The sequence below is a fragment of the Hordeum vulgare genome, chromosome 7H, assembly GCF_904849725.1.
Source record: "Hordeum vulgare subsp. vulgare chromosome 7H, MorexV3_pseudomolecules_assembly, whole genome shotgun sequence".
Taxonomy (NCBI): domain Eukaryota; kingdom Viridiplantae; phylum Streptophyta; class Magnoliopsida; order Poales; family Poaceae; genus Hordeum; species Hordeum vulgare.
In genome coordinates this window covers 442,958,642-443,030,730 of record NC_058524.1, presented here as the reverse complement: position 1 = coordinate 443,030,730, position 72,089 = coordinate 442,958,642, and the positions used below count along the sequence as shown (strand labels likewise).

General features: G+C 44.4%; 1 pseudogene; it reads left to right on the top strand.

Moving 5' to 3' along the window:
* The first annotated feature begins 15,330 nt into the window (after positions 1-15,330).
* LOC123409058 lies at positions 15,331-65,466 on the top strand (annotated as a pseudogene).
* The last annotated feature ends 6,623 nt before the right edge of the window (positions 65,467-72,089 follow it).

The window sequence follows — 72,089 nt, the reverse complement described above, 5'->3', positions numbered from 1 at the left end:
ATGCTATTATCTTGTCAAACTTTGGATGTTTTGTATGCCTTTTATATATTTATTGGGACTAACCTATTAACTCAGTGCCAAGTGTCAGTTCCTGTTTTTCCATGTTTTTGACCCCTTTCAGAGGAGGATTTTGAACGGAGTCCAAACGGAATGAAACTGCCAAAAAGATTTTTTCTAAAACAGAAAAAGATCAGGAAGCCGGATAATCAGGGCAGGGGGCCTGCAGGGACCCCACAAGCCCTCATGGCGCGCCCAGGGGGGCCTACGCCACCCTGGCTTGTGGGCTCCCTGGGCCACCTCTACCCTAGGTTTTGCGCCTATATATTCCCTAAAATCCTAGAAAAAATCAGGAGATCATCGAAAGTACTTTTGTGCCGCCGCAAGCTTCTGTCTCCGCAAGATCCCATCTGGGGCACGTTCTGGTGCCCTGACGGAGGGGGGATTCGGACACGGAGGGCTTCTTCATCAACACCATGACCTCTCCGATGATGCGTGAGTCGTTCACCATAGACCTACGGGTCCATAGCTAGTAGCTAGATGGCTTCTTCTCTCTCTTGGATATTCAATACAAAGTTCTCCATGATCTTCATGGAGATCTATCCGACGTAATCGTCTTTTGCGGTGTGTTTGTCGAGATCCGATGAATTGTGGATTTATGATCAGATTATCTATGAATCTTATTTGAGTTTCTTCTGATCTCTCTTATGCATGATTTTATATCCTTGTAATTCTCTTCGAGTTGTGGGTTTTGTCTGGCCAACTAGATCTATGATTCTTGCAATGGGAGAAGTGCTTGGTTTTGGGTTCATACCGTGCGGTGACATCACCCAGTGACAGAAGGGGTAGCGAGGCACGTATCGTGTTGTTGCCATCAAGGGTAAAAAGATGGGATTTTCATCATTGGTTTGAGATTATCCCTCTACATCATGTCATCTTGCTTAAGGCGTTACTCTGTTCGTCATGAACTCAATACACTAGATGCAGCTAGATAGCGGTCGATGTGTGGAGTAATAGTAGTAGATGCAGAAAGTATCGGTCTACTTGTCTCGGAAGTGATGCCTATATGTATGATCATTGCCTTAGATATCGTCATGACTTTGCGCGGTTCTATCAATTGCTCGACAGTAATTTGTTCACTCACCGTAATACTTGCTATTTGAGAGAAGCTTCTAGTGAACATTATGGCCCCCGGGTCTACTCCATACCATATTTTCAGCCTTACACTTTTTACTTCATTGCACTTTCCGCCTTCAGATCTCACTTTGCAATCAATCTTGAAGGGATTGACAACCCCTTTAAAGCATTGGGTGCAAGCTCTTTTGTGTTTGCGCAGGTACTCTGGACTTGATGAGATTCTCCTACTGGATTGATACCTTGGTTCTCAAACTGAGGAAAATACTTACTGCTCCTGTGTTGCATCACCCTTTCCTCTTCAAGGGAAAAACCAATGCAAGCCCAGTCTCCGTCAACATGTCAATTTCTGGCGCTGTTGTCTGTTGCCGTAGCAGAAGAATTTCTGGCGCCGTTGCCGGGGAGGATCAAGTCAAGAACTCATCCAAGTGTCGCAAACTCATCTCTTTCATTTTTTGCCTCACGTTTTCCTCTCCCCCACTTATGAGAAAAAAAAAATATTTGCCTTTTTTTGTTTGCCCTTTTCTCTCGCTTGATTTTTGTTTGCTTGTGTGCCATGTGCCTTGAATATGCTTGCATCTTCGCTTGCTGAAAATCTAGTGATATGGATCCTCATCCACTTGCTAGTTAATCCAATTGCTAGTGAGTTGAGTGCACTTGACTATCTTTATGGAGTTTTGCTTGAGATGCGTGAAACTGAAAATTGTGAGGAATAAATTTATGAAGTGATTCACGAGGGCTCGTTGGATGAAAAGCATGATTGCAATGGTTTCACTATAAATTCTATTAGTGACAATCATGCTAAAAATATGCAAAACCCTAAGCTTGGGGATGCTAGTTTGCTATGTCCACTACTTGTTGCAATGATCATGAGTGGGGAGATGATTTTTCTTATGAGCTTGAAAATTTGTTTAAGCCTCATGATGAATATGATATTTGCAATATTATTGAAAGTGGGTTTGGAGAAGTCATGACTTTAGTTGATGATAATCCCACTATTTTTGAAGAGCGTCAACTTTGCATGCATGTGGATCATGAAAAGAATATCCTATGTGATAGTTACATTGTTGAATTCGAATATGATCCGAGATGTAATTATTATGAGAGAGGAAAATATGGTGGTAGAAACTTTCATATCACTAAATCACCTCTCGTTATGTTGAGGTTGCTATTGTCTCTTTCTTCTTCCTTGCATATGGTAACTATTGGCCGTCTTGTCAATCTGTTTTCGTATAAAATGCCTATGCATAGGAAGTATGTTAGACTTAGATGTGATTTTCACATGCTCTATGATGCTCTCGTTGTGCTTCAATTCTTGTCTTTTGTGTGAGCATCATTGAATTATCAATGCCTAGCTAAGGGCATTAAACAATAGCGCTTGTTGGGAGGCAACCCAATGAATTTATTTCTTTTTCTTTCTGTTCTGTTGCGTCCACACTATCATAATTCTGTTATGATTGTGTCTTTTGTGTTTCTTTTTGTGTATGAGCCAAGCAAAGCCTTTATGATTAGTCTTGGTAATGGATGTTTGATCGTGCTGGAAAAAGACAAAAACTTTTTGCTCACGAGATGATTTTTAGTTTTTATTCTGAAAGAGATTTTGATTTGATTCTTTTTGCTGCTGGTTGATATACCTTTTGCCCAGGCAGTCATAATCTTTCAGAATTTTTGAGGTACCAGAAGTATACGAAGTATACAGATTTCTATAGACTGGTATGTTTTTGTTGAGTTGGTTGCTTGTTTTGATGAAACTATGGATAGTATCAGGGGGTACTAGCCATGGAAAAGTGAGAATACAGTAGCCCAACACCAATATAGATAGAATTCAAGTTTGCTACAGTACCAAAAGAGGTGGTAGTTTGTTTTCTTGTGCTAATGATATCACGAGTTTCTGTTTAAGTTTTGTGTTGTGAAGTTTTCAAGTTTTGGGTGATGTTATCATGGACAAAGAGATAAGGACAGGAAAGATCTCAAGCTTGGGGATGCCCAAGGCATCCCAAGCCAAATTCAAGGACACCAAAAAGCCTAAGCTTGGGGATGCCCTGGGAAGGCATCCCCTCTTTCGTCTCCAATCCATCAGTAACATTACTTGGAGCTATACTTTTATTCACCACATGATATGTGTTTTGCTTGGAGCGTCTTGTATCGTAGGAGTCTTTTCTTTTTGTTGTGTCACAATCATCCTTGCTGCACACCTTTTTGAGAGATAGAGACATGCACTCATCATGATTTTGCTAGAATGCTCATAGTGCTTCACTTATATCTTTTGAGCTAGATAATTTTGCTATATGTGCTTCACTTATATCTTTTAGAGCACGGCGGTGCGTGACTTGGTAGTTGACTTATGCTATGAAAGTAGTCCCAAAGGTGATAGGTACCCAAAGAGGATATAAAAACCTCCATCTTCATGTGCATTGAGTAGAAAAAGAAGTCTTGATTCCTCTCAATTAGTTTTGAGACGTGGATTCGGTAATATTAAGAGTTATGTTAGTAGGGTGTTGTGAATCTAGAAATACTTGTGTTGAAGTTAGTTATTCCCGTAGCATGCATGTATGGTGAACCGCTATGTTAGGAAGTCGGAGCATAATTGATCTATTGATTGTCATCCTTTGTGTTGAGGTCGGGATCGCGCGATGGTTAACGCCTACCAACCCTTCCCCTAGGAGTATGCGTTTAGCACTTTGTTTCGATTACTAATAAAAACTTTCGCAACAAGTATGTGAGTTCTTCATGAATAATGTGAGTCCATGGTATAGAAGCACTTTCACCTTCCACCTTTGCTAGCCTCTCTAGGGCCACGCAACTTTCGCCGGTACACAAACCCACCATATGCCTTCCTCAAAACAGCCACCATACCTACCTACTATGGCATTTTCATAGCCATTCCGAGATATATTGCCATGCAACTCCCGCCGTTCCGTCTCATGACTTGTGACGTCACTCTCATATTGCCATTGCATGATCGTAAGATAGCTAGCGAGATGTTTCAACGTCATACGCCAAGCTAGATCGTTGCACATCCCGGTACACTGCCGGAGGCATTTCCTATAGAGTCATCATTGTTCTAAGCTTTGAGCTGTCAGTAAATAAAAGTGTGATGATCATCATTAGAGCATTGTCCCATGTGTGGAAATAAAAAAAAGAGGCCAAAGAGCCAAAAAAAGAGAGAAAAAGAGAGAAGGGACAATGCTACTATCTTTTTCCACACTTGTGCTTCATAATAGCACCATGTTCTTCATGATTGAGAGCTTCTTGCTTTGTCACTACCATATGCTAGTGGGAATCTTCATTATATAACTTGGCTTGTATATTCCAATGATGGGCTTCCTCAAAATTGCCCTAGGTCTTCTTGAGCAAGCAAGTTGGATGCACACCCACTAGTTCTCCTTTTGAGCTTTCACATACTTATAGCTCTAGTGCATCCCTTGTATGGCAATCCCTACTCATTCACATTGATATCTATTAATGGGCATCTCCATAGCCTTTTGATACGCCGAGTCAATGTGACCATCTCCTCCTTTTTGTCTCACAACCACCACCACACTCTATTCCACCTATAGTGCTATATCCATGGCTCACGCTCATGTATTGCGTGATAGTTATAAAAAGTTTGAGAAAGTACGAGTGCGAAAACAATTACTTGACCAATACAGGGGTTGTGCATGATTTACATTAGTTGTGTGAGGATGATGGAGCATAGCCAGACTATATGATTTTGTAGGGATAACTTTCTTTGGCCTTGTTATTTTGAAAGTTCATGATTACCTTGCTAGTTTGCTTGAAGTATTATTGTTTTCATGTCAACAGCAAACTATTGTTTTGAATCTTACGAATCTGAACATTTTTTTGACTAGCTACTGTAGGGAAAACCCCCCACAGTCATTTTCCTTTTTTCCCATCTATGAGAGCTTTATGTACAAGAGGAGTTTTAGAATGTACAAGGGGAAGAAGAGCAAAGGATTACAAACCTCAAGGAGGCAAAAAGGAAATCCATTTAAGGAGATCATCCGTGAAACTAGCCTTAATTCTATGAGCTAACAGAGAAATGTCATGAATGAATCCAGATCTCCATTTTCTGAACTTTGGCTGCACCTGGTTGAAGACTTTTGCATTTCTGATAGTCCAGATGTTCCAACATGCAGTGAAAACCACCTCAGCAAAGAAAGGGTTATGAAAGTCCTTTCTAGCCGCAACAGCAGCACTCCACATAGATGAACCCTGCCATGTGATCTGCAGGTAATTCCAGACCCTGGTACTGAAAAGACAGTTGAAGAATAAATGATCTCTGTCTTCCTTGACTTGAGCGTGGCATAGAACACAAAGGTTGGAATCAGAGACCTTCCAGTGACGCCGTTCCAACATATCTTGAGTGTTTAGCCTGTCCTTGATGAGCATCCAGGCAAACATCTTAATCTTCATAGTACAACAGCTTCTCCAGATCGAGTTGAGTAAAGGGTTTGGTATAATACTGCTATGAATATGAGCATAGTATCTCTTGGCTGTGTAGACCTTAGCATACTTTCCCCATACCCATGTGTCAGAGGCCTGATGATTAAGGTCCAGGTCCTGAAGCAAAGATTGGACCGAAAGCAGTTCCTGATAAGCTTGAGCAGACAGTGGTAAGTGAAACATGGAGAGCATGTTGTCATCATAAAAGGCAGTAAAGACCTCTTGAGCTGTGCAGAAAGGGTCAGCCACAAAGGAGAACAGTCTTTGGAATCTGGCCGCCAGTGGCATAATGGAGTTGCCAATCAACCAGGAGTCAGACCAAAACAGGAAGGAATCACCCTTGTTCGGCATAACATATGTAACTAATCTGAATTTGTCAAGCCGTTTACAGATATCCTTCCACCAAAAGGAACCACAAAGTGCAGTTCCCTGAGGTACAGTGTTATGATAGTAACTGTTCCAAATCAGATGAACCCAAGGGATATCAGCATGATTGAGGAATTTATCAGCATGTTTGAGCAGGAGTGCTTCATTCTGGACTGCTAGGTTCATAATCCCTAGCCCCCCTTTATTTTTTGGCCTGCACACCAGAGGCCAAGCAGCAAGAGAGGGTGCATGATCATTCCCATTTCTTCTCCATAGACATTGCCTTTGAATCCTCTCCAATTGCTTCAGTATACCTGGTGGGATATCCAGACTGCATAGAAAGAAGATAGGTACAGAAGACAGGGCTGAGTTTAAATACTGCAGCCTTCCCCCCTGAGCAAGAAAAGATGAACTAGCACTGAGTCTTCTTTCCATGTTATCAACCAGAGGTATGAGATCAATGATTCTTGGTTTAGTTGTCCCAACAGGAAGGCCAAGATATGTGAAGGGTAAAGATCCCACTCTGCAACCAATGGAGTCTGCCAGATCCTGTAGATGCTGAGGAGAAGTGTTGACAGGTAGAAGTGCAGATTTGTGGTAATTCACCTGTAATCCACTGGACTGGGAGAAAAGTAAGAGCATTTTCTTGAACTGCAACAACTGGGATTTATCAGCACGTAGGATGATAATAGTATCATCATCATATTGCACTATAGGGTAATCCTTATCATGACAAGGTATAGGCAGCTGTATCAGCCCCTCCACCAGCAGTTGGTTAACCAGAGTTTGTAGAAAATCAGCAGCAATAGCAAAAAGCAGTGGAGACATAGGATCTCCCTGCCTGACACCTTTCTTGCACATGAACTTCTTTCCAGGCACACCATTGATCAGCACTGAAGATGATCTAGAAGTTAGTAGCTGCCTAACCCAAAGGATCCATCTGTCATTGAAGCCCTTATGCTTAAGAATCTGGAAGATGAACTCATGCTCCACAGAATCAAATGCCTTTTCAAAATCCAGCTTAAGAATAACTATAGGCTTCTTGGATTGATGACATTGGTGCAGGTACTCTAGAGTCCATCCCACACAATCTTGAATGGTCCTAGATTTGATAAAACCATACTGATTCTTGTGAAGACACTTCACAATCTGCAACTGTAGCCTGTTAGCAAGCATTTTTGACAGAAATTTGAGACCCATTCCAGTAAGTGATATTGGTCTGTAATCTCCCACATGTTCAGGTGATCTCTTCTTTGGAATGAGTGTAATATAGGATGAATTCATGTTTACAAGCTGGGCCTGTCCAGCATGGAAATCGGCAGCAAGTTGGTAAAACTTAGGGGAGATAATGTGCCAGCATTTCTTGAAAAAAAGACCATTGAAACCATCAGGCCCTGGAGTTTTGTCAATGGGCATATCCTGAATAGTCTTGTCCATTTCAGACTTGGAAAAAGGTTCTGTGAGAATGTCTAGACCCATGGATTGTAAATCAAATGCCATGTTAATTCCAAGAGAAGTTCCCATTCTATCCTTGAAAGATGCCCAAAACATGCAGCAATTTGATCATGATTAGAGATGGTAGAACCATCATTTAACTTGAGAGATGCAATGGAATTCCTCCTATATCTTTCAGTGGCCATAGCATGGAAGAACTTAGTGTTTTCCTCACCAACCTTAACAAATCTGATAGTAGCTCTCTTCTTCCAGTACAAGCACTGAAGATGCAGAAGATGTTCCAAATGTAATTTGACAATTTTCCTGAAGTTAGCTTCTGGTCTGAAAAGTGACCTCAACTCCTCAAGCTCATCCAAACATAGCACCACTTGATTACATCTCGAAATAAAAGTTTTCAACTGTGACAGAGACGTGTGCCATTTCTTCAAAGCCTGCCGAAGATGCTTCAGCTTATCCATAATAACAACAGAAATGTGTGTCTTTCTTGAAGGAATGAGCCAGGATTGTTGTACACATTCCATGAAACCTTCCATTTCAACCCAGTAGTTTTCAAAGCGAAATAGGTTGCATTTAGGGATGGAAGTGTTGACAGTGACCACACAGGGAACATGATCAGAAGCAGTCTTTGCCAGGGGTAGCACTTGAGTAAGAGGATATGAAGAGATCTAGTTGGTTGATGTAAAAAACCAGTCAAGCTGCTCCAGAAGAGGGGAATCCTGCATATTGGACCAAGTGTAAGATCTGCCTTTAATGGGTAGTTCCAGCAATCCCAGATGCCCAATAATTTCATTGAAGATGAACATGTCATTCACATCAGCCCCACGAAGGTTTCTGTTGTCAGGAGATCTAATAAAATTAAAATCTCCAAGAAGCAACCAATTAGCCCCAGTGGGAATGTCAAGATTGTAAAGCCAGCTCACAAAAAGATGTCGGGCCTCTTCCTGACATGGCCCATAGACATTAACTAAAGTCCATGATTCACCCGTGTGATTTGAGGTAAAGGAGATGATCGATCCGTAGGGTGTGCATTCCACTAATTGACCAGTAAGAATGGAAGAGTTCCAAAGGGTGATAAGCCCTCCTGATGCACCCCTGGAAGGAGAGTAAGCAAACTGATCAAAGCGTTTGGGGCAGAAACCTTTAACTGCAGGAAACTCAATGGACTGCATTTTTGTTTCCTGCAAGCAGACCACAGCAGCTAGGCTCTCATCAATCTTGTTACGGACCGCCCGCTGCCTATGATCCAAATTTAGGCCACGCACATTCCAACACAGCACACGCCAACTTCTCGTAGAACGACTATCCATTGCAGATCGTATATATAGCAAAAGCAAGGCTATGTAATAGCCAGTGCAACCAAGGTTGCGAAAACCAAAAGACAGCACAAGCAGAAGTTTGACAGTACATAGAACCAGTACAGTAACAGATAAACATAGATGGTTTAAACATCAGAAGACGATGGCGCAGAATCAGTAGGATCTTCCATAAGTCGATCCGCCGTGAGCTTCTCAGGGGCTATGCCGAGTGACTGTCCCACCTCCTGAATCACTGGGATAGGAGTGGCAGGAGGTACTTGAACATCCTCAGTCTCCTGCAATGTAGAGGACATTGGCTTGGCCTTGGGCTTCCTCTTCTTGGGGACATGCGCAGGCAGCTCTTGCAGGATTGGCTTGAAGCCGTCTCGCTTGATGGAGCCGCGAGTACACTGACGGACCGAGGAGTCAACAACTGGAGTGGCCTTCTTGCGGGTCCCCTTATTGGATGGAGCAGGAGAACGAAAACATAAGTCTTCTGATGATGAAGAAGGACTAAGAGGGATTACCTCCTGCAGTGGGAAAGAGGTACTAGCAGGCTCCGATAAAGAAGTTTCTGGAGCGTCAGTGTCGAAAGCCACTTCCCAGGATCGCTTGGGGATCATAATGGGCTCCAGAATTGGCATCTGTAGTTGACGAGGTACGTGCATAGCAGTAGCAGCCCCATAAGAGGATCAAAGGTGCGTGCCCAGGACATTACAGGCGGCAGAGGAGGCCCATACACAACCCTAGCAGCCCCAACAAAGATGTTGCCAGTCTGAATGGTGGGGGGGGATTGTAGAGAACAATTGCCAGAGGATTGTCATCATGCACCTCTTCCATCACAGGCACATCATCCTCTGGATCAGCATCATTGTCCGGGGCATCCATTGGTATGTCAGCATCAGGGGCATCAGGATTAGCCACCGGTGGTTCTTGAGCAGCCGGTTCCACCTCCATGTCACCCTGCGGCAGATGGTCAAGGTCCACCAGCTCGTGAACCGAATCCGAAGAAGAAGGACTCGGCTGATCAATCACCATAGATTCTTGATCCTGAACAGGATCAGCAGCAGGTGCTTCCGGGGCTGAATCAGGTTCCCAACCTCCTCCATCAGCAGCAGCAGGCGGCTGACCCCAGCCTCCATCTTCAGCAACAGCAGGCGGCTGACCCCAGTCTCCGTCATCAGCAGCACCAACAGCAGGCCCTGGGTCTCCAGGCGCCAGCGGTACCGCATTCCAGCCCAGCGCAGGATATGGGGGCAGAGCAAATTGCAGATTATCATGAACAAGATGTCCAGGGAGCAGATGAGGGTTTCCATTGAGGGGCATGGGATCCTCATCATTAGGTAGAATCTCAGCAGCCGCCGCACCCAGGATGTACACTAGAGCAGACCAGGAAACCTTGGCGCCACCCCAAGCAGCATATTCAGAAAAGTTGATACTGCGAGGGACCAGGTGGTCATCTGGGAATGCAGCAAACACAATAGAGCGAACCAAATATGGATCATCACCGACCCAATGGTGAAACTCTCCAAAGGTATTGACAGCAGCCCGGAGATCTTCAGTATTACGGAAGTCTAACGGGACCCCCAAAAGCATGAGACATACCTGACGAAAACCCTCTTGGCCACGGAACCCAAGACCCTGATCATGACGCATGAAGCACATGACAGAGTTATGCGCAACTTGCTGCGGAACCATGTGGACAGCAGCATAACTCTCTGCCGCGTCTCGGAGCTCAAACAATCCAACACCCTCAATCCAAGGTTGGGCAGACCGAACATGCAACCCTTGGTGAAGAAGAAGAGCAACAACTTCTTGCCGTACCTAAATCACCTCGTTTGCTGGTGGTGCTGGGTGGACGTCAGCGATGACAAAGCGCTCATGACGTCTGGTAATGGGGACCGCAGGCATGGTGTAGGTCCGAGGCAGCCGGTCGGGTCCTCCATCGATGATATTGTGGCCAGGCGGGAGGAAGAACTCGGGATCAAGCTCAAAGTTCGCCATTGCGGGAGGCGGTGGCGGAGTGACTGGTGGCTTCTCAGAGGGAGTTCGAGGAGGCGACGGCGATGAGACAGGACGGAACTATGTCGCAGGGGTTGCTGTTTCGCCGAGAGTATCAGCAGTTCCCGAGATATCAGCGACAGGGGAGGTGGTGGGTCTCTTACAGTTCCAAGTAAGACAATTATTACGCATAAAAGAGGCTCCTCTAGATCGTGCGTGGCCCACCGTGTTGTCAGCGCATCCAGGCGAAGTCGTGCAGTTCGCAGCTAGATGGCCCCGAGCGTTGCAAATTGAGCAAGAAAAGATATCCTCAACCATGCTATTAATGAGTTCGTCAAAGGCCAGATGGGCCTCCTGAGAGGAAGGAATATCCATCGGGCGATTAGGCTCGGGCCCAGAGAAAGAGGTAACCTCAGCAGGCTCATTAATGAGAGTGGAAATTGGCCCAGAATCCAAACTTGCCACCGAAAATTGATTGTCATCATTCAGAATACCATGAATCTCGGCTGGATCAGATGTAGCTCCTTGTTGCACGGGAGAAGTTCTGATTAATTTGGCAGTTTGAAAATCATCGCCGGGAGATCCGGGAGATGAAACTTGGCAAGAAACTGTCCCAAACGTAATATGCGGCGTGGCTGTCATCCATGGGAGTTCCGCCGGCGGAGGTGCTCAGATGATGACACGTTCAGGGGAAGGCACCGAATAACCAGCCTGTTCAAGCGTGACTAGCTCATCATGGGAAACAGGATATCTGTAGCCCTTGCAAACTTCATATTGCTGAAGGGATGCAAAAGTCAGCTTCTTACGAACAGAAGATCCAGATTTAAGTGAAGACTTGAGGGGTCTGGAATGCATGGCCATCAGACCTAAAGCGGCTCTCCTCTTAGAAGGGCTCACAATAATCCATTCAGCATCACATTGCTTCTTCCACAGAGCAAATTCCCGACGCCAATTAGGACCTCCATGTCCCCATAGATGGAAGAAGCACTTAAAACTTGAACACTTGAAAGAACGTAAATCCAGAATGTGAAAACCAACTTGCATGCAGGAGACTTTGAATGAGAAAACCGAATCTGTGACTTGAGAGACACGAAACTCAATAGCCGATCCTCAAATCACCGATTCCAGAGCTGCGGCGACTGTGTCAGTCGAAAGACGGAACACATGACGACCAAAGGAAATCACCATGATGAAAGGGCGGTGGTGCTTCATAGGGTGCACCGTAATACCCGAGTGGCGATAAACCTCATCAGAGAAAGCCAAACCGTGCGAAAAGTCCAGATCCAACGTAGAACCACCCATGCAAGCCATGCACGACCACGCGAGGAGGGTCAGGAAGGTTCACGTGAGCAGAGGAGTGGCGAGGATGGAGGATACGCCGGCTAGAGTTCCAGATCGCCATTAGGTCGTCGCGGTGGGAGGTGGGAGGTGGGGGACGCCATTTGTCACGTGAAAGAAGTTGCAAAGGACAACTATGCTAGGTAGCATTCCACATCAAAAATTCAGTCTTTATCACTACCCTACTCGAGGAGGAGCAGGAGTTAAGCTTGGGGATGCTTGATACGTCTCCAACATATCTATAATTTTTGATGGTTTCATGCTATTATCTTGTCAAACTTTGGATGTTTTGTATGCCTTTTATATATTTTTGGGGACTAACCTATTAACTCAGTGCCAAGTGCCAGTTCCTGTTTTTTCCATGTTTTTGACCCTTTGAGAGGAGGATTTTGAACGGAGTCCAAACGGAATGAAACTGCCAAAAAGATCGGGAAGCCGGAGAATCAGGGCAGGGGGCCTGCAGGGACCCCACAAGCCCTCATGGCGCGGCCAGGGGGCGCCACCCTGGCTTGTGGGATCCCTGGGCCACCTCTGCCCTAGGTTTTGCGCCTATATATTCCCTAAAATCCCAGAAAAAATCAGGAGATCATCGAAAGTACTTTTCCGCCGCCGCAAGCTTCTGTCTCCGCAAGATCCCATCTGGGCACGTTCTGGTGCCCTTTCGGAGGGGGGGGGATTCGGACACAGAGGGCTTCTTCATCAACACCATGACCTCTTCGATGATGCGTGAGTAGTTCACCATAGACCTACGGGTCCATAGCTAGTAGCTAGATGGCTTCTTCTATCTCTTGGATCTTCAATACAAAGTTCTCCATGATCTTCATGGAGATCTATCCGATGTAATCTTCTTTTGCGGTGTGTTTGTCGAGATCCGATGAATTGTGGATTTATGATTAGATTATCTATGAATCTTATTTGAGTTTCTTCTGATCTCTCTTATGCATGATTTCATATCCTTGTAATTCTCTTCGAGTTGTGGGTTTTGTCTGGCCAACTAGATCTATGATTCTTGCAATGGGAGAAGTGCTTGGTTTTGGGTTCATACCGTGCGGTAACCTCACCCAGTGACAGAAGGGGTAGCGAGGCAATATTGTGTTGTTGCCATCAAGGGTAAAAAGATGGGGTTTTCATCATTGGTTTGAGATTATCCCTCTACATCATGTCATCTTGCTTAAGGCGTTACTCTGTTCGTTATGAACTCAATACACTAGATGCATGCTGGATTGCGGTCGATGTGTGGAGTAATAGTAGTAGATGCCGAAAGTATCGGTCTACTTGTCTCGGACGTGATGCCTATATGTATGATCATTGCCTTAGATATCATCATGACTTTGCGTGGTTCTATCAATTGCTTGACAATAATTTGTTCACCACCGTAATACTTGCTATTTTGAGAGAAGCCTCTAGTGAACACTATGGCCCTGAGGTCTACTCCACACCATATTTTCAGCCTTACACTTTTTACTTCGTTGCACTTTCCGCCTTCAGATCTCACTTTGCAATCAATCTTGAAGGGATTGACAACCCCTTTAAAGCGTTGGGTGCAAGCTCTTTTGTGTTTGCGCAGGTACTCTGGACTTGACGAGATTCTCCTACTGGATTGATACCTTGGTTCTCAAACTGAGGGAAATACTTACTGCTCCTGTGCTGCATCACCCTTTCCTCTTCAAGAGAAAAACCAGGCCAGTTGCTGCACCTCGACATGATTTACTTTACTTGCATTTATTTCCTTGTTGCTTATACTAGAAAACCCATAAAAAGTTACCTTTCAATACTTGCAGTTATTCCTTGCTCAAGATCACTTGTCAATACCTTCTTCTCCTCGTTGGGTTCGACACTTTTACTTATCGAAAAGGCTACGATAGATCCCCTACACTTGTGGGTCATCAACCTCCACTAAGAGAAATTTGATTCCACCCACTAATCCCTTGCGTATCTTGTTACTCTAGGGTGTTTGAGCACCCTAGACCGAAGATGTCACCTCGGAGCCACCATCCATTGTGACGAAGCTTCGTGGTATTGTTGGGAGCCTCCAATTAAGTTGTGGAGATTGCCCCAACCTTGTTTTAAAGGCTCGATCGCCGCCTTCAAAGGGCACCACTAGTGGAATCGCATCATCTCACATTGTGTGAGGGTGTGAGGAGAATACGGTGTCCCTAGTGGCTTCTTGTGGAGAATTGTGCCTCCACACTGCTCCAACAGAGACATACTTCCCCTCAAAGGGAAGGAACTTCGGTAACACATCCTCGTCTCCACCGGTTCAACTTGTGGTTATCTCTTACCTTTACTTTGTGCAAGCCTTACTGATGTTCCATCCTTCGCTTGCTTGTATCTTTGTTGTTGTTAGCATCATAGAGGTTGTTCACCTAGTAGCATATCTAGACAACATATTTGTTGGTAAAACTATTTTGTTAAGAAAAGCTAAAAAATGATAGTTGCCTATTCACCCCCTCTAGTCAACCATATCAATCCTTTCAATTGGTATCAGAGTTACGTTTCTTTCAAAGGATTAACTGCCGAAAGAGTATGGTTGATGTAGTAGGTGACAAAGGGGAGCACTCCGTGGCCGCGTTCGAGATTGTGGTGACCCGCGATGATTCGAATGAGGATATCGCCTATCTCAAATCATCCATCATGGATGAGGTCAAGGACATGCTAACCCCCCTTGATCCCAAGGATTTGGTTAATCCGTTCCATACGGAGACGAATGCCCATTCCGCCAAGGAATCGACTAGTACCGAGCTACCCAAATCCTCTAATGGAGGTAATGGGTCGGGCACCCGTGCCGAAGTTGCCCTTCCCCTGGTCTATGGTGGATCGGTTCCCTCACCTCATATAAAATCTAATGAGGTGCCACCCATGTTTGATCTGACTAACTTTCGTGGCTGGATTTCCATGTGAAGTCTCATTTGAATCATAGCTCAACAGAAGTATGGAGAGTGATCGAGCATAGTTTTCACCCTCATGATCCCAACGAGATGACACCAAGATAAGAAGTGGACAACCAACTCAATGCTGACGCTTTGTTCATTCTTTAATCCGCCTTGCCACCCAAGGAGCTCTCCCACTTGCGCCCGTTCATCGTTCCCAAAGATGCATGGGCGCACATAAACTCCTTATACAAGGGGAGCTCAAGAATTCAACTATGCAACTTCGAGGTGGTTCTTGATGAAGGAAGACAAGGACCCAAGAGATCTCTACCGAAGATTGACCACCCTTGCCATCTCTCTTCGAGATCATGGGAGCAAGGACTAGGATGACACTTGGGTCAAGTGCAAGTTCCTCAAAGTTCACCATGCCTTTCAACAAAGGCATGTCTTCCGTGATCCATCAAAGACCATACTTCCACACCTTGTCTTCAAGTGAAGTGTTGGATGAGTTTGTTGCAATGAACATCTTGAAGAAGACCGTGGACAATGCTCTAGATCATGTTGAACGGTCCAAGAAGCCCAACCTTCCCTTGAAGGCCAAGGCAATCTTGGAAGAGGAAGAAGAATAAGAGGAGGAGGAGGGTTGCCCCAAAGACACCAAATATGCTTACCATGAGCGCATGGCTCTTGCGTTAAGGCAATTTTGGGGCAACAAAAGGAACACAAAGCCCGACTTCTCCAAGAACAACTCAAGTGCATCCAAGGGAAAGCAACGGGTGAGAATATGCTACAATTGTGGTAATGTAAGTCACTTCGTTGTAGATTGTTGATAACCCACAAGTATAGGGGATCGCAACAGTTTTCGAGGGTAGAGTATTCAACCCAAATTTATTGATCCGACGGAATGGGAGCCAAAGAATATTCTAGAGTATTCACAGCCGAGTTTTCAATTCAACCACACTTGAAAGACTTAATATCTACAACAAAGTATTTAGTAGAAAATTAGTATGGAAGTAACGGTAACGGTGGCAAACGTGACACTAGCAGTTTTGTAGTGATCGTAACAGTAGCAATGGAAAAGTAACTTAGCAAAGACCAATATGTGGAAACCTCGTAGGCAATGGATCAGTGATGGATAATTATGTCGGATGGCATTCATGATGCAACAATCATAACATAGGGTGATACAGAACTAGCTCCAATTCATCAATGTAATGTAGGCATATATTCCATATATAGTCATACGTGCTTATGGAAAAGAACTTGCATGCCATCTTTTGTCCTACCCTCCCGTGGCAGGGGGTCCTCATGGAAACTAAGGGATATTAAGGCCTCCTTTTAATAGAGAATCAGACCAAAGCATTAGCACTTAGTGAATACATGAACTCCTCAAACTACGGTAATCACCGAAAAGAATCCCAGTTATTGTCACCCTGGGGATGCGGATCATAACTCGTAATAGGTGTCTATAACTTGCAAGATAGGATCAATAACACATATATATTCATGAAAACATAATAGGTTCAGATCTGAAATCATGGCACTCGGGCCCTAGTGACAAGCATTAAACATTGCAAAGTCATAGCAACATCAATCTCAGAACATAATGGATAATAGGGATCAAACCCTAAGAAAACTAACTCGATTACATGATAGATCTCATCCAACCCATCACCGTCCAGCAAGCCTACAATGGAATTACTCATGAAAAATGGAGTGCATCATGAAATTGGTGATGATGACGGCGTCGATTTCCCCTTTCCGGAGCCCAAATCAGACTCCAGATCTGCCCTCCCGAGGAAGAACACGAGGTGGCGGCGGCTCCTTATCGTAAAATGCGATGAACTCTTCTCTTTGATTTGTTTCTCCGTGGATGGGAATATATAGAAGTGGAAACGAGATCGGTGGAGCCTCAGGGACCCCACAAGCCTGGGGGCGCAACCTGGGGGGAGGGGGGCGGGGGTGCGCCCTGCAGGCTTGTGGCCTGGGGGTGGCCCCTCTCCGGTAGATTGTTTCACCAGTATTTTTTATTAAATCCAAAAACGATCTCCGTGAATTTTTAAGTCAATCCGAGAAGTTTTATTTCTGCACAAAAATAACACCAAGGCTATTCTGCTGAAAACAACGTCAGTACGGGTTATTTCCATTCAAATCATGCAAATTAGAATCCAAAACAAGGGCAAAAGAGTTGGAAAAGCAAATTTGTTGGAGACGTATCAATTGCTCCTATGAAAAGCGAGAAGTCAATGGTGGCAAGCTCATTCGCATGGAGAAGTTCAAGTACACTGAAATGCCCAAGATGCGATCATATCCTTACTTTGGCACGAGGGCCTCGAAAGGGATAGAAGCTCATCTCGTCATTTTGCAAGAATGGATATCGTTACAAGTACATGTACTGAAGATATGAATATATGAAATTGGATTACACTCACCACAAGCTACAACAATATCACATCAATACAACAACATATTCAATCACCATGTTGAAGAGCAAGGTAAGACTACAGACGAAAACAAATGATAAAAGAACGACGTCCATCCTTGCTATCGGAGGCTGTCGGCCTAGGACCCATCCTAAATCGATGATGAAGAAGAACAAGAAACTCCAAATAGCATAATCATCGTGATCACGTCAAATCATCACATTACCTGAACCTGCAACTGGTGTTGTAGTAATATGTGTGCCGCAGGGACTGAGCAATCTCGTTCCCAAAGGTATCAAGACTAGAAAAGCTTAAAGGGTGAGGTATGGTTAAGTGGTGAGGCTGCAACAAGCGACTAAGCATTTATTTGAGGTGGCTAACTTACAAGTACAAGAATAAGAAGGGGGATGATCTACGCATAAATGGATGTGACTAATGATGATCAAATGAATGATCCTAAACACCTACTTACGTCACACATAACCCAACCATGTCCTCAGTCAGAGAAGGAGCTCACGAAAGAGACGGTCATGGTTACGCACCCAGTTGGCAAGTTTTTAATTAAGTTTACTTCAAGTTGTCGAGAACCGCATGTTAAACAAGATTTCCATGTTCGCCAAATAATCGCGGGCATGGCTTTCCGAAAGATTTAACCCTGCAGGGGTGCTCTGATAAGTCTCCATCGTATCTACTTTTCCAAACTCTTTTGCCCTTGTTTTGGACTCTAATTTGCATGATTCGAATGGAACTAACCCGGACTAATGATGTTTTCAGCAGAATTGCCATGGTGTTGTTTTTGCGTAGAAATAAAAGTTCTCGGAATGACCTGGAAATTTACGAGGATATTTTGTGGAATATATAAAAAATACTGGCGCAAGAATCAACCGGAGGAGTGGAGCGAGGAGCCCACAAGCCCACCAGGCGCGGCCCCCCCTCGCCGCGCCTGGCAGGATTGTCGGGCCCTCGGAGCTCCACCGCCTCCAACTCCAGCTCTATTTGGTACCTTTCTTCCGAAAAAATCAAGGAGAAGAGTTTATCGCGTTTTACGATACGGAGGCGCCGCTACCACGTGTTCTTCCTCTGGAGGGCAGATCTGGAGTCCGTTCTGGGCTCCGGAGAGGGGAGATCGTCGCCATCGTCATCACCAAGCTTCCTTCATCGCCAATTCCATGATGCTCTTCACCGTTCGTGAGTAATCTCATCGTAGGCTTGCTGGACGGTGATGGGTTGGATGAGATCTATCAGGTAATCGAGTTAGTTTTGATGGGGATTGATCCCTAGTATCCACTATGTTTTGAGATTGATGTTGCTACTACTTTGCCATGCTTAATGCTTGTCACTAGGGCTCGAGTGCCATGATTTCAGATCTGAACCTATTATGTTCTCGTCAATATATGTGTGTTCTTGATCCTATCTTGCAAGTTGTAGTCACCAACTATGTGTTATGACCCGGCAACCCCGGAGTGACAATAGCCGGAACCACTCCTGGAGATAACCACAGTATGAGGAGTTCATGTATTCACTAAGTGTTAGTGCTTTGTTCCGGTTCTCTATTAAAAGGAGAACCTTAATATCTCGTAGTTTCCATTAGGACCCCACTGCCACGAGAGGGATGGACAATAGATGTCATGCAAGTTCTTTTCCCTAAGCACGTATGACTATATACGGAATGCATGCCTACATTACATTGACGAATTGGAGCTAGTTACATATCTCTCCATGTTATAAATGTTGAATGATGCATATCATCCGGCATAATTATCCATCACCAATCCAATGCCTACGAGTCTTCTCCTACTAGTCCTTGCTACTGTTACTCTGTCGCTACTGCTGTCGCTGCTGCTACTGTTATTCTGTCGCTACTGCTGTCACTGTTGCTACTATTACCGTTGCTACTGTTGCTATCACACCACTTTGCTACTGATACTTTGTTGCAGATACTAAGTCTTTCAGGAGTGGTTGAATCGACAACTCAACTGCTAATACTCAAGAATATTCTTTGGCTTTCCCTTGTGTCGAATCAAAAAATTTGGGTTGAATACTCTACCCTCGAAAACTGTTGCGATCCCCTATACTTGCGGGTTATCAAGACTATTTTCTGGTGCCGTTGCCGGGGAGGCATAGCACTATTCTCTGAGTCACTTGGGATTTATGTTTGCTGATCACTATGAGGAATCCGAGAGATCCAAAAACTAAAGTCTTGCCCTCAACTACGAGGACAGGTAAGGGACTGCCATCTAGCTCTGCACTTGATTCACCTTCAGTTATGAGTAAGTTTGCGACACCACCTCCTGCTAGAAATTTTGATGTGTCGCCTGTGCTTGGTGATGCTACTTTTGCTATCCATGATGCTTGTGATGATGCTTTGCTTGATACTGCTTTGCCACTAGGTGCATTCCTTGATGCACAAATTTCTACAATTGCTGATAGATGTGATGATACTTCTGAAACTACTGAGATTATTGAAGTAGAACCTGCTATTTCGCCTGCTAGAACTAGCTCTCCTATGCCTGAATTGCCTGATATGCATGATACGTGTTATGTTATGGAGGGAGAGATAGTTGAGGACTTTCTTGCTCGTAAGGATAGCTATGATGTTGAGAAATTACTGCGTAAGTGGAAAGAAAAATCTTTGAACGCTAGGATGAAATACGACTCGAAGTTTGCTACTTCACCTATCTTTGTGACCGATAAGGATTATGAATTCTCTGTCGACCCTGAGTTAATCGCTCTGGCCGAATCCGATCTTTTTCACAGTTATGCGTCTGAAACGGTTGTAGCCCATCTTACTAAACTGCACGATATAGCCACCCTATTCACGAGTGAGGAAAAGATCCGCCACTACTATATCCTTAAGTTGTTTCCTTTCTCGCTAAAGGATGATGCTAAGACTTGGTTCACTTCTCTTGCTCTTGGTTGTGTGCGTAGGCCCCAGGATATGATCTGCTACTTCTTTGAAAAATATTTTCCTGCCCATAAGAAGCAAGCTGCCTTGCAGGAAATATACAACTTTGTGCAAGTTGAAGAAGAGAGTCTCCCACAAGCTTGGCGGAGGCTTGTCCAGCTACTGAATGCTTTGCCTGATCACCCTCTTGAGAAGAATGAAATACTTGATATCTTCTATAATGGACTAACCGATGCTTCTAAGGACCACCTAGATAGTTGTGCCGGTTGTGTTTTTAGGGAACGAACTGTAGAACAAGCTGAGATCCTATTGAATAATATCTTGTGCAATGAGAATGCTTGGACTATTCCCGAACCACCTGCGAAGCCAACTCCGAAGAAAAGAGGTATACTATTCCCCAGTCCTGAATATATGCAAGAAGCTAAGAAATATATGAAAGAGAAAGGCATTAAATCTGAAGATGTCAAAAATCTACCACCTATCGAAGAAATCCATGGTCTTGATAACCCGAAACAGGTAGTAGAGGTAAATTCTCTTCGTAGATTCAATGCGAGTGATATTCCTTTTGATAAACCTGCTAGCTTATGCCTGGATGAATTTGATAACTTTGTTGCCAAACAACAAAGTTTCAATGATTATGTTAGCAGAGAATTGGAACAAAATGCTCGTATGCTTAGTCATTTAAGTGCTTGTGTGGACAGAAACGTCAATGATCTTAAGCTCCTAAGTAAACATGCCTCTATGGTTACTACTCAGGTAGAACAATTACTTAATGCCCAGAATGACTTGCTCAATGAGTTGAATGAAAATTCTGTTAGAGTCGTCACTAGAGGCGGTAGAATGACCCAACAACCTTTGTATCCTGAGGGTCATCCTAACAGAATTGAACAAGATTCTCAAGGAGTTAGCACTTATGCACCTAGTCATCCTAGGAAATAGAAGAAAGATGATAGGAACCTGCACGCTGTTGGGGCATAGTTTATGTCTAAGTAATTTTGGTGATTGATGATAGTACCGTAAAGGACTAACCATGTGTGTTAAGGTTTCAGATAACACACGTTAACGGCACAAGACGACTCGCCTCCTCGTTCATGGAACAGAAGCACGGTGTTCTCTACGATTCTCTTTATTTGAGTCATAGGAAAGCCATACTATTAAGAGGGGAACCGTAGTGGAAAGCTTTGGGTGGAATCAATATTTGCACGCGCACACTTCACATATTTTCCCTTACCTGCATCTTTGGAGTGGCCCCCGCCTCTGTGTTTCTTTCCTCTTTGCAAAATGGTCCCTCAACGGTAGTACCGCTGGGCCAGGCGGTAGTACCGCTGGCCCTAGCGGTAGTACCGCTGGCCCTAGCGGTAGTACCGCTGGAGTGCTAGCGGTAGTACCGCTGAAGCCAGCGGTAGTACCGCCAGGTGGCGGTAGTACCGCCGCTGGTCAGCGGTAGTACCGCTCCAGGAGCTTAGTACTGCCTACCTAGCAGTTGTTCGTGGACGGACCTTTTTGCGAAGACTTTCTTGGCGGTGGTAGTGCCTTTGCACTACCAGGGGCCCAGCGGTAGTACCACTGCAGCCAGTGGTAGTACTGCTAGAGTGCCAGCGGTAGTACCACTGCAGCTAGCGGTAGTACCGCTGGAGCTAGGGCAGAGAGTGGGAAAATAGTTGGATTTCCCCCCCCCCACTATATAAAGGGTTCTTCTAGCTGTGGAACCTCATCTCTTACCCTCCCAAGCTCCATTGTTGCTCCCTAAGCTCAAAAGTGCCCGATCTCTCTCCCTAGCCAATCAAACTTGTTGATTCTTTAGGGATTGGTTGAGAAGGCCTAGATCCACACTTCCACCAAGAGAAAAGTTGATTCCCCCACCAATCCCTTGTGGATCTTGTTACTCTTGGGTGTTTGAGCATCCTAGATGGTTGAGGCCACCTCGAAGCCATATTCCATTGTAGTGAAGCTTCATGGTCTTGTTGGGAGCCTCCAAGCTTTGTGTGGAGTTTGCCCCAACCTTGTTTGTAAAGGTTCGGTCGCCGCCTTCAAGGGCACCTATAGTGGAATCATGGTACCTTGCATCGTGCAAGGGCGTGAGGAGAATACGGTGGCCTCAGTGGCTTATTGGGGAGCATTGTGCCTCCACACCGCTCCAATGGAGACGTACTTGCTGTCAAAGGGAAGGAACTTCGGTAACACATCCTCGTCTCCATCGGTTCCACTTGTGGTTATCTCTAACCTTTACTTTGTGTATGCTCATGTTGTTGACTATATTTTACTTGTCTTAATAACTCTCGTTGTTAGCTTCATTAGGGTTCATCTCATTGTCGTAATATTCGTGAACCCATATTTTGTTTACCTTAACTTGCTAAGATTATTTAAAAAGTGGTACTTGTCTATTCACCCCCCCCCTCTAGTCAACCATATCGATCCTTTCAATTGGTATCAAAGCCACGTCTCTTTATTAAGGGTTTAACCACCCGAAGAGTATGGAAGGCGAAGAGGGAATTAACCATGGGCAACCCGAGGCCATGGACTTGACTTCGGTCACAAGGGACGACTTGAATACGGCTATGGCCGCCCTCAAGACATCCTTGACGAACGAAGTCAAGACCATGCTTCAAGAGTTAATTGAGGGATTTAAAAGTTCTCCCGAACCGGCTATAGTGGTTAAACCCACCGTCACCGATTCGGAGGCGAACTCCTCTAAGGAAGCTGCTAAAGGTATGCGACCTACCTCATCTCACGAAAAGAATGGGACTGGAACATATGCCTCAGTTCCCCCACCCCCTTGGCCTATGGAGGATCCATTCCCGCACCGCGTCTTAATCATGTTGGTCCTCCTCCTAAGCTTGTAAAAGGTGACTTTGATAACTGGGTATTTTCTGTTAAGTCTCATTTGAATCACAGCTCAACAAACTTGTGGAGAATCATCGAACAAGGATATTATCCCCATGATCCAAGCAACCTCACCCCAAGAGAAGATGCAGACAATCAATACAATCACTCCGCTTTGTTCATTCTCTAGTCTGCAGTGCCACCTGAAGATCTTCCTCACTTGCGTCCCTTCACATTGGACAAGGATTGTAGGGAGCATATTATGGTGTTGTATAAGGGAAGCTCAAGCATTCAACGATCCAACTATGAAGTGATACTTGATAAGGCCGATGAGTTTGTGATGAAGGAAGACGAGGACCCTCGTGATCTCTATCGGAGGGTGACTGCTATTGCTATGGCACTCAAGGATCATGGGAGCAAGGATGTGGATGATACATGGGTCAAGCGCAAGTTTCTCAAAGCCATCATGCCTTTCAACAAAGCCATGTCATCTATCATTCGTCAGCGGCCAGACTTCCACTCCTTGTCTTCCAGTGAAGTGTTGGATGAATTCATTGCAATGTCAATCATGAACGAAACAGCCGACAATGCACTTGCTCGCGTTCTCTCAAAGACAACTTCACCCAACCTTGCGTTGAAAGCAAAAGCAATGCATGAAGAAGAAGAAGAGGATGATGAAGAAGAGAGCTGCCCTGAAGACACAAAGTATGCCTATCATGAGCACATGGCTCTTACATCAAGGCAATTCTGGGGCAACAAGAGGAACTCAAGACCCACCTTCACCAAGAACAACTCGAGTGGATTCAAACCCAAACAACGAGTAAGGACATGTTATAACTGTGGTAACGTGAGTCACTTTGTGGCCGAATGTCCCTATGAAAAAAGGGAAGACAACGGGGGCAAGCTCATTCGCAAAGACAAAACCAAATCATTTCCAATCAAGAACAACTTTGTGAAGAAACCCCACCCAAAAGGGATGGTAGCCCTTGAAGAGTACCCTTCCGATGATGATGATGATGATGATACAGTGGCAACGGAAACTGTTGCTATTGCCACTACCTCTCCCTAGAAGGTGTCTCTCTTCAACGCCCCCAACGAGAACCACATCACCAAGTGCATCATGGCAAAAGGTATCAATCAGGTAACTCCCATCATTAAGACCAACATTGCTTCCGCCCCTTCATTGTTGAATTGTGTTGAAGATAGTGATGTTGGGGAACTTAATGAGCATGATCTTGACAAGTTTCTGTGCACTATTAAGGGAGAATCCAAGAAGCACTTTGTTGCTCTCTTGGAACAACTGGGTGAGGCCACTGACCTCATTGAGTCTCATGAGGAGACCATCTCCGAGCTTCACGGACACAGACGTGACTATGCCGATGAAATTGCCTAATTATCTAATGCTCTAGAAAAGGAGCGCACTCTTCATTTGGCTCTTGAGGAGTCATATAACGATCAATGCGCTAAAATGCAAAAGAAACTAGATCATGATGTTGTTCTTACTCGTATGCTTAAGTCTGAAAAGTATGCTCTTGGGGTTGGCCATGACAGACTCAAAGAGGAGTTTGACACACTTGACAAGGCCCACAAGGTCTTGAAAGGTGCTCATTTCTCTCTGAAAGAGTCTCATGATAAACTCCAAGCAAAGCTTACCAAGGAGATCTCTACTTGCCCTCCCTTTGTGTTAATTGATAATGCTTGTGCAACTAACCCCTGTTGTGAGCATGTACATCTTGTGGAGGAAAATGCCAAGTTAAAGGAGAAACTTGAGAAGGGCCTTGTGGCATGCAGACAAGGTGAGAAGAGTCTGAATGACCTCTTGAGCACTCAAAAGGGTGTTGTAGGAAAGGAGGGACTTGGACTTACCTCCAAGTCAAAAGGTAAAAGGAGGAACAGGAACAAACGATCTCCCACCCTCATGGACATCTTTGTCAAAGAGGGTGAGGGGACTCAGAAGGTGAACAGGAACAAGGTGGACTATGGAAACCTCAAGAAGGGCAAAACCATTCCTACTAACACAGCAGACAAACTTAATTCTTCTTATGTCTTATGTCGTGCTAGTGATGGGCATGTTTATGCCAGATTTGTTGGTTCCTACGATGAGTATATTGAATGGGCTATCTGGGTTCCTAAGACCCTTGTCTCTAACATGAAAGGACCCATCAAAAAATGGGTACCTAAAACCAAGCCTTGATCTATTGCAGGAGTTTGCTTCCGGTGGGGTGTCATGGTTGCTCGATAGTGGAGCAACAAATCATATGACTGGAAGCAAGGACTTAGTGGTGGATGTGCATCCTTCTCCATCTATGCCCACCCATGTCCAATTCGCCGATGCATCCTCGTCAAAGGTATTGGGATTTGGTAAGGTGGTCGTCTCTCAAGATTTATCTATTGAGAAGGTCATGCTTGTTGAGTCACTTTCCTACAATTTACGTTCGGTTCGTCAACTCGCAATTATGATTTTTTCCACATTCTTTAATCTTGATACTGTGGTCCTCCTGAGGAGCAAGACTCTTAAAGTAGCCTATGTTGGATATGTCGAAAATGGTCTTTATGTGGTGAACTTTTCAAAGCGACCCACTAAGACCGCGACATGTTTAATGGCTAAAGTTGATGTGGGATATGTCAATATGAGATCTTTGCAAAGTATTCTGATAGGGGACCATATTCCTGGACTAACAAATGTGAGTTTTGCTAAAGATCGTGTTTGCAATGCCTGCATTGAAGGAAAGATTCATGAAACTGCTCATCGTCCAACGACTCTTATCAACACTAAGAGGCCATTGGAGCTTCTCCATATGGATCTGTTTGGTCCTCCATCATTTGATAGTCTTGGAGGCAGAAAGTATTGCTTGGTGATTGTTGACGACTACTCAAGATATATCTGGGTATATTTCTTTAAAAATAAGAGTGAGACTCAATAAACGGTCATCAACTTTGCTAATGAAGCGCAACATAAACATGAAGCAAAGATCTTGATGATTAGAAGTGACAACGGCACCGAGTTCAAGAACTACACCTTGGATGAGTTTCTAGGTGATGTGGGGATAAAACACCAATATTCTGCACCATATACCCCTCAACAAAACGGCGTGGCAGAAAGGAAGAACCGGACCTTGATAGACGATGCAAGGACAATGATGGCAGAATTCAAATCTCCATATAACTTCTGGGCAGAGGCCATCAACACAGCATGTCATGCATCCAATCGGCTCTATATTCGCAAAGGCTTGAACAAGACTCCGTATGAGATTCTAACTGGAAACAAACCCAATCTCAAGTACTTCCGGGTATTCGGTTGTAAGTGCTTCATTCTCAAGAAAGGTGCACGGTTAGCTAAATTTGATTCTAGAGCACATGAGGGCATCTTTGTTGGTTATGCTACAAACTCTCATGCTTACCGTGTCCTCAACAAGTCCACCGGACTCATTGAGGAGACGTGTAACATGGAGTTTGATGAAAATAATGGCTCCCAAGTGGAGCAAAGTGGTCTTTGTGATGTAGGTGATGAAATTCCTCCCCAAGCCATAAGAAGAATGGGGATTGGTCAAATACTCCCCATTGAGGAACCCCTTGTGGCCGAAGGAGAAGGACAATGCTCTACTCAAGTGGAGCCATCACCTCCACAAGCCCCACAAGCTTACGATGAACACAGAAAAGACTCTCAACAAAATGAACAAGCTCAAGGTCAAGATAGATTGCCCAACAATGATGATGTGTCTCAGGATATTCAAGTACTCTCCCAAGACTCCGAACCTGCTCATGATCAAGATCAAGTGCAACCACGAGATCCAGACCAAGTAGAAGCACAAGATCAAGATCCAGAGCAACCACAAATACAAGAACAAACTAGTGAACCTGCTCAAGTCGAAGGACAAAATGATCAGGAGACTGTCTCACAATTCCCTTCTGCAGCACCAACAGCCGGCTCAAGACGCAAGGGCAAGCAAAGTAAACAAGTCGATGCTCCCCCGTTATCTAATGAAGAACTCTTGGAGCATCGAGGAGCCAAGATTGCGAACAAGCTGAGAGTCAAGTCACCTCTTATGAAGAATGTACTTGGCAGTTTAAAAAGGGGAGTATCCACCCGTCAACATATTTGGAATTATTGTGAGCATCACGCGTTTATTTCGTATTGTGAACCTCAACAGGTACAGGAAGCACTCGATGATGAGGATTGGCTTATGGCCATGCACGAAGAACTTAATAACTTCGAGCGCAACCAAGTCTGGGATTTAGTGCCTAGGCCAACGGAGGAACATAATGTCATCGGGACCAAATGGATATTCAAGAACAAGCAAGATGCAAATGGGATTGTGATTCGAAACAAGGCAAGATTGGTGGCTCAAGGCTACTCACAAGTCGAGGGTATCGACTACGGTGAAACCTTTCCCCTGTTGCTTGTCTAGAATCTATTCGCATGTTGCTTGCATTTGCTTCTCATCATAACTTCAAATTACAACAAATGGATGTGAAAAGTGCCTTTCTTAATGGTCCTTTAAATGAGTTGGTCTATGTCAAACAACCCCCGGGATTCGAACATCCCAAGCTCCCCAATCATGTGTACAAACTTAATAAGGCACTCTATGGTCTTAAACAAGCCCCACGCGCGTGGTATGAGTATCTTACTGAGTTGTTACAAGATCGTGGGTTTGAAATTGGGAAGATAGATCCCACTCTTTTTACTAAGAGGGTTAAAGGGGATTTGTTCATATGCCAACTATATGTTGATGATATTATCTTTGGCTCTCCTAACATTTCCTTCAATGAATAATTTGCTGCACTAATGACTGAGAAGTTTGAGATGTCCATGATAGGAGAGTTGAAGTTCTTCCTCGGGTTTGAGATTAAACAAGGTCTAGAAGGGACATTCATCAAACAAGCCAAGTACACTCAAGACATGCTCAAACGGTTCGAGCTCGAAGATGTCAAACCGGTCAAGTTCCCCATGCCAACAAGATGCAAGCTTGATAGTGATCCCAATGGTAAAGCAGTGGATCAAAAGGTATATCGCTCCATGATTGGATCCCTCCTTTACCTTTGTGCATCTAGACCGGATATTATGTTGAGTGTAGGGATATGTGCACGGTTTCAATCCGCACCAAAAGAAAGTCATTACATGGCTGTTAAGCGAATCTTTCGATATTTGGCTCATACCCCCAAACTTTGGCCTTTGGTACCCCAAAGGAGCAAACTTCAATCTAGTTGGCTATTCTGATTCAGATTGGGCAGGAGATTGTGTGGAGAGGAAGTCAACGTCTGGAGGATGCCAATTCCTTGGTCGCTCATTGGTAAGTTGGTCGTCAAAGAAGCAGAATTGTGTGTCTTTATCATCCACCGAAGCTGAGTATGTGGCAGCTGCAAGTTGTTGTGCACAATTGCTATGGATGAGGCAAACTTTAAAGGATTATGGTGTCACTTGTGACAAAGTGCCTCTTCTATGTGACAATCAAAGTGTTGTCAAGATTTCCCTCAATCCAGTGCAACATAGCAAAACCAAACATATTGATATTCGCCATCACTTCATTCGTGAACATATCAAGCTAGGTGATATTGAGGTTCACTTCATCCACACTGAAGAGCAACTTGCAGATATTTTCACTAAGCCTCTAGATGAAACAAGGTTCCGGGAGTTAAGGCATGAGCTAAATATCATTGATTCAAGTAATGTGGATTGAAACTAGGCATGTTGCACCTCACTATGCATTCTATCTTGGTCTAGATGTAGGCATGGACATAGGGGGAGTGTTGTTCTCTCAATGAACTTTTCCTTCCCCCATTATGCATAAATTGATCGAGTCTTTCACTTTAGACATTGTCAAATGGCACGTGTGCTTCAAAGACGAGCATTGGTCATGAACCCAAGGATAATTCTTCACGGTGTCATACCTTTGTCTCAAACATAGGTGGCCTCGGCCACCGCCCCCCCACCTTTCTTTCATATAGAAGAAAGGATATAAAATGACAAGTCAGTACATATTTCTGGTGCTATCTTCCTTTTTCTCTTACTTGTCATTTGCCCACGTTCTTCTCTTATCCTAGGCCGCGTTGTGACATTTGCAGCAGTACTACCGCTAGGGGTAGCGGTACTACCGCCAGGACCCCAGCGGTACTACCGCCAGGGGTAGCGGTACTACCGCCAGGACCCCAGCGGTACTACCTCTAGGGATAGCGGTACTACCGCCAGGATCCCAATCTAACACGACCTGCTAGGAAATTTTTAGGGCTGTCTCAAGGGGGAGCGGTACTACCGCTAGGGGGAGCGGTACTACCGCTGCATCCAGTGGTACTACCGCCAGGTAGCGGTACTACCGCCAGGTCCACAGCGGTACTACCGCCAGGTCCACAGCGGTACTACCGCTGGCCCGTACCCCTTGGGCTATATAAAGGAGGGGGAGCCCGTTTTTCCCTGGCTCTTTCTTCTTCCTCGCGGCTCCTCCCTCCCCAACCCCAAAATCCCCCTGTTTTGATCTCTATTCGTGGAGCTCCTTCTCTCCGTTGGATTGAAGGGTTTGCTCCACTTCTCCTTCCTCCTCCAAGGGCTATGAATCCCGGTACAACTCCTCCCCTTCTTCTCTTGGTTGATGTTCTTGTTCTAGGGTTAGGAGCATTGGTGGTTTGGATCCATGTCTTTGATCTTGTACCTTGTTCTTGGATGGCATGAAGGAGATATTTGAGGGGAGTGTAGGTCCTATGAATCTTTGTTGTTTATTTTGCCATGCCCTAGGATTTACATGTTTTAGATCAAGCACTTGAACTATGTTTGGATTAGATCTAAAACCTGCTCTCTCTTGCCTAGGCATGTACTTATTTCGGTGGTACTTGTGATCCTCATGTGTGTAGGGCTGTGGTGGAGTTCTTAGCGTTCATACACAGCCCATGCCCCTCGTAAAATTCGTGTAGCCATATCCATGGGGTCTATTCTATCTGTCAGATATGAAAATCAAACCCCAGCGGTACTACCACCAGGGGTAGCGCTACTACCGCTAGGACCCCCAATGGTACTACCGCCAGGGGTAGCGGTACTACCGCTAGGACCCCAGCGGTACTACCGCCATATGTAGCGGTACTACCGCTAGGACCCCAGCGGTACTACCGCCAGGGGTAGTGGTACTACCGCCAGGAGGATTCACTTTGCATTCTTTTCATGTGCTTGGCAATGAGTGTTTACTTTTCTGCCTTTTCTAGTTCATTGCCTTGACTCTTTTTGTCACTCCTTTTCGCTGTGTGTTTTGTGTCACAGGTGGTGCTCGCCGTTCGAACCCCTCACGGGACACGCAGTCAAAGCATTATCGCAACCCAGAGGCTCCAGAGGGTTCCGCTACTTCAGGTCTGCAACCCAAAAAGCAGGCCTTCAAGAAGACCGCGCACAAGGACAAGGGGATCAATGTCCGCACAATGCCCCCCAAGGACTTTCTGCGGTTCCGCACTCAAAACCATTATCTCCAAGAGAAGGTTGTGATGAAGAATGTTGACCATGTTTGGACAAGGGATCACTGCAGGATCTACCATGATATTGTCATGCATTTCAAGAAGAACTTTGTCCCCGTTCAGTGGATTGACCTAGCTCATCTTCAGCAGAACCTGGACTATTTTGGTGATGCCCTTTCTCTGATTGACAAACTGGGCATCAAGGACATCATCACTTTCAAGACAGATTTTGACCCCAATGTTGTTGCCCAGTTCTATGTCACGGTCCACTTCTCTCCTGATGACGAGCGCTCTATGGTGTGGATGACTGGGACTCAGAAGATGACCGGTACCTGGCGTGAATTCATGGCATTCCTCAAGGTTGAGTTCCAGGGAGCTGACACTCCACTTGGGTCGCGTCCTCATGCTGCAGCTCCCACTGATAGGCCCCCCCGCCAAGGACAGATTGCAGCAACTCTATGTGAAGAAGGGTGTGCTCCCCAAGCATCTGGACATCATGCATCGGATCTTCCGCAACACCCTCTTTCCTCGCATTGGTAACTTCGACGAGGTTCATGGCACTCTGGCTGAGATGCTGCTGCTCTGTGAGGAGGCTATGACTAGGGAGTCTACCCCTCTTGATATTTCTGATGTGATGTTCACGGAGCTCTGGAACTGCATCATGATGCGCAAGGTTCCCATCTACGGGCCCTATCTATTCGCTTATATCCGTCAGAAGTGGCAAGATACCTATCCGCAGGAGGAGCTATACATTCAGGCTGACTACATTGTGCACGACCCTATCAAGCTTCGCGTCAAGGATAAATGGGCCAACCCATCAACTTCCTCTCAGCACAGGGATACTAACACAGAGAATGCTGCTGACAGAGGAACCGCCTCTCAGTCCCGCTCTTCTGCCATGCCATCTTGGGCCACCAAACTGCAGGATAAGATGAAGACCCTATTCTGTATGCAGGCTAAGGGTCAGTACCAGACGCACGTGGCTCAGAAGGAGAGCCGCCAGAGGCACAAGCATGTCCTAAGGACTCTTGATGTTGACATCTCCAGCGGATCAGAGGACGACATCACTCCAGAGGCTACTTGGATGCAGGCTCAAGGGTACCAGTGGTCTGGCGATGAGGAGGAAGAGGAGTAGCAGGACGATCCGGAGGGTACCGACAAGTCCGGCGATGCTGAGGATGAGGAGTAACCACCTGTGGCGTTAGGTGTGCCCCTTTTTGGTGTCTTGTGCCAAAGGGGGAGAGAGTCTAGGAGCTGGATTTGCTTTCAGAGTCGAACTTTGCTTTGCTTTGCTTTCTTTCGTGTTTTGCTTCGAACTTGGTTTGCTTCTAGTTTGCTATCGTTTGTGAGACATCAACTTATGTGAGATTTATTTCCATCATATGATGTGAGTCATATGCCCCGTATTGTCATATATCTCTATCTTTTTGGTCTCATATTTCTCTCTGTACAAATCCGGTATTGTCATCAATCCACCAAAAAGGGGGAGATTGTTGGGGCATAGTTCATGTCTAAGTAATTTTGATGATTGATGACAGTACCGTAAAGGACTAACCGTGTGTGTTAAGGTTTCAGATAACACACGTCAACGGCACAAGACGACTCACCTCCTCGTTCATGGAACAGAAGCACGGCGTTCTCTATGATTCTCTTTATTTGAGTCATAGGAAAGCCGTACTATTAAGAGGGGAACCGTAGTGGAAAGGTTTGGGTGGAATCAATCTTTGCACGCGCACACTTCACATATTTTCCCTTACCTGCATCTTTGGAGCGGCCCCCGCCTCTGTGTTTCTTTCCTCTTTGCAAAATGGTCCCCCAGCGGTAGTACCGCTGGGCCAGGCGGTAGTACCGCTGGCCCTAGCGGTAGTACCGCTGCAGCCAGCGGTAGTACCGCCCCTGGTCAGCGGTAGTACTGCTCCAGGAGCTTAGTACCGCCTGCCTAGCGGTTGTTCGTGGACGGACCTTTTTGCGAAGAATTTCTTGGCGGTGGTAGTCCTTTGCACTACCAGGGGCCCAGCGGTAGTACCACTGCAGCCAGCGGTAGAACCGCTGGAGTGCCAACGGTAGTACCGCTGCAGCCAGCGGTAGTACCGCTGGAGCTCGGGCAGAGAGTGGGAGAACGGTTGGATTCCCCCCCCCACACTATATAAAGGGTTCTTCTAGCTGTGGAACCTCATCTCTTACCCTCCCAAGCTCCATTGTTGCTCCCTAAGCTCAAAAGTGTCCGATCTCTCTCCCTAGCCAATCAAACTTGTTGATTCTTTAGGGATTGGTTGAGAAGGCCAAGATCCACACTTCCACCAAGAGAAAAGTTGATCCCCCCACCAATCCCTTGCGGATCTTGTTACTCTTGGGTGTTTGAGCATCCTAGACGATTGAGGTCACCTCGAAGCCATATTCCATTGTGGTGAAGCTTCGTGGTCTTGTTGGAAGCCTCCAAGCTTTGTGTGGAGTTTGCCCCAACCTTGTTTGTAAAGGTTCGGTCGCCACCTTCAAGGGCACCTATAGTGGAATCACGGTACCTTGCATTGTGCGAGGGAGTGAGGAGAATACGGTGGCCTTAGTGGCCTATTGGGGAGCATTGTGCCTCCACACCGCTCCAATCGAGACGTACTTCCTGTCAAAGGGAAGGAACTTCGGTAACACATCCTCGTCTCCATCGGTTCCACTTGTGGTTATCTCTAACCTTTACTTTGTGTATGCTCATGTTGTTGACTATATTTTACTTGTCTTAATAACTCTCGTTGTTAGCTTCATTAGGTTTCATCTCATTGTCGTAATATTCGTGAACCCATATGTTGTTTACCTTAACTTGCTAAGATTATTTAAAAAGTGGTCGTTGTCTATTCACCCCCCCCTCTAGTCAACCATATCGATCCTTTCACACGCTAGCAACCCTATTGCTGTTACACCCGAGAATCCAAACGATGTCTCTGTTTCTGATGCCGAAACACAATCTGGTGATGAACATCAGCCTAATGATCATATCGATAGTGATGTTCATGTTGATGCTCAACCTAGCAATACTAAGGATGTGGAGATTGAACCTGTTGATCTTTATAACCCACAAACAAAGAATAAGAGATACGATAAGAATGACTTCATTGCTAGGAAGTATGGTAAAGAAAGGGAACCATGGGTTCAGAAACCCCTGCCCTTTCCTCCCAAACCATCCAAGAGAAAGGATGATGAGGATTTTGAGCGATTTGGTGAAATGATTAGACCCGTCTTTCTCCAAATGTGTTTGACAGATATGCTCAAAATGTCTCCCTATGCCAAGTACATGAAAGATATTGCGCCTAATAAGAGGAGGATACCTGAGGTTGAGATTTCCACCATGCTCGCTAATTATACCTTCAAGGGTGGAACTCCTAAGAAACTAGGTGATCCCGGAGTGCCCACTATACCTTGCTCCATTAAAGGCAACTATGTTAGAACTGCTTTATGCGACCTTGGAGCCGGTGTTAGTGTTATGCCTCTGTCTCTTTATCGTAGACTTGAACTGGATAAGTTGACACCCACTGAAATCTCTTTGCAAATGGTCGACAAATCAACTGCTTTCCCTATCAGCATTTGCGAGGATGTGCCTGTTGTGGTTGCTAACGTCACTATCTTAACAGACTTTGTTATTCTGGATATTCCCGAGGATGATGCCATGGCGGTCATCCTTGGAAGACCCTTTTTAAACACTGCAGGGGCTGTTATTGATTGCAACAAAGGCAATGTCACTTTCCATGTCAACGGTAATGAGCATATGGTGCACTTTCCGAAGAAACAATATCTAGTACATTGCATCAATGCTATTGAAAAAACTCATCGGTTCTTATTGGGAGCTTTGAATGCCCTATACCTATTGTTAAGATGAAGTATGATTTTCTTGTTGGGGATATGCACATCCCCATTGAGGTAACCTAGTGACTATTCAAAAATTCTCCGTTTACTTTTGCGATTCGAAAAAGTTTGTCAAGGAGACTTGATCAACCTCATTGACGGATTTCTTTCGGTGGCCATGAGACGGATGAATCGAGGAGTCACAACCCTCTGTTCCAAGATTTCACCTTCGGTTGCTTAGAAGAAAATGATAGATTTAGCTTTAGTTTTCCCTGTTTTCTGCTTTTTGCGTCCCGTAGGAAAGTGTCCCGAAAATAAAAGTTCTCCGAATGCCGTGAAAATCAAGTATGATTTTTTCTGGAATTTTTGAAAAATTCTAAGACGGAGAGCTAGTCAGGGGATGCACCAGCGGGCACCCCCTTGGTCGCGCCTACCAGGCTTGTGGGGCCCACGTGTCCCCCCTCCACTTATTCCAGCTCCCACCTCCTTCTCCTAACTCTAGCAAAAATCGTTTCGCAGCTCAAACCCGTGTTCTTGCTCTTCTTGTTGCGATTTTCGATCTCCTTGTGCAAAGCCCCATTCACTAAACTGTTTTGGGGAAATTGCTCCTTGGTATGTGACTCCTCCATTGGTCCAATTAGTTTTTGCTCTAGTGCCTCATACGTTGCGTATTTTTGCTGCCTTGGTGACCCTGTTCTTGAGCTTTGCATGCTAATTTTAGCTGGTCCCAAGTAATTTTGATGCGTGATATGGCCTCTAGGCACTTGTTGGAGTAGTTGCTATGAGTTTCGTTGAGCCCTGTTCACTTTTCCTTTGAGTCACTAAAATATTCAGAAATTTTCAGAGATAGAAAAAGGAAAAGATGAGGAGGTTCTTAAGAGGCTCTTGAAGCCGTGACCCCAAGGATGATGAAAATGAGAAGAAGAAACCCAAGTATCCGGTCCCCCGAGTTGCAGAAGTTCGAGCGTGCGAGTGGCCAAGCGATGTGTTCTTACGCGCCGCCAGACTTTATGAGGACTTTTACTACTTGGTGGAGAACGCATGCCTTACCGCCTTCGTTGAAGATAAGTGTCTGCAATACCTCCTCCTCACTAATATTTTCGTGCAAAGCTTTAACTTCTATCCAAGGAAGAGTCCTCCTATGGTTGAGTTCAAATTATATGATATCCCCCAGCGCATGTCACTTCAGGATTTTTGCAATGTTTGCAAATTACCTTATGTTGGGGATATTCATGAACCTCGTCCACGTGACTTGGAGGCTTTCATAGATACTATTGCTGTAGGAGAGGAGAGAGGAGTGTCTTGCCCTAGAGCTGCTAGCATATATTTTCCCGTGCTTCGGTACTTCTCATTATTCGTGGGAAAATGTTTTGGCCGTGGGAAAGCTGGGGCCCTTAGTTCCCCAGATCTTGCGGTTTTGCGCGAAGTCCTTTATAATGATAAAACTTATAGCTTGGGTGTTATAGTAGCTCAACGGTTGAACACGAACCGTTCTAAAGGCATTGTTTATGGATGTATCTATGCTACCCGTCTTGCTGGACATTTGGAGATACCTATTAGACTGCACGAGGAAGAAGAGATTCTTCTTCCTGAGAGATATCTAGATTATGATAGCATGGTTCGCCATGACTTTCTTGTTAAAGATATAAACAAGGGGATGATTTATAACCTGGTATTTAGTCAGGGTACTCGTGAGACTATTACCTTGCCTACTCCTTCTTTGTTCAATCTTCATCTAGGCAGGTACATTATTATGCCATCGGACATCTACACATATTGGGGCATAGAACCACCATAGGCGCCCGTGCCCGAGCTATCAGTCGAGTACCAGACGCCAGTTTATGAGTTGGAGCCAGAGGAACTCACCCAACAGTGGCACCCTCAGTACACTCTGGAGTACCCCAGAGACGGTTACTTCCCTCCTTGGGAGTAGACCAACTTAGGCTAAAAGCCTAAGCTTGGGGGAGTACGTGTTTCTCACCGACTTTATATTCATGCTTACGCTTTCTCTTTGATAGTCGGTGTTCACACTTTGCCACTGTATCATCCATGCTAGTTTATTTCTTTTTCTCGTTTTCTTCTCGTGTGTTTGTCTATTTGAGAAAACCCAAAAAAGATTTCTCGTTCTTCTTTTGCTTGTTGGGAGCTTTCCCGTGTAAATAGTTTTCTTTTTCTTCGGGTCAAGGTAGAAGACCATGGTCACAATGTTTAGTGGCTCTCGCATGCATATCTGTTTATCTGTCAAAGATCCATATTACTTTGTCTTCTTCTTTGTGTTTGCTTGCAGATTCCAGCTTAGTCCAATGCACAAGCACTCTTATTATTGTTCACATTGTTTTGTCGTGCAAGTGAAAGGCAATAATGATGATATATGATGAAGTGACTGAGCCTGGAAAATCTGGTATGAACTCGATCTATTTTGTTTTTGTAAATATGACTAGCTCATCGTTCCAGATTCAACTTTGTTGTGAGAGAAACATGTTTGCAATGACAACTTAGAGATCATAGTTTCTGATGCCATGCTTAATTAGCTAGGAGCTTATAATGGTTTGTCTTGGATGCCAACAAGAATCTCGAGATGATTATGATGTAGTATGATAGGATGGTATCCTCCTTTGAATGATTCAAGTGGCTTGACTTGGCACATGTTCACGCATGTAGTTGAAACAAAATCAACATAGCCTCTATGATATTCATGTTCATGGTGATTTATGTCCTACTCATGCTTGAATTCAATGTTGGTTAATCTCAATGCATTTTGATGACTGTTATCGCTCTCTAGTTGGTCGCTTCCCAGTCTTTTGCTAGCCTTCACTTGTACTAAGCGGGAATACTGCTTGTGCATCCACTTCCATAAACCCAAGTTGTTCCATATGATTCCACCATACCTACCTGTATGCGGTATCTACCTGCCGTTCCAAGTAAATTTGCATGTGCCACTCTCTAAACCTTCAAGACATAATCTATTTTGCATGCCCGAACCGCTCATGTGGTGACAAGGGGGATCAATATCTTCCATGCTAGGAGTGTTATCCTCGATACGTGTTTATTCACTATCATTCACGGGAAAGGGGCCGGTAATTGGAATGCCCAGTTCCATGCTCAAATCGAAAAGATAATTGCAAACAAAACTCCCCCTGGATTGTTGTTGGTATGGACGGCACCCAAGTATTTGGCTAGTCATGGAGTGTGATTGATCGGTGGTGGGGGAGTCAAAACTTTGCTTTTCTATTTGGGAACCGCCTATAGTATGTGTAGCATGGAAGATGGTGAAAACTCTTGGTCATTGCGTTGACAATGAAAGCATGCCACCCAAAATTATTTATCTCTGTCTTCAGAGCTTGAGCTCTGGCATCTCTGCAAATCAATGCTTCCCTCTGCGAAGGGTCTATCTATTTATGTTTCTCTTGAGTCATCCTCTTCTTATAAAAGCGCCAATTAGAGAGCACCTCTGTCATTCTTATGCTTTGCTTTTAATTTTTATTGAGTATGACTGTGACTGGACCTTCTTTGCCATGAATTACAATGTTCAGTCAACCCTTGGTCTTTGAAGGTGCTCTGCATTTATGTTTTGTGGTCTCAGAAAGAGCTAGCGAGATACCATTTGTTCACACTGCTTCATGATTGTTTTGATTGAAGTGTTGACGTTTGAAACTTATTATTATTGCTCGCTAGTTGATTATGCCATTGATATGACTTACAATAAGACCTAGATGTCATTGTTTATGTGGTTTGCTTATGATCTTGCTGAAAATCTGAATATGAGTTAGACATAATTGCAACAACAAGATCAAACAGAGTTCGTAAAAGTTTTTCTTTTGTCTCTTTCAGATTGTCAACTGAATTGCTTGAGGACAAGCAAGGCTCTAAGCTTGGGGGAGTTAGTACGTCTCCGTCGTATCTACTTTTCCAAACTCTTTTGCCCTTGTTTTGGACTCTAATTTGCATGATTTGAATGGAACTAACCCGGACTAACGCTGTTTTCAGCAGAATTGCCATGGTGTTGTTTTTGCGCAGAAATAAAAGTTCTTGAAATGACCTAGAAATTTACGAGGATTTTTTGTGGAATATATAAAAAATACAGGCGCAAGAATCAACCGGAGGAGTGGAGCGAGGAGCCCACAAGCCCCCCAGGCGCGGGCCACCTGGCCGTGCCTGGCAGGCTTGTGGGGCCCTCGGAGCTCCACCACCTCCAATTCCAGCTCTATTTAGTCCCTTTCATCCGAAAAAAATCAAGGAGAAGAGTTTATCGCGTTTTACGATATGGAGGCGCCGCCGCCACCTGTTCTTCCTCTAGAGGGCAGATCTGGTGTCCGTTCTGGGCTCCGGAGAGGGGAGATCGTCGCCATCGTCATCACCAAGCTTCCTTCATCGCCAATTCCATGATGCTCTTCACCGTTCGTGAGTAATCTCATTGTAGGCTTGCTGGACGATGATGGGTTGGATGATATCTATCATGTAATCGAGTTAGTTTTGATGGAGATTGATCCCTAGTATCCACTATGTTGTGAGATTGATGTTGCTACTACTTTGCCATGCTTAATGCTTGTCACTAGGGCCCGAGTGCCATGATTTCAGATCTGGACCTATTATGTTCTCGCCAATATATGTGTGTTCTTGATCCTATCTTGCAAGTTGTAGTCACCTACTATGTGTTATGACCTGGCAACCCCGAAGTGACAATAGCCGGAACCACTCCCGGAGATGACCATAGTATGAGAAGTTCATGTATTCACTAAGTGTTAATGCTTTGTTCCTTTTCTATTTAAAGGAGAACCTTAATATCCCGTAGTTTCCATTAGGACCCCGCTGCCACGGGAGGGATGGACAATAGATGTCATGCAAGTTCTTTTCCCTAAGCACGTATGACTATATACGGAATGCATGCCTACATTACATTGATGAACTGGAGCTAATTACATTCACAAAACAAGGTCATTGGATCCAGTGCACTCGGCACAACTCCAAGATCTGTCATGAACTGCTTCATCCATACACCTTCCTTCTTCACTACTTACGAAGGATCTATGTACTCCGCTTCACATTTAGAATCAACTACCACACTTTGCTTGGAACTGCACCAGCTTAGCGCTCCACCATTTAGAATAAATATGTATCCGGTTTGAGACTTAGAGTCACGTGGATCTATGTCAAAGCTAGCATCAACGTAAGACTTTACGACAAGCTCTTGGTCACCTCCATAAACGAGAAACATCTGCCTAGTCCTTTTCATGTACTTAAGAATATTCTTGACCCTTGTCTAGCGTTCCACTCCTGGATCACTTTCAAACCTTCCAGCTATCCTTGTGGCAAGGCTGACATCAGGTCATGTGCACAAAATCACATACATAATAGAGCCTATGGATGAAGCATAGGGGATGACACTAATCTTCTCTCTATCCTCTGTAGTAGCTAGGCATTGAGTCTTACTCAACTTCACACCTTGTAGGAAAGGCAAGAACCCCTTCTTGGACTGATCCATTCTGAAATTCTTCAAGACCTTATCAAGGTATGTGCTTTGTGAACGTCCAATTAAGCGTCTCGATCTCTTGATGCCTAATATGTAAGCAGCTTCTCTCAGGTCCTTCATTGAAACACTATTTTTCAAATATATCTTCACATTTTCCAAAAGTTCAATATTGTTTCCAATCAGCAATATGCCATCCACATATATTATTAGAAATGCTACACAACTCCCACCCACTTTCTTGGAAATACAAGCTTCTCCATAAACTTGTATAAACACAGATGCTTTGATCACCTCATCAAAGCAAAGACTCCAACTCCGACATGCGTGAACCAGTTCATAAATGGATCGCTCAAGCTTGCATACTTCGTTAGCATTCTTTGGATCAACAAAACCTTTCGACTGCATCATATACAACTCTTCCTTAAGGATACCATTAAGGATTGTTGTTTTAAAATCCATCTACGAGATTTTATAATCGAAAAATGTAGCTATTTCTAACATGATTCTGACGGACTTAAACATCGCTACGGGTGACAAAGTCTCATCATAGTCAACTCCTTGAACTTGTGAAAACCCCTTTGCCACAAGTCAAGCTTTATAGACGGTAACATTACCGTTCGCATCTGTCTTCCTCTTAAAGATACATTTGTTTTGAATAGCCTTTCGACCTTGAGGTAATACTTCCAAAGTCCACACCTTGTTTTCATAGATGGATAATATCTCGGATTTCATGGCATCTAGCCATTTGTTGGAATCTGGGCCCACCATCGCTTCTTCATAGCTTGTAGGTTCAACATTGTCCAACAATATGAACTCTAAGACATGATTACCATACCACTCAGGAGCAGTACGCATCCTTGTCGACCTACGAGGTTTGGTAGTAATTTGATCTGAAGCTTCATCATCACCATCATTAGCTTCTGTTTCAACTAGTGTAGGTGCCACACGAACATCTTCCCGCACCCTACTACTCACTAATTGAATTGACAGTTCACTAACCTCAACAAGTTCCACCACCCTCCCACTCAATTCTCTCGAGAGAAACTCTTTCTCGAGAAAGGATCTGTTCTTAGCAACAAACATTGTGCCCTTGGATGTAAGATAGAAGGTATACCCAACTATTTATTTTGGGTATCCTATGAAGACACATTTACTGGATTTGGGTTCAAGCTTATCAGGCTGAAGCCGTTTGACATAAGCATCACAACCCCAAATTTTAAGAAACAAGAACTTAGGTTTCTTGCAAAACCATAATTCATATGGTGTCGTCTCAATGAACTTAGATGGTGCCCTATTTAAAGTGAATGCAACTGTATCTAACGCATAACCCCAAAAAGATAGTGGGAAATCGATAAGAGATATCATAGAACACACCATATCTTATAAGGTACAATTACGACATTCAGACACACCATTATGTTGTGGTCTTCCAGGTGGCGTGAGCTGTGAAACAATTCCACACTCTCTTAAGTGCATGACAAACTCATAACTCAAATATTCTCCTCCTCGATTAGATCGCATGAACTTAATCTTCTCGTTATGATGATTCTCCACTTCATTCTAAAATTGCTTGAAGTTTTCAAACGTTTCAGACTTGTGTTTCATCAAGTAAATATATCCATATCTACTCAAATCATCGGTGAAGGTGAGAAAATAACAATATCCACCGTGCGCGTCAACACTCATCGCTCCGCAGACATCCGTATTTATGATCTCCAACAAGTCAATTGTCCGTTCCATTGTTCCGGAAAACGGGGTTTTAGTCATCTTGCCCATGAGGCATGGTTCGCATGTGTTAAGTGATTCAAAATCAAGTGACTCCAGAAGTCCATCAGCATGGAGTTTCTTCGTGCATTTTACACCAATATGACCTAAGAGGCAGTGCCACAATAAAGTGGTACTATCATTCTTAACTCTACATATTTTGGCATTAATGTTATAAATATATGTACCATCACTTCGAGATTCAAGAAGAACAAACCATTCACATTGGGTTCATGACCATAAAAGATAATACTCATAAAATAGAGCAACCATTATCCTCTGATTTAAATGAGTAACTGCTTCACATCAAACAAGATCCAGATATAGTGTTCATTCTCAACGCATGCACCAAATAAGAATTATCTAGGTTCATAATTAATACCGATGGTAATCGAAGAGGGAGAGTGCCGATGGCGATCACACCAACCTTGGAACCATTTCCCACGCGCATCGTCACTTTGTCCGTTGCGAGCCTTCGTTTATTCCGTAGTTTCTACTTCGAGTTACAAATATGAGCAACCGAACCGGTATCAAATACCCATGCACTACTACGAGAACTAGTAAGGTACACATCAATAACATGTATATCAAATATACCTCTGTTGATGTTGCCAGCCTTCTTATCAGCCAAATACTTGGGTAAATACCGCTTCTAGTGGCCAGTTCCCTTGCAATAGGAGCACCGGTCTCAGGCTTGGGGCCAGCCTTGGGTTTCTTCACTCAAGCAGCAGCTGACTTGTCATTCTTCTTGAAGTTTCCCTTCTTCTCGCCCTTGCCCTTCTTGAAACTAGTGGTTTTAATTACCATCAACACTTGATGCTCCTTTTTTATTTCTATTTCCGTGACTTTCAGCATCGCGAATAGCTCAAAGAGTGACTTGTTCGTCCCTTACATATTATAGTTCATCACGAAGCTCTTGTAGATAGGTGGCAGTGACTAATGAACTCTCTTAGTGACCGTCTGAGGTGGAAGCTCAAGTCCCAGCTAACTCAAATGGTTGTAGTACCCACACATTTTGAGTGTGTGTTCACTCGCAGAACTACTATCCTTCATTTTGCAGGCAAATAATTTATCAGAGGTCTCATACCTCTCGATTCGGGCATTAGCTTCAAAACTAACTTCAACTCCTGGAACATCTCATATGCTCCATAGTGTTCAAAATGCCTTTGAAGTCCTAATTCCAAGCCATACAACATGGCGCACTGAACTATCGAGTAGCCATCAACACATGTCTGCGAGACGTTCACAACATGTGTGGACGTGGTCAGAGGGAGTGCTGACTCTAATGGTGCATCAAGTACATAAGCCTTTTACGAAGTCATGAGGATAATCCTCAAATTCAGACCTAGTCTGCATAGTTACTTCCAACATCTTTCAGCTTAACTTTCTCTAGGTACGCATTAAAATTCAGGGGAGCTACTGTGCGAGCCATTGATCCACAACACGATTTGCAAGTACAACTTAGACTATGTTTATGATAATGGGTTCAATTAATCATATTACTTAAGAACTCCCACTCAACTCAACATCCCTCTGGTTGTTCGAGTGTTACATGATCCAAATCCACCAACCCAAGTCCGATCATCACGTAAGATGAGGCGGTTTCAATGGTGAACATCTCCATGTTGATCATATCTACTCCCTCCGTTCCTAAATATAAGTCTTTTTAGAGGTTTCAGTAATAGAGTACATACGGATGTATATAGACATACTCTAGAATGTACATTCAATCATTTTGCTCCGTATGTAGACTTCTAGTAAAATCGCTTAAAAGACTTATATTTAGGAACGGAGGGAGTATTATATGACTCACATTCGACCTTTCGTTCTCCAGTGTTCCAAGGCCATCTCTGTACATGCTAGGATCGTCAAGTTTACCCCAAGCGTTTTGCATGTGCAAAACTGGCTTACACACGTTGTATGCAAACGTAGAGTCTATCACACCCGATCATCACGTGGTGCTTCGAAATGACGAACCTTCTCAACGATGCACACTTCGGGGGAAGACAATGTTTATATTGAAATTTTAGTGAGGGGTCATCTTATAATGCTATCATCGTGCTAAGCAGAATAAGATGCATAAAAGGATTAACGTCGCATGCAAATCAAAAATAGTGACATGATATTGTGGTTTTGATCTCCATCTCCAAAGAACCGACATGATCTCCATCATCATTGGCATGGCACCATGTTCTCCATCATCGTGATCTCCATCATCGTGTCGCCATTGGGGTTGTCGTGCCAACTATGCTTCTACCACTATTGCTAACTCATAGCGATCAAGTAAAGAAAAAGGCACAAATAATTAAAGGCAACCCTATGGCTCCTGTTGATTGCCCTACTCATCGACATGCAAGTCGTGATAATCCATACAAAAAATTATCATCTCATACATCACATATATCTCATCATGTCCTCGATCATTTCATATCACAACATACCCTGCAAAAACAAGTTAGACATCCTCTACTTTATTGTTGCATGTTTTACGTGGCTGCTAGGGGTAACTAGCAAGAATGTTCTTACCTACGCAAAGCCACAATAGTGATATTTAAGTTGCTATTTAACCTTCTACAAGGACTGCCTCTATCGAATCTGATTCAACTAAAGTGGGAGAGACAAACACCCGCCAACCATCTTTATGCAACAAGTTGCATGTCACTCGATGGAACCGGTCTCTCATACATGGACGAGTAAGGTTTGTCCGCGCCGCTTCATCCCACAAAACTGCTGAATCAAAATAGGACTAAGGAAGTAAGCAATACGAACATCAACACCCACAAACTCTTTGTGTTATACTCATGAATGTTATCTACACATAGACCTAGCTCATGATGCCACTGTTGGTTCCTATCGGATGGGAAAAAAAATTCTACACTCACCAAGATCAATCTATGGATATCAACATCTACGAGAGGGAAAGTGCATATACATACCCCTGTAGATCGCTAAGCGGAAGCATTGAGAAACGCGGTTTATGTAGTCGAACGTCTACACGATCCTATCATGATACATCCCGCGATCCAATTACAAGCATCCCGATCAAGTGTCGAACGAACGAAACCTCCGTGTTTAGCACATGTACAGCCCGATGATGCCTTAACCACCTCGATCCAGCGAGCGTGGATGAAGTAGCAGCTGATTTCTCCGACAGCACGACGGCGCAGTGGTGGTGGTGGTGCAATCTCGACAAGGCTTCGCCAAGAGTTGCCGCGGTGATGACATTGGAGAAGAACTATGAGAGAGATATAGAGAGATGGCGGCATCGTGGCCGTTTCAGGTGTGGCTTCCCTCCCTCTCCCTCTCATATATATAGGGGGTGGTGTGGAGGCGGCCGGCCCTAGGGTTTCCCCTAGGGAGGGGTGTCGGTCACATGAGGTGGCTTGGCCGCCAAGCCAGGTGGGGCGTAGGCTTACTCTGGGCTTGCCCACCACCCTGGCCGCATGGGCCTTTAGGTGGGAGGTGCGGCCAGCCCACCATGGGCTGATGCGCCAGCTCTCACAGCCCAAGGGGCCCTCCAGGACAGGTGGACCATCCCGGTGGACCCCCAGAACCTTTCCGGAAACTCCGTCACAAAACCGATAACCTTCCGGAACTCTTCTGGAACCCGAATACAAACTTCCCATATATCAATCATCATCTCCGATCAATTCCGAAGATCCTTATCATGTCCGGGATCTCATCGGAGACTCCAAACAACCTTCAGTTACGAACACAATAACTGAAATACATCTAAATCATCACCGAACATTAAGTGCATAGACTCTCCGGGTTCGCGAACTATGTAGACATGACCGCGACACCTCTACGGTCAATAACCAATTGTGGGACCTGGATGCCCATATTGGTTCCTACATATTTTAGGAAGATCTATATCGGTCAAACCAACAATGTCAAGGATTCAGCTAATCCCGTATGTTGTTCCCTTTGTCCATCGGTATTTACTTGCCCGAGATTCGATCGTGAGTATCTCCATACATAGTTCAATCTCATTACTAGCAAGTCTCTTTACTCATTCCATAATGCAGTATCCCGTGACTAATTCCTTACCCAAATTGTTTCCAAGCGTACTATGATGTTGTATTATCGAGTGGGCCCAAAGGAACCTCTCCGTCATACGGAGTGACAAATCCCAGTCTTAATCCATGCCAACACCACACACACCCTCGGAGATACCTGTAGAGCATATTTATAGTCACCCAGTTATGTTGCAACATTTTATACACACAAGGCATTCCTCCGATGCCAGTGGGTTGCATGATCTCATGGTCATAGGAACAGATACATTGACATGCAGAACGCAATAGTAGTAAATGGGATACGATCAAACGCTATGCTTAAGGTTTGGGTCCTGTCTGTCACATCGTTCTCCTAATGATGTGATCCCATTATAAAATGACAACTCATGTCTATGGCTAGGAAACCTTAACCATCTTTGATCAACGAGCTAGTCTAGTAGAGGCACACTAGGGACACTTTGTTGTCTAGGTACCCACACATGTATTTGAGTTCCAATCAATATAATTATAGCATGGATAACAAACAATTATCATGAACAGGGAAATATGATAGTAACTACTATATTATTGCCTCTAGGGCATATTTACAACACCTCGACCATGTTATCATTCTCCCCTCGCTTCTGAAGTATGGGACGATAGAAAAAAAAATAATATGAACATGTGAGAATGATGAATAGTACATAACGTGAAAAACGTGTTTTATCTAACAAAGAGTGAATCTAACATAAGTTGCTTCTTTTGTTGATTCTGGAGTCATTCTGGAGTAACTGTACAAGAGATGTATGCATTACTACCAGAATTGATACTAGGACCTCTATGTACTACATGAGAAATCATTGTTAGCATGTAAACAATCACCTATGGGCTATGTGCAGAAATTATTGTATAATTATCCTCGTTAATTTGCCATGTTCATAAAGGGGATCCCTATGGGCTATGTGTAGAAACTAAACATGCTTATTTACCATAGAAAGGCATATAGAGAACATAAGTTCACACTAATCATATAAATAACATAAGAAACATGAAATTAAGTACAGCTCCGCAATAAAAACATGAAACTAAATCCATCATATCTCCAATCAAATTCTTAATCTCGGCTGGGAGATGGTATTGGCGGCTTCCGTGGACAAAGGTATCCTCTTATGTGATACTATGGTGATTGTGGGACACTGTACCACAGAAAAATCTTGTTGCCGCTGTGATGACCCACCTCAAATCCGCGAAGGGAAAGTAAGAATAAACTCCCAACTTGCATTCGTAATTATGTGGAAATTTTTATCCAATTTTGACTATGGAAATATGTTCTACCTCTTGCGTTGGTGATAGTGAGGGTTAAGGGAATGTCAATCTTAAGCAACATCATGTCGAACTGAATCGTCCACACCTCATCCATTGCGAGGTTGGCCACACGCATGAAATCCTCCCTTTCGAGCAATGGATGCACTGAGTATGATAAAAGGAATACATAAATTAGATAATTCTGGAATAATTAGACAATTGTGGAATAATTAGACAATTGTGCAATTAAATGGAACATACCGCCCACTTCATAAAGTCGTCTTGAAGATCGACACATATCTCATTGCAAGTTAGGTGAACCGTGTAACATGTGCCTAGCCTCTTGTCGCCATAGAAGGGTCATCCTTCATCCATTGCCTAAGTTAATTAATGGAATAATTATATAAGTTAAAGGATGGAAATAAAAATTGGGCATGACTTCTACTGAAAAATGAAACATTGAGCATCTAAAATCTGGCAAAACAGAAATTATTTAACGTTTCACGATATTTTCTACACTCTTTTGAAGCCCTGTATTGTTGGAGAAATCCAATTAAATGTTCATGCTTCACGAGATGATTATATTTATGAATAAAGAACATTCATGTATGATCATCCATAATTAATTCCTACAATGACAATAAAATTGATACAAGGGATTCCTACAATAACAAAACAACATGAAATTAAGTTCGGCTCCATGCAAAATTTACCTATGAACTGCTTGAGCGGGAGGCATTGGAGGGATTTGTAGTAGCCACGAAGGTGGAGGAGTCCGCTGGCAGTGGTAGTGTCTTGCCCCCACTGCTGGCGGAGGAAGCCGTTGTGTGTAGGTGGTGGCGACGAAGGTGAGGCCTCGTGACTAGGGGCAGCAGTGGATGAGACCCGATGATGAGGGGGGCACGATGGAGGAGCCCCGTCGACAAGGGTTCCATGTCATAAGAGGGCCTTGGAAGAGGAGGGCCCGACCTAGGGTTTTGCCGGGCCACAATGGTGAGAGGTTGAGGCGCTGTAGAGGAGGCGTTCGATGATGAGGGCGCGCGGCCGTGGAAGAGAGCTCGGCATGGGGGAGGAGGAGGGGTGCGATGGCGACGAGCCATGGGGTTTGGTAGCGAAAGCAGTGAAGAAATTTGAATTGTGTTTCAGTAAAAGGGAAGGGTGGTTTTATGGGAAACTGCAACGTAGGTAGTGGACGGGTCTACCTATGTCGGGTGTGCTTATTTAACAATCACCGCAATATGTTATCAACAGTGGTCATCGTATAAGGTCAACTTCTGGCGGTCAGAATAAACTGCTCGTGACTGCCAGGGCATGTAGTTGTGGCCGACACTATGGCACACCCGCCACGGGTGAGTTATAGGAAAAACATACAAAGAGATTGTACTTGTGGCGATGCGAGCAGCGGAAAACGCCCACCACTACTTTTGTACAACTTGTGGAAGGCTCTCTTTAGCACCCGCGTAGCTAACTTTTCAAAGTAGCCGTGGAGGGTAACTCATCCCACCCGCCACTAATTTGTGATCACCTAATAGCCCTTCCCTAGTAGTGTTGGATTCAAAGTCAAGCAACGGATCCAAGGAACCTTCATCAACCAAGCAAAAATAAACTCAAGACATGCTCAAGAAGTTCAAGTTGGATGGTGTCAAGCCAGGAAAGACACTAATGCCTCTCAAGTGCCAACTTGACATTGATCCCAATGGTAAAGTTGTGGATCAAAAGGTATATGGCTCCATGATTGGATATCTACTTTACCTTTGTGCATCTAGATAGGATATTATGTTGAGTGTGGGAATGTGTGCAAGATTCCAAGCTGCACCTAAGGAAAGTCACTATGTGGTTGTCAAACGAATCTTTCAATATTTTTCTCATACCCCAAACTTTGGCTTATGGTACTCCAAAGGTGCTTCATTTGATCTCATGGGATACACGGACTCGGAATAGGCAGGAGACCTTGTGGATAGGAGGTCAACTTCCCAAGGGTGCCAATTCCTTGGTCATTCTTTGGTAAGTTGGTCTTCAAAGAAACAGAATTGTGTTTCTCTCTCTACCACCGAGGCCAAGTATGTAGCCATCTCAAGTTATTGCGCACAGTTCCTATGGATGAGGCAAACTCTGAAGGATTACGGTGTCGACAAAGTGCCTCTTTAATGTGGCAATGAAAGTGCTACCAGTATCTCCCACAACTCGGTTCAACATTGCAAGACGAATGGTATTGAGATTCAATATCACTTCATCCCGGAGCACAAGCGTGGGGAGATTGATCTTATTTATCTCAACACTCATGAGCAACTTGCAAATATTTTCATGAAGCCATTGGATGAAGTAAGATTTCACGAGTTAAGGCATGAGATAAATATCATTGATTCAAGCAATGTGGCTTGAAGTATTGCACACCCCACCACACTCATAATTTTATCTTGCTTAGATGTAGGCATGGATATATGGGAAGTATTGTTCTCTCAATGAACTCTTATCCCCCCCCCCCATTATGCATAAATCGATCAAGTCTTTCACATTAGCCATTGTTGATGGTACTAGTACTTCAAAGATGAGTTTTGGTCATGGTCCCAAGGTTAAAATCTTTGTGGTGCCATACCAATTGACTCAAAACATAGGTGGCTTCGGCCAACGCCCCCTCATAGTGAGTTATTTGCTACTTAAGAGTGTGTATTTGGTTTATTGTCACTCCAAGTTTGATCTTCTTTCTATTTGCCATTTTGAGCTTGGAGTACCCCATCCTAGTTGCTGGTTTTTGCATTCTCAACCCAAGCTTTCTATCTCCCAAAAACCTCTCTATCATATTTTCCTAAGCCCTATTCTCTTTGGCAATTTTCTGGGCTGCATGTTGTACTACCGCTGGCTGGCGGCCGGTAATACCGCACAAGCGGTGTTGGGGAACGTCGCATGGGAAACAAAAAAAATCTACGCTCACCAAGATCAATCTAAGGAGATCAACATTTTCGAGGGGGGGTGCATCTACATGCCCTTGTAGATCGCTAAGCGGAAGCGTATATAACACGGTTGATGTAGTCGTACGTCTTCACGATCCAATCGCGATCTATCCCAATCTAGCACTGAACGGACGACACCTCCGCGTTCAGCACATGTGCAGCTCAATGATGTCTCCACCTCCTTGATCTAGCAAGCGAGGGTGGAGAGGTAGATGGGGTCTCTACTAGCACGACGACATTTTGGAGATGGTGGTGGAGGAGTGCCAGCAGGGCTTCGCCAAGTGCCTCTGAAACTATGAACGAGGAAGAATAGGAGAGACGGCACAGAGAGGGCTGCCTCAAGGGAGAGGAATCGTTGTGTTCAGCCCTCCCCTCCCCTCCTCTATTTATAGGAGGCAAGGGGCAGCAGGGGGGCGCAACCCTAATCCCTCCTCCAAGGGATAGGCGACGGCCAAGAGGGAGGAGTCCTCCCTCCCCAAGGCACCTCCTAGGTACCTTCCCCTTTAGGGTTTCCTACCCCCTAGCCACATGGGCCCTTGGGGATAGCCCAACAACGCTTGGACACCCCTTACAACCCATGCATGTACTAGGGGATGGAGGGACCCTTCCGGACTCCCCCAGAACCTTCGAGGAGCTTCCTAGTACAATACCGATAAAACCCAAAGCTTTTCCGGTAGCCAAAATTTGAATTCTCATATATAAATCTTTACCTCCGGACTATTCCGGAGCTCCTTATGACGTCCGGGATCTCATCCGGGACTCCTAACAACATTTGATCACCAATTTATATATCCCAATACTACTCTAGCATCACCGAACGTTAAGCGTGTGGACCCTACAGCTTCGAGAATCATGTAGACATGACAGAGACACCTCTCCGGTCAATAACCAATAGAAGGACCTGGATGCCCATATTGGTTCCTACATATTCCATGAAGATATTCATCAGTCGAACCACGATGCCAAGGAATCAATCAATCTCGTATGCATTTCCATTTGTTCAGCGATATGTTACTTGCCCGAGATTCGATCGTCGGTATCTCCATACCTAGTCCAATCTCGTTACTCGCAAGTCTCTTTACTCATTCTGTAATACAAGATCCCGTGACTAATGCCTTAGCCACAACGCTTGCAAGCTTATTATGATGTAGCATTACCAAGTGGGCCCTAAAATACCTCTCCATCATATGGAGTGACAAATCCTAGTCTTTATCCATGCCAACTCCACAGACACCCTCGGAGATAACTATAGAGCATCGTTATAGTCACCCAGTTACGTTGTGACATTTGATACACACAAGGCAGTCCTCCGGTGTTTGATATTTGCATGATCTCATGGTTATAGGAACAAATACATTGACATGGATAAAGCAGTAGCAATAAACTAATACGATGAAATACATTGATAACGGGGTCACATCATTAGGAGAATGATGTGATGGACAAGACCCAACCATAAGCATAGCATCTCATCGTATTAGTTTATTGCTACTGCTTTATCCATGTCAATGTATTTGTTCCTATAACCATGAGATCATGCAAATATCAAACACCGGAGGACTGCCTTGTGTGTATCAAATGTCACAACGTAACTGGGTGACTATAAAGATGCTCTATAGGTATCTCCGAGGATGTACTTTACAAATCTCTATGTCATCAGCATCACATCACATCACATACATTGACACGGGTCATCAGCATTCAGATCCGTGTGTACTTTACAAATCTCTATGTCATACTGTAGATGCTGCTACCATGCTTCACTTGGAACAATTCCAAATGACTACTCCACTATACAAATCCAGTTTTCTACCTAGAGTCATCGTGATTGGTGTCAAAGCATGCATCAATGTAACCCTTTACGACAAACTATTTTATCACCTCCATAATCGAGAAACATTTCCTTAGTATTCTAGTTACTAGGGATAATTTTGATCGTTGTCGAGTCATCCACTCCTAGACCACTCTTGTACCCCTTGACACACTCATGGCAAGGCACACATCAGGTGCCGTACACAACATGGCATACTATAGAGCCTACGGCTAGGGCATAGGGGACGACATTCGTCCTTTCTCTATCTTTTGTCATGGTCGGGCTTTGATTCTTACTCAAACTCACACCTTACAATATAGTCAAGAACTCCTTCTTTGACTGGTCCATTTTGCACTCCTTCAAAATCTTGTCAAGGTATGTGATAACCCACAAGTATAGGGGATCGCAACAGTTTTCGAGGGTAGAGTATTCAACCCAAATTTATTGATTCGACTCAAGGGGAAGCCAAAGAATATTCTCAAGTATTAGCAGTTGAGTTGTCAATTCAACCACATGTGAAAGATTTAGTATCTACAACGAAGTGTCAGTAGCAAAGTAGTATGATAGCAGCAGTAGCAACAGTAACCAGTAGCAGCAGAGTAACAACAGTTGCAACAAAGCAACATCAGCAACAGTAACAGCAGTAGCGGCAAAGTAACATAGCAAGGACCAGTAGTAAAGGATTGGTAGGCATTGGATCGGTGATGGATGATTATGCCAGATGTTATTCATCATGCAACAGTTATAACACGGAGAGATGTGTAACTAGCTCCAGTTTGTCAATCTAATGTAGGCATGTACTTCGTATGTAGTCATACGTGCTTAGGGAAAAGAACTTGTATGACATCTATTGTCCATCCCTCCCGTGGCAGCAGGGTCCTAATGGAAACTACGGGATATTAAGGTTCTCCTTTTAATAAATAACCGGACCAACGCATTAACACTTAGTGAATACATGAACTCCTCATACTATGGTCATCTCGGGGAGTGGTTCCGGCTATTGTCACTCTGGGGTTGCCGCGTCATAACACATAGTAGGTGACTACAACTTGCAAGATAGGATCTAAAACACACATATATTGGCGAGAACATAATAGGTTCAGATCTGAAATCATGGCACTCGCGCCCTAGTGACAAGCATTAAGCATGGCAAAGTAGTAGAAACATCAATCTCAGAACATAGTGGATACTAGGGATCAATCCCCGTCAAAACTAACTCGATTACATGATAGATCTCATCCAACTCATCACCGTCCAGCATGCCTACGATGAGATTACTCATGAACGGTGAAGAGCATCATGGAATTGGCGATGAAGGAAGGTTGATGATGACGATGGCGACGATCTCCCCTCTCCGGAGCCCAGAACGCACTCCAGATCTGCCCTCCATATGAAGAACATGAGGTGGCGGCGCCTCCGTATCGTAAAACGCGATGAACTCTTCTCCTTGATTTTTTCCGGGTGAGACGGACTAAATAGAGCTGGATTTGGAAGCGGTGGAGCTTTGTGGGACCCACAGGCCTGCCATGCGCGACCAGGGGGGCCGCGCCTGGTGGGCTTGTGGGCTCACAGCTCCACTTCCTCCGCTGATTCTTGCGCCAGTATTTTTCATAAATTCCAGAAAAATACTCCGTAAATTTTCAGGTCATTCCGAGAACTTTTATTTCTGCACAAAAACAACACCATGGCAATTCTGGTGAAAACAACGTTAGTCTGGGTTAGTTCCATTCAAATCATGCAAATTAGAGTCCAAAACAAGGGGAAAAGAGTTCGGAAAAGTAGATATGACGGATACGTATCAACTCCCCCAAGCTTAAAACCTTGCTTGTCCTCAATTAATTCAGTTGACAAACTAAAAGACACAAAAGAAAAACTTTTACGAACTCTGTTTGATCTTGTTGTTGCAACTATGTCTAACTAATAACCAGAATTTCAGCAAGATCACAAGCTAACCACATATGCAAATGACATCTAGGTCTCACGGTAAACTCATATCAATGGCATAATCAACTAGCGAGAAAATAATAATAAGTCTCAAACGTCAACACTTCAATCAAAACAAGCATGAAGCAGTACAAACAGATGGTATCTCGCTAGCTCTTTCTGAGAGTGTAAAACATAAATGCAGAGCACCTTCAAAGACCAAGAGCTGACTAAACATTGTAATTTAAGGCAAAGAAGATCCACTCACGGTCATACTCAACACAGTTAAAAGCAAATCATAAAAATGACAGAGGTGCTCTCTAATTGATGCTTTTATAAGAAGAGGGTGACTCAACAGGAACATAAATAGACACGCCCTTCGCAGAGGGAAGCATTGATTTGCAGAGGTGCCAGAGCTCAAGCTTTGAAAACAGAGATAATAGTTTTGGGTGGCATGCTTTCATTGTCAACGCAATGAACAAGAGTTTTCACCATGTTCCACGCTACACATGCTATAGGCCGTTCCCAAACAGAAAAGTAAAGTTTTGACTCCCCCACCACCAATCAATCACACTCCACGACTAGCCGAATAATCGGGTGCCGTCCATACCAACATCAATCCAGGGGAGTTTTGTTTGCAATTATCTTTTCGATTTGAGCATGGAACTGGGAATTCCAATTACCGGCCTCTTTCTCGTGAATGATAGTGAATAAACACATATCAAGGATAACATGCCTAACATGGAAGATACTGATAGCCCCCTATCACCACATGAGCGGTTCGGGCATGCGAAACAGATTATTTCTAGAAGGTTTAGAGAGTGGCATATGCAAATTTACTTGGAACGGCAGGTAGATACCGCATATAGGTAGGTATGGTGGACTCATATGGAACAACTTTGGGTTTATGGAAGTGGATGCACAAGCAGTATTCCTGCTTAGTACAAGTGAAGACTAGCAAAAGACTGGGAAGCGACCAACTAGAGAGCAACAACAGTCATCAAAATGCATTGAGATTAACTAACATTCAATGCAAGCATGAGTAGGACATAAATCACCATGAACATGAACATCATAGAGGCTATGTTGATTTTGTTTCAACTACATGCATAAACATGCGCCAAGTCAAGCCACTTGAATCATTCAAAGGAGATACCATCCTATCATACTACATCACAGTCATCTAAAGATTCATGTTGGCATCCAAGGAAAACCATTATAAGCTCCTAGCTAAGTAAGCATGGCATCAACAACTATGATCTCTAAGTTGTCATTGCAAACATGTTTCTCTCACAACAAAGCTGAATTTGGAACGATGAGCTAGTCATATTTACAAAAATAAAATAGATCGAGTTCATACCAGCTTTTCCAGGCTCAGTCACTTCATCATATATCATCATTATTGCCTTTCACTTGCACGATCGAACGATATGAACAATAATAAGAGTGCTCGTGCATTGGACTAAGCTGGAATCTGCAAGCAAACACAAAGGAGAAGACAACGTAATACGGCTCTATGACAGATAAACAGATATGCATGCGAGAGCCACTAAACATTGTAACCATGGTCTTCTACCTTGACCCAAAGAAAAATAAAACTATTTACACGAGAAAGCTCCCAACAAGCAAAAGAAGAAAAAGAAAATATTTTTGGGTTTTCTCAAACTAGACAAACACACGAAAAGAAAACGAGAAAAAGAAAATAAACTAGCATGGATGATACAGTGGCAAAGTGTGAACACCAACAAACAAAGTGAAAGCATAAGCAAGAATGTAAAGTTGGTGAGAAACACGTACTCCCCCAAGCTTAGGCTTTTTGGCCTAAGTTGGTTTACTCCCATGGAGGGAAATAACCAGCTCCGGGGTACTCCGGAGTGGACTGAGGATGGCACTGTTGTGTGAGCTCCTCTGGCTCCCACTGATAAACTGGCGTCTGGTACTCGACTGGTGGCTCAGGCACGGGCACGTGTGGTTGGGCTAAACCCCAATATGCGTAGATGTCCGAGGGCATAATAATGTACCTGCCTGCATGAAGATTGAACAAAGAAGGAGCAGGCAAAGTAATAGTCTCACGAGTACCCTGACTAAATACCAGGTTATAAATCATCCTTCTATTTATATCTCTATCAAGAAAGTCATGGCGAACCATGCTATCATAATCTACATATCTCTCGGGAAGAAGAATCTCTTCTTCCTCGTCCAGTCTAATAGGTATATCAAAATGTCTAGCAAGATGGGTAGCATAGATACCTCCATAGACAACACCTTTAGAACGGTTCGTGTTCAACCGTTGAGCTACTATAGCGCCCAAGCTATAAGTTTTATCATTATAAAGGGATTCACGCAAGACCGCAAGATCTGGGGAGCTAAGGGACCCAGCTTTCCCACGGCCAATCAAACATTTTCCCACAAATAATGAGAAGTACCGAAGCACGGGAAAATGTATGCTAGTAGCTCTAGCACAAGACACTCCTCTCTCCTCTCCTACAACAATAGTATCTATGAAGGCCTCCAAGTCCCGTGGACGAGGTTCATGAATATCCCCAACATAAGGTAATTTGCAAACATTGCAAAAATCCTGAAGTGACATGCGTTGGGGGATATCATATAATTTGAACTCAACCATAGGAGGATTCTTCCTTCAATAGAAATTAAAGCTTAGCCTGAAAATATTTGTGAGGAGGAGGTATTGCGGACACTTATCTTCAACGAAGATGGTAAGGCCTGCGTTCTCCACCAAGTAGTAAAAGTCATCATAAAGTACGGCGGCGCGTAAGAACACATCGCTTGGCCACTCGCATGCTCGAACTTCTGCAACTCGGGGAACCGGATACTTGGGTTTTTCTTCTCATGCTCATCATCCTTGGGTTCACGGATTGAAGAGCCTCTTAAGAACCTCCTCATCTTTTCCCTTTTCTACCTCTAAAAATTTCTGAAATTTTTAGTGATTACAAGGAAAAGTGAACAAGGCCCAACAAAACTCATAGCAACTACTCCTTCAAGTGCCTAGAGGCCATACCACACATCAAAACTACTTGGGACCAGCTAAGATTAGCATGGAAAGCTCAAGAACACGGTCACCAAGGCAGAAAAAATACGCGACGTATAAGGCACTAGAGCAAAAACTAATTGGACCAATGGAGGAGTCACTTACCAAGGAGCAATTTCCCCAAAACGGCTTGGTGAATGGTGCTTTGCTCAAGGAGATCGAAAATCCCAGCAAGAAGAGCAAGAACACGGGTTTGAGCTGCGAAACAATTTTTTCTGGAGGTAGGAGAAGCAGATGGGAGCTAGAATAAGTGCAGGGGGTGCACGTGGGCCCCACAAGCCAGGTAGACGCGGCCAGGGGGGTGCCCGCGCCTCCAGGGCTTGTGGCCCACTGGTGCAACCCCCAGACTAGCTCTTCATCTCAGTATTTTTCAAAAATTCACGAAAAAATCATATATTTTTTTCAGGACGTTCGGAGAACTTTCATTTTTGGGGTACTTTTCCACGGGATGCTAAAACAGAAAACAGGGAAAACTAAACTAAATCTATCATTTTTCTTATAAGCAACCAAAGGTGAAAGCTTGGAACGGCGGTTTGTGACTCCTCGATTCATCTATCTCATGGTCATCGAAAGAAATCTGTCAATGAGGTTGATCAAGTCTCCTTGACAAACTTTTTCGAATCGCAAAAAGAAGACAGAGAATTTTCGAATAGCCACTAGGTTACCTCAATGGGGATGTGAATCTCCCCAACAAGCAAATCATACTTAATCTTAACAGGAGGAATATGCCATTCAAAGCTCCCAATAAGAATCGATGAAGTTTTTTCGATGCAGTGTACTCGATATTGTTTCTTCGGAAAGTGCATCCTATGCTCATTACCGTTGACATGGAAAGTGACATTGCCTTTGTTGCAATCTATAACAGCCCCAACAGTGTTTAAAAAGGATCTTCCGAGGATGACCGCCATGGCATCATCCTCGGGGATATCCAGAATAACAAAGTCTATTAAGATAGTGACGTTGGCAACCACAACATGCACATCCTCGCAAATGCCGATAGGGAAAGCAGTTGATTTGTCGGCCATTTGCAGAGAGATTTCAGTGGGTGTCAACTTATCCAGTTCAAGTCTACGATAAAGAGAGAGAGGCATAACACTAACACCATCTCCGAGGTCGCATAAAGCAGTTCTAACATAGTAGCCTTTAATGGAGCAAGGTATAGTGGGCACTCCAGGATCACCTAGTTTCTTAGGAGTTCCACCCTTGAAGGTATAGTTAGCAAGCATGGTGGAAATCTCAACCTCATGTATCCTCCTCTTATTAGTAACAATATCCTAAATGTACTTAGCATACAAAGACATTTTGAGCATATCTGTCAAATGCATTTGTAGAAAGACAGGTCTAATCATTTCAACAAATCGCTCAAAATCCTCATCATCCTTTTTCTTGGATGGTTTAGGAGGAAAGGGCATGGGTTTCTGGACCCATGGTTCCCTTTCTTTACCATGCTTCCTAGCAGCGAAATCGTTCTTATCGTATCTCTTATTCTTCGGATGTGGGTTATCAAGATCAACAGGTTCAATCTCCACATCCTTATCATTGCTAGTTGAGCATCATCATGAACATCACTATCGATATTATCATTAGGCTCATGTTCATCACCTGATTGTGTTTCGGCATCAAAGACAGAGACATCATTTGGACTTGCAGGTGTAACAGCATCAGGTTTGCTAGCGTGCAAATTCCTATCATCTTTCTTCTTCTTCCTAGGATGACTAGGTGCATCAGTGCTAACTCCTTGAGAATCCTATTCAATTCTCTTAGGATGACCCTCAAGATACAAAGGTTCCTGGGTCATTCTACCGCCTCTAGTGATGACTCTGACAGAATTGTCATTCAACTCATTCAGCAAGTCATTTTGAGCTTTAAGTACTTGTTCTACGTGAGTAGTAACCATAGAGGCATCTTTACTCAGAAGTTTAAGATCATTGATGTTTCTGTCCACACAAGCACTTAAATGACTAAGCATCCGAGCACTCTATTCCAATTGTCTGCTAACATTATCATTGAAACTCTATTGTTTGGCAACAAAGTTATCAAATTCATCCAAGCATAAGCTAGTAGGTTTATCAAAAGGAATATCACTCTCATCGAGTCTATGGCGAGAATTTACCTCTACTACCTGTATCGGGTTATCAAGACCATGGATCTCTTCGATGGGTGGTAGATTTTTGACATCTTCAGATTTAATGCCTTTCTCTCGCATAGATTTCTTAGCTTCTTGCATATCTTTAGGACTAAGGAATAGAATACCTCTTTTCTTTGGAGTTGACTTAGGAGGTGGTTCGGGAATAGTCCAAGCATTCTCATTGCACGAGATGTTATTCAATAGAATTTTAGCTTGTTCTACGGTTCGTTCCCTAAAAACACAACCAGCACAACTATCTAGGTGGTCTTTAGAAGCGTCGGTAAGTCCATTATAGAAGATATCAAGTATTTCGCTCTTCTCAAGAGGGTGATCAGGCAAAGCATTCAGTAGTTGGACGAGCCTCCCCCAAGCTTGTGGGAGCCTCTCTTCTTCAACTTGTGCAATGTTGTATATTTCCTGCAAGGCAGCTTGTTTCTTATGGGCAGGGAAATATTTTTCAGAGAAGTAGTAGACCATATCCTCGGGGCTACGCACACAACCAGGAGCAAGAGAAGTGAACCAGGTCTTAGCATCATCCTTTAGCGAGAAAGGAAACAGCTTGAGGATATAGTAGTGGCGGATCTTTTCCTCACTAGTGAATAAGGTGGCTATATTGTGCAGTTTGGTAAGATGGGCTACAACCGTTTCAGACTCATAACCGTGAAAAGGATCAGATTCGACCAGAGTGATTAACTCAGGGTCGACAAAGAATTCATAATCCTTATCGGTCACAAAGATAGGCGAAGTAGCAAACTTCGGGTAGTATTTCATCCTAGCGTTCAGAGATTTTTCTTTCCACTTGCGTAGTAAATTCTCAACGTCATAGCTATCCTTACACGCAAGAAAGTCCTCAGCTATCTCTCCCTCCATAACATAACGCTCAGGCATATCAGGCAAAATAGCAGGTTCTACTTCAATAGTATCAAGAGTTTCAGAAGTATCATGACATCTAGCAGCAACTCTAGCAATTTGTACATCAAGGAATGCACCTAGTGGCAAAGCAGTATCAAGCATAGCATCATCGGGAAAAGCAGTATCAAGCATAGCATCAACAGGCAAAGCAGTATCAAGCATAGCATCACCATAAGCATCATGGGCAGCAGAAGTAGCATCATCAAGCACAGGCGACATATCAAGATTTCTAGCAGGAGGTGGTATCACAAACTTACTCATAACTGAAGGTGAATCAAGTGCAGAGCTAGATGGCAGTTCCTTACTTGTCCTCGTAGTTGAGGGTAAGACTTTAGTTCTTGGATCTATCGGATTCTTCATAGTGACCAGCAGACGTAAATCCCAAGTGACTCAGAGAATATAGCTGTGCTTCCCCGGCAACGGCGCCAGAAAAAAGCACGTTGACGGGAGAATATTCTTGACTTGGCTTCCCCCGCAACGGCGCCAGAAAAAGGTCTTGATAACCCACAAGTATAGGGGATCGAAACAGTTTTTGAGGGTAGAGTATTCAACCCAAATTTATTTATTCGACTCAAGGGGAAGCCAAAGAATATTCTCAAGTATTAGAAGTTGAGTTGTCAATTCAACCACACCTGAAATATTTAGTATCTGCAGCAAAGTATCAGTAGCAAAGTAGTATGATAGCAGCAGTAGCAACAGTAGCCAGGAGCAGCAGAGTAACAACAGGAGCAACAAAGTAACAACAGTAGCAGTAACAGCAGTAGCGGCAAAGTAACGTAGCAAGGACCAGTAGTAAAGGACTCGTAGGCATTGGATCGGTGATGGATGATTATGCCGGATGTTATTCATCATGCAATAGTTATAACACGGAGAGATGTGTAACTAGCTCATGTTCGTCAATCTAATGTAGGCATGTATTCCGTATGTAGTCATACGTGCTTAGGGAAAAGAACTTGTATGACATCTATTGTCCAACCCTCCCATGGCAGCGGGGTACTAATGGAAACTATGGGATATTAAGATTCTCCTTTTAATAAAGAACTGGACCAACGCATTAACACTTAGTGAATACATGAACTCCTCATACTATGGTCATCTCCGGGAGTGGTTCCGGCTATTGTCACTCTGGGGTTGCCGGGTCATAACACATAGTAGGTGACTACAACTTGCAAGATAGGATCTAAAACACACATATATTGGCGAGATCATCATAGGTTCAGATCTGAAATCATGGCACTCGGGCCCTAGTGACAAGCATTAAGCATGGCCAAGTAGTAGCAACATCAATCTCAGAACATAGTGGATACTAGGGATCAATCCCCGTCAAAACTAACACGATTACATGATAGATCTCATCCAACTCATCACCGTCTAGGAAACCTACGATGAGGTTACTCATGAACGGTGAAGAGCATCATGAAATTGGTGATGAAGGAAGGTTGATGATGACGATGGCGACGAACTCCCCTCTCCGGAGCCTAGAACGGACTCCAGATCTGCCCTCCAGATGAAGAACAGGAGGTGGCGGCGCCTTAGTATCGTAAAACGCGATGAACTCTTCTCCCTGATTTTTTTCCGGGTGAGACGGACTAATTAGAGCTGGATTTGGAGGCGGTGGAGCTTTGTGGGCCCCACAAGCCTGCCAGGCGCGGCCAAGTGAGTGCGCCTGGTGGGCTTGTGGGCTCACAGCTCCACTTCCTCCGCTAATTCTTGTGCCAGTATTTTTCATTAATTCCAGAAAAATTCTCCGTAAATTTTCAGGTCATTCCGAGAACTTTTATTTCTGCGCAAAAACAACACCATGGCAATTCTGCTGAAAACAGTGTTAGTCCGGGTTAGCTGCATTCAAATCATGCAAATTAGAGTCCAAAACAAGGGCAAAAGAGTTCGGAAAAGTAGATACGACGGAGACGTATCAGTATGTCTTTATTGAAAGTATTATCAAGCGTCCTGATCTATCTCTATAGATCTTGATGCCCAATATTTCTAATAGCTTTATCCAGGTTTTTCCTTTGAAAAAATCCTTTCAAACAACCCTTTATGCTTTCCAGAAATTCTACGTCATTTGCGTTCAACAATATGTCAACCACATATTCTTACCAGAAACTCTATAGTGCTCCCACTCACTTTCTTGTAAATACAAGTTTCTTCATAAACTTTGTATAGACCAAAAGCTTTGATCACTCATTGATACGTCTCCAACGTATCTATAATTTTTTATTGTTCCATGCTGTTATATTATCATTCTTGGATGTTTTACAATCATTTTATATCATTTTTTGGTACTAACCTATTGACATAGTGCCCAGTGCCAGTTGCTGTTTTCTGCATGTTTTTACATCGCAGGCCCCGGTTGCTTGTGCCCTCCTCGTTGGCCTCCTGCACCGCCTCTTTGCTCTATAAATACCCCCAATATTAGAGAAACCCTAGAGGGGGACGAAAATAAATTCCAGCCGTCGTAGAGTCGAGAAACACCAAATCCAATCTAGACACCATCATGGAGGGGGGGTTCATGATGTCCATTGGTGCCACTCCGATGATGCGTGAGTAGTTCTTTGTAAACCTACGGGTCTGTAGTTAAATGGTCTCCTCGAGATCCATGTGATGTAAGTCTTTTTGCGGCATGTTTGTTGGGATCCAATGAACTTTGAGTTTATGATCAGATCTATGTTTTTATCCATAAAAGTTATTTGAGTCTTCTTTGATCTCTTATATGCGTGATTGATTATAGCCTCGTATTTCTTCTCTGATATTTTTGGTTTTGTTTGGCCAACTTGATCTATTTATCTTGCAATGGGAAGAGGAGCTTTGTGACGGGTTCGATCTTAGGGTGCTTGATCCGAATGACAGAAAGGGAAACGACACGTATGTATCGTTCCTATTAAAGATAACAAGATGGGGTCTATTTCTACATAAATAGATCTTGTCTACGTCATGTCATTGTTCTTATTGGATTACTCCATTTTTCCATGAACTTAATACACTAGATGCATGCTAGATAGTGGTCGATGTGTGAAGTAATAGTAGTAGATGCAGGTAGGAGTCAGTCTACTAATCTTGGACGTGATGCCTATATAATGATCATTACATGTATATCGTCATATTTTTTGAAGTTCTATCAATTGCCCAACAGTAATTGTTTTCTCCCGGGTCTCTTTTCATCATATTTGCCTTTGCGATCTATTTTCCTTTGCTTTTATTTTCAGTTCTATTAAACCAAAAATACAAAAATACCTTGCTGCAATTTATTTGCTCCACGATCTATTTATCCTATCTACCACTTTTACCTCACGTTATTTGCCTATCTTGAGGCGACGTACCTGAAAGGGATTGACAACCCCTTTAACACGTCGGGTTGTGAGTATTTGTTATTTTTGTGAGGTGTTGTTTATGTGGTGTGAGGAGGTTTTCCTACTAGTTCGATAACCTTGGTCTCATCACTGAGGGAAATACCTACCGTCGCTATACTGCATCATCCCTTCCTCTTTGGGGAAATACCGACGTAGTTCTAGCAGACATCACTCATCAAAGCGCTTATTCCAACTCCGAGATGCTTGCACCAGTCCATAAATGGATCGCTAGAGCTCGCATGTATTTTAGCATCCTTAGGATCGAAAAAACCTTCTGGTTGTATCACATACAACCTTTCCTCAAGGAAACTATTAAGGAGACAAAGTTTTGACATCCATCTACTAGATTTCATAACTGAAAAACGCAGCAACTGCTAACATAATTCCAACAGACTTTTAGCATCGCTTTTGGTGAGTAAGTCTCATCGTAGTCAACGCCCAGAACTTGTCGGAAACCCGTTTGCAACAAGTCGAGCTTTTTAAATGGTGGCATTTACCATCATCAAGTGTCTTCCTTTTTAATGATCAATTTGTACTTAATAGCCTTACGACCATCAAGTAGTTCTTCCAAAGTCCACACTTTGTTTTCTTACATGGATCCTATATCACATTTCATGGACACCAGTCATTTGCCAGAATTCTGGCCCATCATCGCTTCTTCATAGCTTGTAGGTTCATCGTTGTCCAACAACATGAACTTCAAGACATGATTACCGTATCACTCTACAGCAGTACGTGCCCTTGTCGACCTACGAGGTTTGGTAGTAACTTGATTTGAAGCTTCATGATCACCATCATTAGCTTCCTCTTTAACTGGTGTAGGCGCCACACGAACATCTTCCTCCGCCTTGCTACTCTCTGGTTGAAGTGACGATTCAATAACCTCATCAAGTTCCACCATCCACCCACACAATTCTTTCAAGGGAAACTCTTTCTCAAGAAATGACCCATTCTTAGCAACAAACACTTTGCATTCGGATATGAGATAGAAGGTATACCCAACTATTTCCTTTGGGTATCCTATGAAGATGCATTTATGTGCTTTGGGTTCGAGCTTATGACGCTCAAGCCTTTTGACATAAGCATCATAGCCTCAAACTATAAGAAATGTCAGCTTAGGTTTCTTGCCAAACCATAGTTCATACGGTGCCGTCTCAACAGAATTATATGGTGCCCTATTTAAAGTGAATGTGGTTTTCTCTAATGCTTAACCCCAAAACGGTAGTGGCAAATCGATAAGAGACATCATAGTATGCACCATATCCAATAGGGAACGGCTACGACGTACAGACAACTATCACACTATGGTGTTCTAGGTGGCATGTGTTGTGAAACAATTTCCACAATGTCTTAAACGTATACCAAACTCGTGACTCGAATATTCACCTCTACGATCACATCGTAGAGATTTCGTCCTCTTGTCACGATGATCTTCAACTTCACTCTAAAACTTTTTGAACTTTTCAACATTTCAGACTTGTGATTCATCAAGTAAATATACCCGTATCTACTCAAATCATGTGTGAAGTAAGAACGTAACGATATCTCATCAATAGAAAAATTTATTATCTTGCAAGCAAATAATCTTGTCGGAGGTCTCATACCTCTCAACACGGGCACGAGCCTGAAATCCCAATTTCAGCTCTTGGAACATCTCATATGCTCCATTACGTTCAAAATGACTTTGAAGCCTCAATTCTAAGTCATAAAGCATGATGTACTGAACGATCAAGTAGTCGTCAAAAGCGTGTCTATCACATGTTCACAACCTCCACATATGATGCTTGAGGGGGTGGCACACCGAGCGCTACATCAAGGACATAAGCCTTCTCTGCAGCAATGAGGACAATCCTTAGTTTACGGAACCAGTCCGCATAATTTCTACTATCATCTTTCAACTTAGTTTTCTCTAGGAATGTATCGAAAATACAAGGGATTGTCGGTGTTCTGGGAATGGGGGTACCCAGACCTTCCTGCGTGTGACCCAGGGTTGGCCCACTTCATCAACCAAACACAACCAGGCACGGCAACACTCACGGCAAGGCCCTCGCGAGGGCCCGAGCCTCGCAAGGAGGAGCGGCACCAAGACCCGCAAGGGGCCTCCTCACGACCCCTCCGGAGCGGCGGAGATTCTGAGGCAAGACCCGTCCTCAGGACTCAAGGATGACGTGAGAAAGGACAGGCGAGCAGCGGATTGCAGGATGGTGCAGTTTCCCCATTTGTGCAAAGGTGGGAATGACGTACGCGGGTTCCCAAGGCATCTTCCAAAGGTTTCCATTCTAGTGCAACAAGGCCACCACCGCCCACCAGCACGACGGACATCATCCCTTGACCTGTCCCTGTTGCGTTGACAGCCACTTTGCAGGCGAAGACCACCTTTTGGCAGGGGAGCATGTTCCCCTGTTCCCCTTCAAAATTGGTCATTGTGGGATCCCTTCCCGCTCTTGCGATAAGGGAACAGGACCCGGGCCGCCGCTATATATAGAGGATAGGTTACTTCATAGAGGGGGCTGGACCTGATTCATTCATTCGCCCACCGGCATCACACAAAGGCCACCCAGCCTATGGAGGCCCCCGAACACTATACTAGTTCATCCACCAACCTCCACGAGAGGCAATCCACCAAAGCAGGAGTAGGGTACTACACTTCTCAACGGTCCAAACCTGGGTAAACTGTCGTGTTCTGTGTCTTCCTCGCCATCGAGTGAGTTCTCTGCCATCCCTAGCGAGTAGCGAGTTAGGTGAGGCGAGCCCGAGAGAGATCTTCGTACACGCCCCTGAGTTCGAATCTTTAGGGTTTTCAGGAGCCTGAAATCCGACATGTTGCGTGCCAGGTAGGGGGCGTGTCAAGGTTTCCTCAAAGCTCCACCTTCACCAAGCTTCGCCGCTCCGATGGTTGACCCTCAACGGGCTCGCACCGAGCGCCGCGCCACCCGTGTTGCTTAGACAGCGCCCCTGGGCCCTACCGGCACGCGTCGGTCACCATCGCCCATGGTGAACGCCGCCACGGGCCCCGACATTCAAGAACAGCAAGGTTCCCCCCAGCCGGCTACCCAACAGCTCATGCCGACCAAGCCCTTCTCAGGAGTTACGGAAGGGTCCACAGTGCCCATCGGGCAGGTGCGTCTGCCAGTCACCTTAGGCAAGCGCAAGAACTACCACACTGACATCATCGTCTTCGACGTCACACACATCCATCTGCCATACAATGCGATCCTTGGGTACCCGGCTCTCGCCAAGTTCATGGAAGTGACCCATCATGGCTACAACGTCCTCAAGATGCCAGGGAGTGGCGGCGTCATCACCATTGCTTGCAACGAGAAGGATGACGTCTGTACACTCAAGCGCGCCTACCGCCCTGCGGTGGCAGAACATTCGGACGACGAAGAAGACGAGCCACCTCGCGAGGACCCCCGCAAGAAGAACAAGCAGCTCCTACCCACGGAACGCACTGGGACTTCGGGCTCTATGCCTAGGGATGGGTTCATGCCTCCCATCGCATAGGAAGGCGCGCTCGGTGCCATCCTTCGGTCAGGCCTGGGGGCTCCCACTGGGGAGGTTCCCGGCTTGACCAGTGAGGCGAGGGTGGCGCTCAAGCACAACCCAAGGGCGCACTCCAGCACACATCTGCCCAGCTCCCGTGAGTCTGTCATCAGAGCAATCCAAGAACTTCGAGAGGCCGAGGTCGTGAGAGGCGTGGACCGCCCTACATCACCAATCGGAGTCGCCATCGTCGACACGGTCGATCAGTGATACGTCAATTTTGCATCATGCTTTCATGTTGATATTTATCGCTTTTTGGGTTGTTATTTCACTTCACAGTACAATGCTTATGCCTTTTCTCTCTTATTTTGCAAGGTTTACATGAAGAGGGAGAATGTCGGCAGCTGGAATTATGGCCTGAAAAAGGAGCAAGTTTGAGATGCCTATTCTGCGCAACTCCAAAAGCCGTGAAAATCAACATGGATTTTTTTTTGGGATTTATAAAAAATAATGGGCCAAAGAAGTGCCGGAGGGGCGCCAACAGGGGGATACAAGCCTGCTAGGCGCGGCCACCCCCCTAGCCGCGCCTAGGGGGCTTGTGGGCTCCTAGCTCGCCCTCTAGCTCCCCCTTTTGCTACTAGAAGGGTTTCGGTCTGGAAAAAATCAGGAGGAGGCTTTTCAGAGGATTCGCCGCTGCCACGAGGCGGAACTTGAGCAGAACCAATCTACAGCTCCGGCAGGACGATCCTGCCGGGAAACTTCCCTCCCAGAGGGGGAAATCGTCGCCATCGTCATCACCAACACTCCTCTCATTGGAGGGGACTTGTCACCATCAACATCTTCATCATCACCATCTCATCTCCAAACCCTAGTTCATCACTTTTAACCAATCTCCGTCTCACGACTCCGATTGGTACTTGTAAGGTTGCTAGTAGTGTTAATTACTCTTTGTAGTTGATGCTAGTTGGATTACTTGGTGGAAGAGTTTATGTTCAGATCCTTGATGCTACTCATTACCTCTCTGGTCATGAATATGATTATGCTTTGTGAGTAGTTACTTTTGTTCCTGAGGACATGGGATAAGTCATGCTATAAGTAGTCATGTGAATTTGGTATTCGTTCGGTAATTTGATGTGTTGTATGTTGTTTTTCCTCTACTGGTGTTATGTGAACGTAGACTACATAACACTTCACCATTATTTGGGCCTAGAGGAAGGCATTGGGAAGTAGTAAGTAGATGATGGGTTGCTAGAGTGACAGAAGCTTAAACCCTAGTTTATGCGTTGCTTCGCAAGGGGTTGATTTGGATCCACTAGTTTAATGCTATCGTTAGACTTTGTCTTAATTCTTATTTCGTAGTTGCGGATGCTTGCGAGAGGGGTTAATCATAAGTGGGATGCTTGTCCAAGTAAGGGCAGTACCCAAGCGCTGGTCCACCCACATATCAAACTATCAAAGTAACGAACATGAATCATATGAACATGATGAAAACTAGAGTGACAGAAATTCCCATGTGTCCTCGGGAGCGTTTTTCCTCCTATAAGACTTCGTCCAGGCTTGTCCCTTGCTAGAAAAGGGATTGGGCCACTTTGCTGCACCATTGCTAATTTTGTTACTTGTTGCTTTCTACGAATCATCTCACCACACAACTACTTGTTACCGATAATTTCAGTGCTTGCAGATATTACCTTGTCAGATCCTTCTGCTCCTCGTTCGGTTCGACACTCTGACTTATCGAAAGGACTACGATAGATCCCCTATACTTGTGGGTCATCAAGACTCTTTTCTGGAGCCATTGCCGGGGAGTGAAGCGCCTTTGGTAAGTGGAATTTGGTAAGGAAACATTCATATAGTGTGCTGAAATTTATTGTCACTTGTCACTATGGAAACTAATCCTTTGAGTGGCTTGTTCGGGGTATCTTCACCTCGAACGGAAGCACAAAGAGTTTCTACTCAACCGGCTGCACCTACTGAAAATATTTGCTTTGAATTTCCTTCGGGTATGCTTGAGAAACTGCTGGCTAATCCTTTTACAGGAGATGGAACATCACATCCAGACTTGCATCTAATCTATGTAGATGAAGTTTGTGGTTCATTTAAGCTTGCAGGCTTGCCCGAGGAGGAGGTCAAGAAGAAGGTCTTTCCCTTATCTTTGAGGGATAAGGCGTTGGCATGGTATAGGCTATGTGATGATACTGGATCATGGAACTACAATCGGTTGAAATTGGAATTTCATCAAAAGTTTTATCCTATGCATTTAGTACATCATGATCGGAATTATATTTATAATTTTTGGCCTCGTGACAGAGAAAGCATCGCTCAAGCTTGGGGAGGCTTAAATCAATCTTATATTTATGCCCCAACCATGAGCTCTCGAGAGAAATTATCATTCAGAACTTCTATGCTCGGCTTTCTCATGATGATCGCACCATGCTTGACACTTCTTGTACTGGTTCTTTTATGAAGAGATATATTGACTTCAAATGGAATTTATTGGAAAGAATTAAACTGTCGGGACCCCGATCCTAAGCCATAGGAATCCAGCCTGTAACACATCACAGCTCTTTGCGGTCTCACGCACGGTTATCCCCACGGCTGCAGCCTTACCTTAGCCGGGACCGTTTGTGCCTTTTGACTCGCATATGCAATTGTGTTGCTAGAATTCCAATGTCAAAGAACCCGGATCGACATGTCTAGTCATAAACTCAAGCGGCAGTTCCGTACAGGGACAGGCATACATGACCCAACAAAGCAGGTGTCGGTCATCAGCGAATGTAGACGAGTCGTAGAAAGCTACAAGGACTCCATTACATACGCATGACATTTCCCAAAGGGATGGACACAACAGCTAATAAGGACACATGCCGGTCAACCAATGTGTCCGGAACAGTGGCGAACTACCATGGCTCGATGGAATCACAAAGGGGTATTTCCCCGTAAGTAGTGCTACTAAGGCATACGACTAGGTATTCGAACCCCATACATATCAAGTACGACACACGTACGCATGGCGTACCGATATGCATAGATACATCAATGGCGTCACAACATAACCATAAACATACAAACTCTATTTAGAAGGCTCGGAAGAGCCTCACACATAATATTACACAGATAGTGGTCTCACGACCCATCATCACCAGTCATTCAAACAAGTCTTACAAGCCAGCGGAAGATTGAAACTGTGTGAGTATAGACAGATGGAAAGGTAAAAGGCACATGGCCTGACTATCTACAGACCCAACCTAGGGCCAGATCGTAGCTAGGACACCAGCTACTCATCGTTGTCAACGTCTAGATAGAACCCTCCATTAGGGTCATTAACAACCTCTGCAACAATTTATTAAGCAAACGTGAGTACAAAAGTACTCAGCAAGACTTTAGGATAATCTATCTACTCATGCAATGTATCAACAAGGAGTTGTGGGGTTTCATGCCGAAAGCCAGCATTCGACTCTTGGCTAGACACACTTGCATTTTCAAATAGCTTTGACAACTTTGTTTTCTCGCACACGAGTCCACTAACACCACAACAATACTCCATCGTGGAATCATTCCATCTCCCTACGGAAATGCCATCCACGACACTCACACTTATCTTGACATTTTTATGAGTAGCCATTATAGTTGTCTATGAACAACATATGTTTCCAAGTAGTCCATATCCGCGAACGCGGCTATTCGAATAGATCATAACCCTGCAGGGGTGTACTTCTTCACACACGCTCTCGCCACTTCTCGCCATGTACACGTCATGCACCTCGGCAACCTTCAAGCGGAAGCCCAGCGAGGGAGTCGGCCACGACCATTAATCACGCTAATACCTAGTCCAGGTCTATCGCCTATCTGAGGGTAACCCGCACGGAAGTCCGGCCGAGGTTTCCGCCACGGCCCCAAACGATGTGCGCAGGGTTCCCAAGCCCACCATCCGGGTGCCACTTGGTACACCGTGCCACTGCCTACCGCATCATAGTCCACCTCTATGGTCAGCACTATGCACGGCCTCCAGCATGACTATAAACACCAGAAACTACTTGCAACTCCTGGAGCGAGTACTAGGCGATTAATAAGTCGAGAGGGTCAATTAAGTATCCCAACGTGTGGTAGTATCTAGTCTTGGATTACATACACGGAACTCAGTTCCTAAGGACGGTTCCAATGAAACAACCCGCCATGTACTCCTACATAGCCTTTCACCGGTACCTTTGCCAAATCAGGTTCAACACACAACCTTTATTAACTGAACACATTCTCATCCGGATGATGGACCTTACACAACTCTAAGCATAGCATGTATAGCAGGATAAGACACATCATGGCTCAAGCATCTACCAGGTATGCTAGGTTGCAAGGTTCAACTATTTACTATGACAAGGACAGGTCATGCAAAGGAAGTGGGTTCAACTAACGTGGTAAAAATATTGAAAGAATTTTGATCTAATGCAATAAGTAAGAGCAGGAGCGAGAACATGGGATTTATCGGGATGACAAAATGGTTGCTTGCCTTGTTGCTCAGCGGAGGGGTGATACCCGTCAGTCGGATAATCAGTCGTATCCGGAAGGGTAGAGCCTACCGAAATAATAACATACAACCAATATCAATCATATGCAGCAAAATGATGCATGAAATGCAATGTAGCATGGTTTGAGGTGACTAACAGAACCCTTTGGTGATCTTGATTTGAAATCATAATTCAAATATCATTTGAATTATAATTTATCAAATTCCTTTAATTGATTTGGCCTGATTCTGTTTCATAACTTTATTTTTCATGCATGAAAATAGCACCATTGGATTCCTTGAATTTTTCTGATCATTTTACATATATTATTTGTCAAATTTGGAGTTATATTCAATTTTCTATGAATTTCCAAAGTTTTGAACTTATTCTGGAATTATTTTTAAACGGAAAATGAGTTATTGCATCAACATGACATCAGTAGGTCCAACCGGCCGTTGGAAGTCAAACCTGACCAGCGGGACCCACTGGTCAGTGACTCTGGCCAGTTTTTAGTTTAAGTTTAACTTAATTAGCTAATTAACAGGGCTGGACCCACATGTCAGTGACTAATTGACTTTTAATATAAAAAAATTTTATTTTAACTAATCTTTAATTAAACAGGGGGCTGGCCCCACTTGCCATGGACTTAGGGGAGTCAACCCCACCGGCGATGGGGTCAAACCCACCGGCGGCGAGGCTCCGACGACCACCAGAACGGCGGAGGGCCTCGGGTTTGCGATTCCGGTGACCAAAAGCACGGCGGAGGGCACCAGACGACCGGCCACACGATCGCAGCTCCATTTTTGCAAAGAGCGTGGACTGAAATGGCCGGAGATGACGTCGGCGACGAGCTCGGCGGCTGCCGGGGCTCGGGCATCATCGGGGTCACTGCTACGGGGCTCAACACGCGTGGGGCTACAGCACCTACACGATGCACTGAAGCCATTGGTGGCCTCAGAATGACCAGCCGATCACCGGAGGGCTACCGGCGATGAGGTCCCGCGGTGGATCTCGTCGGGCTCTGGTGGAATCGGGGCCTAGAGCTCGGGATCGAAGGGGGGAATGAGGGGGAAAGCACCCTGAGCTCACAGGGAGTGCAGAGGCGACGAGAACGGGCTCGGGG